The sequence below is a fragment of the Ochotona curzoniae genome, unplaced genomic scaffold (assembly GCF_017591425.1).
Source record: "Ochotona curzoniae isolate NIBS_2020 unplaced genomic scaffold, NIBS_Ocur_1.0 scaffold_4683, whole genome shotgun sequence".
Classification (NCBI taxonomy): Eukaryota; Metazoa; Chordata; class Mammalia; order Lagomorpha; family Ochotonidae; genus Ochotona; species Ochotona curzoniae.
In genome coordinates this window covers 16,741,878-16,813,966 of record NW_024467121.1, presented here as the reverse complement: position 1 = coordinate 16,813,966, position 72,089 = coordinate 16,741,878, and positions in this window count along the sequence as shown.

Here is a 72,089-nt window from a genome sequence, read left to right as displayed (position 1 = left end):
CTGTTAGATTTCTCTTAACTTTCAAGGAGATTAGAGATGTGTCCACAAACTCTCAATAGCTCACGGTTCTTCTTGTCTCTTCTTAGAGTTCTAATTATTTGAAGGTAAGGTGGTAACCACAGAATTGGGGATGCTAGCAAATCTTTCCTTCATAATAGAAATATTTTAACAGAACATTCTGGTAGATTTGAGTATCTTAAGCAATAGAAAAATATCAATTACTATTGGGGAAATTGGAATTAAGAAACACACAAATAAATAATATTACAAATCCTCCAAACCAGCATTTCCTAAGGAAAAGAAGAATTTTATGTTCTAAAGAAGCAAATATACAAGATGGTAAATATATAAGTGGGCCTATAACATCGTATCAAGCCACAAGGCAGAAAAGGAAGCTACCTTGTGAAGGGACACTTTAGCTAAACTTATTTCAAGTGTCCAGTTCTGAAGTGAACTGTTACAGAAAAGTAACAGTGATGGATAATAACCCAAAGTACAAAACAAATAAAAATAAATACACAAGTCTATTACTGGTATAAAAAGATGATTTCAAGATTCCAATATGTAGGGCCCGGCGCGGTGGCACAAGTAGTTAAAGGTCCTCGCCTTGCACGCCCGGGATCCCATATGGGTGCCCGTTCTAATCCCAGCAGCCCCGCTTCCCTTCCAGCTCCCTGCCTGTGGCCTGGGAAAGCAGTCGAGGACGGCCCAAAGCTTTGGGACCCTGCACCCGCGTGGGAGACCCGGAAGAGGCTCCTGGCTTCGGATTGGCATAGTATCGGCCCGTTGCGCTCACTTGGGGAGTGAATCATCGGACGGAAGATCTTACTCTCTGTCTCTCCTCTCTGTATATCTGCCTTTCCAATGAAAAAATAATAAAAATAAATCTTAAAAAAAAAAAGATTCCAATATGTAATAGGTAAGTGTAAACTCACTCTCCCAGTGTGACTTTTTCCCAAAAAAATAGAATTTGAAAACAGTAACTTTGTACTAAAGGAATTTGCAAGCACAACCTGTTCAATTTCCTTAGCTTTACTCATGAATAATGGAGCTGATGATGCCATGTACCACCAGATAATGATACTCCACTTCAGGAGGCTTCTTTCTCCGGACTTGTAGCCATGAGGAAACACCAGATAAACCCAAATTGAGGAGCATCCTATGAAATGATCAATGAATACTCAAATCTGCCAAAGTAATAGTAAAGACTGAGGAATTAACACAGACCAGGAGAGCCTAATGAGAAAATGCAATTTACTAGGGCCTGCTGGCACAATAGCCTAGTGGCTTAATCCTCACTTCATATTTGCCAGGATCCCATGTGGGTGCTGCTTTGTGTGCTGGCTGCTTCATTTCCCATCCAGCACGCTGCTTTTGGCATGGGAAAGAAGTAAAGGATGGCCCAAAGACTTGGGACTCTGCACCCACATAAGGAGACTCAGAGGAAGTTCCTGGCTTCAGATTGGTTCAGCTCTGGCCATTGCAGTCACTTGGGGAATGAATCAGCGGACAGAAGATCTTTGTCTTTCCTTCTGTCTGCCTTTCCAATAAAAAAGGTTTTAAAAAATGCAATATAGTAACCTGGATTGAAAGCTGGAATGGAAAAAAGTGACATTATGAAGGGGAAAAAAAAAACCTAGTGTAAGCTAAATAAAATCTGAAGTTTAGGCAGAAGTAATGTGTTAATGTTTGCTTCCTGGTGGTGGTGTTAAATGAACTGTGGTATATTAGTATGTTTGATGTTTTTAAAATAGAATACCGGACAATGAGTAATATCAAAAGAAAAGAGATTTATTTGGCTCATGATTCTGGAGCCTGGAAACTTCAAACACCTTGGAATCAGTGGTGAGGCTCTGGCTATGTCGCAATACAACACAAGAATAGACTGGGGAATCGGCAGCATGCAGAAGCGCTGGGTGAGAGAGCAAGGCTGCAGGGACTGGGAAGGGGTCAACCTTGTTTATTTATTTTTGTTTTACTTTATTTCACAGATGTGTTTATTTATTTCAAAATTTGAGAAAAGGGGATACAGGAAGAGAGATCTTCAACCCACTGGTTCATTACATAAAAGGTCACAATGGCTGAGGTTGGGGCAGGCTAAACCAGGAGCCAAGGATGCCAAATAAGTGGGAGAGCCGAAATAATAGGACCATCTTCTAGCACCTACCCGGGTGTGTTAGTAGGAAGCTGGATGGGAAGCGAAGCAGCTGCGACTCACATGTACATATTGGAATCTTTAAAAAGTAGGACCATGTAGAGAGTAATCATGTCATAGGATCTTTACTTTCATGAATGCATTAATGCTATCCCATGGAAATGATTCAGATTTAGTGGGAATAGATGTTCTACTCAGGAGGGTGGAGTACTATAAAAAGAGCAGGGAGGGATAGCATTGAGCCTTATGGAACAGCAGGTAAAGTGGTGGACTATGATGCTATCATTCTTCATTCTTTGTGACACAGGTGTTTCAGTTTCAATACAGCTCCCTGCTGGTTGGAAGATCTGCTCCCCTCCCCTCCCCTCCCCTCTCTTCCTCTCCCCTTTTCTCCCCTCCCCTCCCCTCCCTTCCCCTTCCCTTCCCTTTTCTTCCCTCCCCTCTCCTCCCCTCCCCTCCCCTCCCCTCCCCTCTCCTCTTCCTTTCTCTTCCTCTCTCTCCTCTCATGCTATGTAACTCTACTTTCAAACAAACAAAACCAATATTTAGCAAAACAAAACAAAACAAAAAAATTGCTATCTCAACAGGGAAACAGACATCTGGAGCTGAAACCATATCTTAACCACAGTACATAGTGATACATGATTCATATCCTTAGGAGAAACTAAATCAGGGGCAAGTGTAAAGTTGCATCATCACTACAGTTTCCATAAAAACTTAAAACTAATCCAAAATAAAAGTTTAGTTTAAAAAAAAATCAGAGTAAGAGTAGAATCCAGTTTTCCTTCACAGGAGAACACAGCCTGAGCTGAAAAGATTTTTACATGGTGTGTTTGTAGGATTGTTGAAGAATATTGCTCAGCAGGGATGGGGCTGGGATGAGGGTAGAGAGAAACAAAGTTAGGTTTTTATTTTGGGAATTTGAAAGGAGGCTTGCGACAAGAGGCAGGTAAGGAGGTGTGATGAGTTTACACAATCTCTATATAGAGGCCACTTTCACAGTCCAAAATAGAAATCATATGAGTTCCTGAAGGGGATTATATGTGTGAGTGTACTTAGAAATAAGAGATTAATATCAGGACCAATCTGGGTGGAAATTTCTTGTGAAATGCAGAAAGGGCCACACCAGTGTTACATATCATTTGTTTGCATTAGTTCTAGTAAGATCCTTGCAATTTCTTTCAGCAACAGACACAAGACACAACATTGTCTGATTTGAAAATAACACTGTGCATTTGATGCAATAAACATACAAACTCTGGATTCAAAACCATTATCAGATACTAACTGTTTTCTTGGTCTCATCACTATGGTGGAACCAGGTTTTCATTCTCTCAGAATGTTTCTGATTTCTGAGATAGCTATCAGGGATGTTGCAATACAATTACTGCACTTGGAAAATTGCTGGATTAGGAGATGAGTAAACAGTTGCTTCCCAGGCTTGAGGACAGAAATCCTATTTCTGGAGTGCTTACTACTCTAAAAGTGTTTCCCATTAATGATTTCCTTTTTATCAAATGCAGGTAATATTGGCATAAAGTACATAAAATTATTAATTAAACATGAATTTATTTTAAACTTGGCAGTCTCATGAACTTTATACCATTTTCTATGAAGATCGATGCCTTCCAAAAGTCTAATCAAATTGACTACAGAAGTATTTTCAGTTTTGAAATTGTTTATAAAAATATGCTTACTGTTAAAATTACTTCAAAAGTAATGAAAAAAGTTAGCCTGGTCTACAATGGATACTTACTGATTAAAGGCACAGTCAAAATTTTGACAGAATTTTATCAACTTGAATTCATTATTTTTTTTTTTTTTTGCAAGCTAGTATTAGATCTAGTGCTCATTTTGATTATTTATACACGGGTTCATTCTGATAACTAACACAAGCCACTATTCTTGATAAGGCAAAATGAATAATTGAGAACATTTAAAAATTTCCATGATGAGAAATGTGATAGTATTTCACTAAATAAGGGTGCCAAAAAAATAAAACTTAGCATTTAATTATGACCGCTTATTCTTCTCCCAAAGGAAGCTGAGATAAACCTGTTAATCTTAGTGTTTACTTTTCCATGAGACATCTACTTCATATTGCTTCTAATTGCCAAATTATTTCAGACTAGAACTTCTTTTAGCAATATGAAGTAACTTTTTGGTATTTAAAATAGACTGATCTTTATACATATTTTACTTACTAAAACAGAATGTCTACTTGATTAAGTTTTTATAAAGTCTAAATACATATATAAGAAATCTTCTTCTCAATCTACAAAAGGTGAAGTCACACAATATCTTAGTGTGGATTTTCAAAAATAAAACTCTTTGTGGTTGAATTTACTAAATTTTAAGGTAAAGTAGGCCGTCTAGAATAGCTAAGAAAACATCTTGCAGAAGTATGTGTCATGAATTTATATATGATTTCTGTTAGCTGCAGGATGTCTGTTGGAGATCCACTCTCTGGAGGGCTTTGCTTTGTAAGAGTAGTTATGCAGACCTAATCTATCAGCACAGATAGAAGTTCCTATCCATGCTCCCTCTGAACATATGTCACATTTGTTTAGGTTGTGCTTCTGTTGAGTAGTTTCTTCACATTAAAATCCGAAATTTTGAAACCATACTTTAGGGTTGAAGAAAAAAGTATCTAGTAAAATACAGTAATTTGCAGAGTATATGAACATCACATTTGATGAGTTATTCTGATAATTTTATAAAAATACAGAAAGGAATACACATTGCTATTGGGGCATATATTCATGCTTCATTTCAAATTAGTATTAAACTTATGTCCCATAATTTTAATTTGTATGATAACTCAATGCTTTACCCTAGGTGTCCAAACCTTTCTTGATTTTATCTCTTTCCTTCTGCTAAACCAGTACTTGATTTTCAGCCATTTTGAAATCCTCTACTCGGCACTGATTCTGCAAGTTCCATTGCTTTGTTCTCCTATTTAGTAATTGAGATGGCCTTGACTTTCAGGTTTGTACCCATAACCACATGATAAATGTCACCCGATAATAACAAAAAAAGGGAGAATAAAGGAACTCAATGTGAAAGTATTCTGGCAATATAGAAAAAGCCCAAACAATATTTATCAGCTTATTTTTTCTAACATCAGAACTCACAGTCCTCAAACTTCAAGCCTGTTATTTCAGACCACTGAGCCATGCTGCCACTTTGAATAAGTAGACAAAGACTTGGAAATGCCTTGCAGTGTGGTATGATTTGGGAAAATATATTGTGCCTGCAACAAAAAGGCAATGGTGCCTCTCTAATTGATCTTGTTACCATCACTTTTTGAAACTGACATACCCTGTATGCTTGTCATTGAAAGGCTATACAAAGATCCACTTCTACTGCAGGAAAGCAAAATTAGTTGTAAGATTTCTGGTCTAATTTTATATATTCCCTCAGTGCAAAAGAAAAAGTCATCTCAAAGTTAATGCACCAATAACTTAGATGTTCATATGATTAAGAATGAATATAATGTGAATATGGAAGATTAGCATATAAACAATGGCAGCAGCATATACAATTATTTTTAATATATTAAAAGATTTTTGGCCAATATAAATACTCCACCTTTTCCTTCTGAAAGCCTAGAAATACAGATTTCATTAATGGACTGGGGAAATCAGAACCTAAAGGATTTTTTTAAACGTCTATAGAAAATGGATTAAAAGAGCTTATTTGGTGCTGCACCCTGTATTGACAGGCTCACACAAGAATCAGGTCTGGGATTGCCACAGATGAAGTTTCTTTGGGAATCTCCCCAACTGAACCACTGAACTCAGAACTCCAACCATGGAGAAGATTGTGGGTTCCATGGTCTGATAGTGGAATGCATGTGTCAGAGCTGGGCCTTCTCAGTGGTTTAGATGGAGCAGTGGACAGCATATCCATGTGCACATGGAGGATATGGCAGTCCATCAGAACCTGCAGAGGACACCTGGTACCACAAGAGGATGGAGGACAGAACAAATCAATCAACTACCCCAGCCAAGTGTTGGCAGTAAATACCTGGGCAAGAGGAGACTCTAAGGTGAATATGTCAGCCAGTGGAATCTGAAGAGATTTCATGGTGATTGGAGTGGTGAGATTGGCAACAATTCAGATCTGTCGAACTATCAAAAACACTTGAGCAGGACTCTCAAAGCATGCCCCACATAGTGAACCCTGGGATGGTTGGGGGGCTGGGTATGGCTTCTTCTGTTATCTCTCCCCTTTCCCCAGATACAGGAAAAAAAGAAGAGATTCTGAAAATGATGATCTCATCAACTTTCCTCTAGCCCTTGACCCTTCACATCCTAATCAAAATATGTAAAAATTATCAAAAATAAAATTTATACAATAATCCTAAAAAAAGAAAGAAAAATTTACATTTTTGTCAATGGGTCACAATTTTGCAGTTTTGTAGGAAAAGTCTATCAAGTGACTGTTGTTTTCCAATTAATTTATAACAAATGAAAACATGTTATTTTTATAGTCAATGAAATGCTTTTTGTGGTCAGTTATCAGTTAAAATGAAAATCAACATGCTACAATGTTGGGTTTGGCATTTGGTGTAGCAGTTAAGAAGCCAGTTGGAATACCTGCATTCTATGTAGGAGTGTGTGGGTTCCAGTTCTAGTTTTGCCTTTGATTCCAACATCCTGGCAGACAGTACATGCTGGGTCAAGCATGCAAGTCCCTGCCCTCAGTGTGAGAGACTTGGATTAGTCTCCTTACTTCAGCATGACCTAGACTAAGAAATAGCAGATGGTAATTTTCACTCTCTGTGAGTGTGTATGTTTATGTTTCAGAACGCAAAGATAAGTTAATCCTTTCATTATTAACTCCACTTTGCCATTTCATAATACAACTACAATCTGCAGGACAAACATTCCCACTTTCCAGAGAAATCTAACAGAGTACTCCTCTTCAAACCTTCGCTCAAGAAGGCTGAATGTCAGAAGTCAATCAGATCGGATGCCCTATTAATCACTTGAACTTTGATTCTGTGTAATGCATAGTATATAGATATAAAGAGGTAACATAAATATATAACATATACTAACATAAACACACAGATACAAATATTATGTTAATACACTTAAATATATACATAATATGAAGAGGCTTCAAAGCTTGTAGACAGGGAATTAAAGGCTAAAAATAAGTAATACAAACTTTCTCAATATGAATGCCAGCTAGTTACAGACATTTTTGTAAGCAGAGATCTCACCTATTTAGTCTGTTCCGAAAGACAGAGACCACTGGGAATTTCATCATGTCAGTGAAGTTTCCTATGTTATTACTTGGAGAAAAAAGATACTCTTTATAGATTTTTTTAATTAGTGGGAAGAAAGAGGTCTTGGGAGCCAAACCAGGATTGTGAGGTGAATGCCTAATGATTTTTTTTGGCCAAAGTCTCACAAAATTACCCTTATTATATGGGCCCGGCGCGGTGGCGCAAGTGGTTAAAGGTCCTTGCCTTGCACGCCCGGGATCCCATATGGGTGCCCGTTCTAATCCCGGCAGACCGCTTCCCTTCCAGCTCCCTTCCCGTGGCCTGGGAAAGCAGTCGAGGACGGCCCAAAGCTTTGGGAACCTGCACCCGCGTGGGAGACCCGGAAGAGGCTCCTGGCTTCGGATTGGCATAGTATTGGCCCGTTGCACTCACTTGAGGAGTGAATCATCGGACGGAAGATCTTCCTCTCTGTCTCTCCTCTCTGTATATCTGCCTTTCCAATGAAAAAATAATAAAAATTAAAAAAAAATTACCCTTATTTGATGAAAAGAATGAGCAAGGGCATTGCCATGGAGGTACAGGACTGTCTTTGTGACTTCCTATATATTTTTCTTTCAAAATTTTGGCTTTTTCTCAAGCCACTCTCACAATAAGTAAACGATATATTTCATTGGCCCTTCAGAACATCAACAAGCAAAATGTGTTGAGCATCCTCTCAATTGTTTCTGGTCCTTTGCTCTTGACTGATGCACTTTTGCTTTGATTGGGCCACTTCTGACTCTTGGTAGCCATTACTATAATTGTTCTTGGTTTTCAGGATCACACCCGTAAAGCATCTTTCATTTCCCACTGCAATTCTTGAAAGAAATGCTTCAAGATTTTGATCCTACTTCTTTAAAATTTCTCTTGGTTCCCCAATTCCAAGGGATGCAATATTTTGTTACTGATGGAACACAAGTTCATCTAATGCATCCAGGATGTAACCACTAGTTACATCACTCCATTAATTACTTATTTGGTTATCAGATTGGCTGTTCTTTCATGGCATTTCTGTGTTCCCAAGATGTCAAAGTAAAAGAAACAGTTAGCAATGCAAAGGAAATAGGAGAGTATAAGACAGAAGAATATAATATCTCTTTAATTTTGAATGGCAATATCCAAAAGCAAACAGGTAAAACATAGGACCTAGAGGATTTTGGACTATCTGAAATTTTCTACTACCACTACAGGTCTCAGAATGTATCCCATATGTTTAAAAAGGGAAAACTGCAAAAAGAGATGATTTCATTAAAACATATAATGTAAAATAATAAAAACAATGAAAAGTAAAATCAAAGTTAACAAGGCCCACCCATTTCCATATCAATATGAAAGAACATAATAGGAAAAAAAAGGTTATGAAAAGGATGATAAAAAAAGATAGGGAAGGGCCCAACATGGTAGCCTAGTAGCTAAAGTCCTTGCCTTACACATACTCAGATCCCATATGGGTGCTGGCTCATGTCCTAGTGGCCTCACAACCATCCAGCTCCCTGCGTGTGGCCTGGGAAAGCAGTTGAGAATGGCCCAAAGCCTGAGCTCCCTGAACCTGTGTGGGAGACCTGGAAGAGGCTCCAGGATCCTGGCTTTGGATTAGTGCAGCTCTGGCCATTGTAGCTGCTTGGGGAGTGAATCAACTGATGAAAGATCTTCCTCTGTCTCATCCCCTCTCTGTATATCTGACTTTCCAATAAAAATAAAATAAATCTTCAAAAAATAATAGGAAAACTTATTAAGAAATAATCATCAAAATTTCTTCAAATTTGATAAAAAAAATCCTTTCTTAGATTTTGGAAACTGAAAATTCTGAAAGTATAAACATGAGAAAATGCATTGCATGCCATATTATGACTCAACAAAAAATTTGGATCAATTATGACTGACTTTCACCAAGAGAAACATAAGTACTAGAAAATATTGGAGTAAGTTTTTCTGAAATCTGAAAGGGAATAAAGGTTTGTCATATTTGTATTGCAAAACATGATTCAAATACAATTGAGAAAAAAAGAAGTTCTTTGCATAAATAAACACTAAGATACTTTATCATTGGCTGCCCTATAATATAAGAAATGTTAAAGGAAATAATTATGTTTAAAGGAAAATGATAATAGATTTTGACGTGAAGTAGAGAAAAACTGAAATGGAAAATTTGTGTATAATTAATAAAGCCAATATTTTTGCTCTATAATTTTTAAAAGGTACAGTGTTACAAACACAGCACAATTTTGAACTGTGGGGTTATTATATAAGCAGAAGTAATATTATACAAGCACATAAGATTGGGACTAATTGAAATTATACCGCAGGCAAGTTGTTACAATACTAATCCCAAACAGATTTGATTTTAAGGAAGCACTTTAGTATCCAGAGAAATCAAATAAAAGGGACACAGATAGGAAAGGAGGAAGTCAAACTATCCTTGCTTGCAGATTACATGACTTATTTAAGAAAGAGCTACAGATTTCACCCAAAGAATTTTCAGCTGATAAATGAATTAGCTAAAGTTGCAGGATATACATCAATATACAAAAATCAATAGTATTTTTAAATATCAATAATGAGCACAAGGAGAAAAAAATATAAGAGCGATCACATTCACAATAGCTGCAAAATATGAAAATACCTTGCAATAAACTTAATCAAGGATTTGAAAAACTTTTGCAATGAAAATGACAAAACACTAATGAAGCAAAATGAAACACACATGATTCCATAGAAAATGGAGTCTTGTAAGACTTGGTATGATCAAGCTATCCATACTACTCAAAGGCATGTAGAGAAGCAACACAATCAACATCAAAATATCAATGAAGGTTGCATGTTTGTTGTACTGGTTGGGACACCACAGAGTATACAGAACAGAATGCCTAAACTTAAGTAGGGTTAGAGTGAGTCCTAATATCTGCTGGTTCACTCTCCAACTGGCTACAACTGCTGAAGCTGAGCAGAGCTAAAGCCAGGAGCAAGGAACTTCTTCCAGGTCACCCAGGGTTTCAAACCAGGTGCAGAGTTTCAATGACTTGAGTCATTCTCTACTGCTTTCCCAAACCATGAGCAGGAAACTGGATTGAAAGTGAAGCAGGGACACAAACTAGTACCCATATGGGATGCAGGCATTTGCAGGCAGAGGACTAGCCAGCTGAACTTTCACACTGGCACCCCAGCTTAGCCTCTGGTTCCAGCATCTTGTTAATCATGCTTTGTTAGGAAGTTCAACACGTTGTCTCTGCGAGCCATGTGGGAGCATTGGGACTGAGTTTCCAGCACTTTGATCAGGCCCAGTCCCAGTTTGTTGCATGCATTGCTGGCAACGAACTCCAAATGACCAAAACAATGCTGCACAAAAAGAACCGTGTTCAGGTATCACAATACCATGTTTCAAGACACAAAGCTGAGCAATTTTAAACAAAATGCATGAGTGTGACATAAAAACACTCACATAGAGTGACTACATTTCACATTGAAAGAACCAAAAGAGAAGAGCTAGCAATCTCCACTTGCAAGGAAGACATAAGGACGCGGAAAGGATAGTTTCGCCAGTTTATAGCAAGTGATTGTGTTAAAATTCTTCCTTGACCCCATGAAAGTTCTACATTTTAAGTATATTACATGTTAAAAAGGAATTTATAAGAATAAAATAATTCATTTAAAAATGGTGACAGACCCTTGAATATCATTATTTTACTTGTAATTTTTCCAAAATAGCAATAAACTATTTAGTTAAAATAATTTAGAATGGATTGATTTCTAGAAAAAAAGGCATAAAAGAGGAACAGGAATACCAAGGCAAATTAAAAAATAATTACTGAAGTGAATAAAAACAGGAAGCACTATAGTACATAAATTCTGTCTAAAATTCAACTGAATGAACAAATGATGGAGAATACAGAAGGACTGAAAATTGATCAATCACATGCCCCAAGGAATTACCCCCTGGGAATATACCCAAAGGAAGTGAAATTTGCATATAAGAAAATGACATGAAATCTTATATTAATAGTAACACAATAGAGAAGACATGGAAACAATCAGATGCCCATCAAAAGAGGAATGGATAAAGAAATTATTACTTCTACTCCATGGAACGTTACTCAGCCATTAAAAAGAATGATTCTCTACCATTTGGAACCAATGGTCCCAACTAGAGATCATCACAATGAGTGAAGCAAGCCAATCCCAAAAGGATCTATATACACGAAAAATAATATGAATAAATATTAAACATGAAAAACTAAAGACTGGCAGATATATTTTTGGTTTCCCAGAAGTATGTTTTGAAAACATTCATTTGTAAATGGTAAAGAGATTCTTTTTTTTTTTTTTGTAAGATACCTCTTTTTTTCCACTCTTGAGTAATTTCTCTGGTACACAGTTCTAGTTTAAAAATTACCTTCCCCCAATGTTTTGAAGAGCAATGAAATAATGTGGTGGATAAACTAATGGATTACTTGAATAGGAGAGATTCAAAGCAATACTCAACTGAACTTCATCCAAGAGAAAGAGGAGGAATATATGTCTTCAAAGATTGTAAGATGTGAGCACAATAGCAAAAATGGGATGGTGTGTGCCCACATTCTAACCTGGCAATGAGAAGATTCAGCAGCCCATGCTAATGGGAGCTAGACATGCACCAGCAAGTTAAAGAATTTTAGGCACATGATAGCAAAGTGAAGGCAAATACAGAAAGTTTGTAAAGTTTACTCATGAAGCATAGGAAAGAACAGTAGGAGATAAAGGACAGTAGGAGATAAAGAATGGAAACGTTAATTGTAATATAAGTATTTAAACATGCTTGATTAATGATAGGGGGATAGTAATAGGAAGAAAGAGGCTGATAATAAAGAATGGAAAGTGTTTCACCAAGAATAAAAATACAAGGGTACTCTGAATTGCTCATGTATAATTGAATTAATAGAGAAGTTTTGATACAAAAATAATTGGAAATCAATGCAGTCTTTTGTATAACACATAATTGCCATGAATTTAAGGATGTTTTCACCCAAATAAACATATTCTAATTTTTCCATGGCATTTTTGAAGCACCAGGGAATAAATTAGATTGCAGAACGTATATATTTTATATTTACTACACAGAGAGAAAAATGAAGCAGCAATAGGTTTAAGGCTAAGACGATGGTTAAGGCTCTTCAATTCTCGTTATAGGAAGAAAACAGAAACATCATCAGACTTTACTCAAAGTTTTAATCAGAAAGAAATGTATGAATTTATGATTTCAGAAATGACAAGACTCAAAAGTTTTGCTTTGGAAAGGGATGTCCTCAGTAAATTAAGGGAAACGTCTTCAACTTTGTAGTCAAGGATACTGGTTGATGCAAGTGAGTAGCCAGCATGATACTTCAGCACTGAAGTTTTCCCCAGAGTCTGTCACACATAAACGGCAACTAATATTGTGCTTCAAGTTCTTTAATGAAGAAGAGTTGGAAACTAGATGATGGATGCACAGTAGAGAGATTCTCAGCCTTAAAGGCCAAATCTTTGCACAAGAATATGAGAGTAATCGCCAGGATTCAATAGTCTATCTATATGCTCAGATTGCTGAGCCTATAGAATAATGACCAATCTTGTCTGAAGAGGGTTATTGAGGAGTAGATGTGGGCAACAGACCTGGATTTACAGCCAGAGAATGCAATAAATGTCAGTGAGGTAGAGTACCTAGGGAATGTATCATGAAATTAAACCAAGATTTGGTGGATTGGTCTGGGAATGATGAAAAAGTAGAGATTCTGTTTAAACTTATTATCTCCTTTATGTTTTCAATCTGTTCCATTCCAAAGCTTATGTGAAGGTTTAATCCCCACCATGGTGATATTAACAGGAGGGGAATTTGGGAAGTGACTAAGCTTTGAGGACTTAACTTCCATGAAGGGTTGGAGCCTTACAAAACTTCCGGAGGAAATTAGCTTCGACTCCCTGTCTTCTGTCATGTAAGGACAATCTGTAAGGTGCAATTTGGGGATGAGAAAGAGTACCTCTTACAGGATACTGAGCACCAGCCCCTTGGTCTTGAATTTTCCAGCCTCCAGAATTGTAAGGATGTAGATTTTTGTTCTTACAGATCATCCAGCTTTAAGTACTCTGTTATAGCCGTATGAATGGTTTAAGGCAACCTCCACTTATGCTGTGAAAAATGACTGTCTGGTAAAATATAACTGATATATATGCCCTTTCATGTTGACTGGGAGGATCAATGATTCAGGATATGTATTAATTGGCCTCAGATTTGCCAAAGTTTAATCCAGACAAATGATTCTCAAAATAGCAGTCCTGTATCAACCGGGTAGTTGTTTTAGTGTCAGTCTACTAAATAGAAATTTAGATGTTGGGGCACAGAAATATGTGTCCTAATAAGACCTCCAGGTAATTCTACATACCCGCAGCTTCAAGAACCAAGACGGCTGAGGAGAACAACAGTGAGGTTTTTTTCACTTGTGGTTGTAAATGGGAATCTGAGAAACAGGCAAGAAAATGGCAGCTGTTAGCAACAGGCCACGAAACAGACAATAGATTCCCTTATGCTCTTCAAGCAGAAAATATTTAAATATGTTTGGAAATAATAATATTGGGGCCAATATTGTGGCACAGCAAGTTAAGCTGTGTTTAGCAGGTTGAATAATGGTTCAAGTTACAGATACTTCACTTCCACCCCAGCTCAATGCTAATGTGTGTAGGAAAGCAGTCAACGAAAGAGGGTCAAAGAACTTACAGGCAGAAAAAAGATTGAAAGGGAGAAAGAGAGAGAGAAAGACTCCATTCCCCAAATGGTTACAAAAGCCAAAGTTGGCCAGGCCAAAGCTAGGGGACAGGAAATTCGTCCTAGTTTTTCACATGGATTCAGAGGCCCAAGACTTGAGTTGTCTTCTGCTGCTTCCCTAGGCACATTAGCAGGGAGCTGGATCAGAAGTGCAGCAGCTGAGATAGAAACCCATATGAAATCCTGGTACTATAGGCCAGGGCTTAACTCACTATGCCACAGCACCAGTCTCAGACTGTACTTCTTCAACGGAATTTCAAAAAGTTATACAGGTTCATTTCATTTCGTGTAATGGAGAGGCTCACATGGCTTTAATTTGTCTTCAGACTCACAATGTTAACAATGATTGCTTCATTAACATGGAGTATTCCAGGATGTTTCACCGTAAAGTTACTCTTTGATTTCTATGCAATTAATATTTTGTACGAGATTGTATTTGTAGACGTGTATGTTCTTCATTCTTTGCTTAGTTATAATTTGCTCCGGAATCCTGTTTTATGCAATTTTATTTAGTAATAATTTATTATTATTTTTAAAACTCAAACTGCCCTATAGTTAACCAGTGGGAGAACCTTAAAGTTATCCTTTCAATTGTCCCTGCAACGTTGATCGCACAGTTCTGTTATTCTAGAAGTGTGTTAGCTGAGATAATATTACAAATTCCCTTATTTTCTACCTGAAACCAATCTGTTTTTCTTGGGGGATAATATTACTTATTAAAACAGATCCAGGGCCTGGCAGCTTGGCCTAGCGGCTAAAGTCCTCACCTTGAACGCGCCAGGATCCCATATAGATGCCGGTTCTAATCCCGGCAGCTCCACTTCCCATCCAGCTACCCGCTTGTGGCTTGGGAAAGCAATTGAGGACAGCCCAAAGCTTTGGGACCCTGCACCTGTGTGGGAGACCTGGAAGAAGTTCCTGATTCCCGGCTTTGAATCAGCACAACACCGGCCGTTGCGCTCACTTGAGGAGTGAATCATCGGATGGAAGATCTTCCTCTCTGTCTCTCCTCCTCTCTGTATATCTGACTTTGTAATAAAATAAATAAATCTTAAAAAAATAAAATAAATTAAAAAAAAAAAACAGATCTGAGACCTAAGCTTCATAATTACAATGGTTTTACTATTGGTCCCAGTTCCCTTCATTGTTCTGAATTAATGAGCTTGAGTGTATATGTAAAAATACTACATGTACATATATGCACACCTACTAAATTGACATCTATTCTGTATCACACGTATGTGTTGAGTACCCGGCATTATCTCCAATTTTGGCTCTAGAGTACCAGGTTCTTTCACCCCATCTTTATTTGTAATTGCCATTATTGATAAACTTGAATCCATTATCATTTTTTTCAAATTCAATCACTCACCCTATATATATCAATCTGTTTCTGTCATGATCAGCCCTATTCCCATCAACCCCACCAACATCCTCATTTATTCTACTCTGGAGGCCACAGTTGTATAGCTCATAATAACCCTAACTGGCTTGGTTGTCCTCTTCAACCTACCAGGGCTCAGACACCTCTTGTCCTATTGGTTATAAATAACAAAAGCCTTTATCAGCCTTCGTGGGCTTTTGATTCTCTGTGGCAGGCCTCCTTCTATTGGGTGGCCCTCCTTCTCTATTCCAACACTGTGTAACTGGATTGTCTCACACCCTGCATGGTCAGCCTTCTCACTTTCCTGGATTTCCCACACCTTGACCCTGGCCAGCAGCTCCATGCCTTGTATGGCTGCTTTCCTCATCCTGTTTGAGTTGTACCTGCAGCCAACCTTCCCGCAAAGTCAACACTGTCTGCACCTGCTCTGTCTCCCGTGTGGTTCTCTCTCCCAGACAGACTTCTTCAGTACTCTTTTATTGTGCTTGGTTCCCCCTAACGGCTTTGGGTGAATTTTTTAAAAAGCAAGTTTAAGCAAATAGGAAGGTGAGGGAGAAGAAGCATGTGGTAGAGCTATCTCTATTTGTGAGAGGGAAAGATGATAACATGGAAACATTTGCAAACAGTAAGGGACTGGTACAGATGCCATAAGGTTAGTGGGTCAGTTGTGAAAAATCTGAAGGACAGTACTACACAGATGATACTGATGTAAGTCTATAATAACAATAGCAGCGGCATCATTTTTCTAATAGGAAGATGTATTTTTCAGACTAGCAGAGATTGATGATCAATGAAGGCAACTGCGTGCTAAGGAAATGAAGAAGTTAGTGCTGACATTGCTTGCTCCAGGTAGACAAGGTGCTATTTTTCTTTCATTTTGTGGTCTTTGGTTGTAAATATTCTTTCCTCTGACCCTGCCCTAGCGCTTTAGGTCATCTATTGTCTAACATTCCTAATGCTATCTTGTTAGGTCTGTATTCTTTCTTAGACTCACATCACTAACACTATCTGTAAAGTGTTAGTGTATACGTTAATTCTCTCATGGAGGAATACCCAATTAGGAAACTAGGTAGCTATCTGCTCCACAGATATCTATCTTTTCAAATGTTGTGAGCTCATAAAACTAGCACCAATTATCAGTTGGTCCTTAGAGAACTTATCTTTGACACTAAATGATAAAGCCAAATGATAAAATATTTTCATAATATTGACAAAAATGCGGCTTTCTGGCTTTAAAGTACTATCTGAAATGCAAATTGCTAAAAGGTCATAATGTCAATGAAAAGAAGAGAAAATAACATCACCAAAGAGTTACTTAAATTGCATTAGAATCAGCAATCATGAACTCAGATGTAATTCAAGTTATTAAACTAAGCATTTCTTCATGAGGAAATGTTTTTTTGCTGAATGAAAAAAAATGGCTAGAGTGAACATACAAGAGTAAAATAGAATGGGGTAGATATTGTTGTTTAATCAAAGTTTTGAAACATGCAAGGGAAGTCAACCTTGCTCAATTTCTGGAAGTCTGCATCACCAATTTCTTTTTCATTTCTTGTTCCTGTTCCAATATCCATAAGTTATTATCAGCACAGAACCAGCAAAAGCCTTGCAGTCATGGATGACTCTTCGTGACTGGAAGTAATCAGACACACTAAATTCCTTCTCCAAGGATGGTGCCTTAAAAAAATCAGCTAATACATTTTGGACAGAGGAATCTATAGAACCAAAGAAATTGAGGGAAAATAAATTGAGTGTTTGGAACTTCCTGTGGTGTCATTTTGTCTGGAAACATTCATATGCACCTTTTTGTGTTAGTTCAGCATTCAATTTCTTCTTTTCAATTTTTGCCATTTAATTTTGACTTTACTGATTCAATTACAGTATCTGGCACATAAATATTCATTAAATATTTTTTGCTCAAACACATATTCCTTTTTTTTGTTCTTTCCATAAATGTTGCAAAGGCAAAATCCTCATCATATTCGTATAATACCTAGTATGTTTGGTAATTCTTAAAAAATTTTTTTTCAAGGAATGTATTGTTGGCCAGTTAGCTTTAAAGCACTGGACACAGAATTGAAAGAGAATGAAATAAGTATTAAGAAACTATCTTGAGGCTGGTATTGTGGCACAGCAAAGAAAGCCACTGCTTACAATGCCAGCATCCCATATGGGTTCTGCCTTTTATCCTGGTAGTTCGACTTCTGATTTAGCTTCCTGCTAGTGGCCTGAAAAAGAGCATCAAAAGACAGTCAAAGCCTGGGAAAAGCTCTCAGCTCTTGGTTTCAGCCTGGCCCAACCCTGGACAGCTAGGGAGTGAACCAACAAATGGAGTATCTCTTGGTCCATTTCCCCTTTTTCTGTAACTCGGACTTTTAAATAAGGAAAGAAAAAGCATTTTTTTTTTTAATGAAAAGCACCTATCTTCAATGAGTATTTAATATGACAGTGATAATACATGGAAATATTTAAATATTGTGAATATAATTAATCTATGAATTAGATCTGTGTATATGCTATAAATTCCCACTAAAGCTTAGAAAGGGAAGACAGAAATAATTAGCTTAGTAATAAGAAAACCATCATTTCTGATTGATAACGACATGCCTCTATTTACTGATTTGCATTTCCAAAAGAAGAAATAGTAGTCTCACACAGTCCAATGCTCCATGTATTCTACTTTATCATGAGTTTCCCCCACAAAAACATAACTTTTCCTAAGGAAGAATTTTAGGTAACAATAATATGGGATTAGGAGACTTGAAATGGTGTCACAGAAACTGAAATATTTGCAAAGATATTCAAACTTAGTATTCAAGGCTTTCCATGATTCCAATCCATCTTCCTTTCCTAGAGTGATTCATTATTTCCTGTGGCGGAGACACCTCTATATATGTAGCACAGTGCTCATTGTTGTTCAGGGCTTCAGTGCCTGCTCTTTAAAGCCTTTTGCATGATATTCTTTTTGTATTAATCTCTTGGGTTATGGGCCAATTGAACTCATGTAGGAGATCCTGGAAGAGGCTGTAAATTCCTGAGGTAGTAGAAATGTCTTACCATCTATACAATCATTTTTGAAACTGTAATGAGAGCTAAAAATAACTTTTTATTTGTTAAGCTACTAATGCTTGGAATTTTCTGCAGGAGCTCATCCTATTTACCCTATTACATTGTATGCACACAGACTGGACTCCATCCATACTGTTAGAAATGGCATGCCTGGGTATTTCTAACTTATGCTTCTGACATTTACGTGGATTATATTTCTCATGATGTCTGCTTTGTAACATTCTGCATGTATTTCAGGATTCTACAGATTTCTTCTCATCTCCAAGTAGATGAAATTTCTTACTCCATTAACATTTACAATCTTTCTTTTTAGCATTTATAGTAAGATTGCTTTCTGGGATCATCTTACACACAAATCCACCGATAATTATATATCTGACTTAAGGTATACATTCAGTTTTTCTATTATACGCTCTTAATCTCTGGACTATTACATAATAGGACCTGCAACGGAAATACCTGCTGAATTAGTTCTCAATATTTACTGACTTGGTATAGCCACTATGCCTAGCATGCTGATTAAATGAGCCAGTGCTATTTACACTGCTGTGTAATTGAATTTCTGTATATTATAGGCACTATAAATTATCAGAATCTTTTCTGAAGCTTCCCTTTCTATCTAAGGGAGTGCAGTAAGACTTGAGGGCTAGTAACCATCAGAGGATTACCACCAAAAAACTTATTGGAGGATCTAGAACCAGGCAGAGATTTTTCACAAAATGCTATGATTTGGCTGTGTATAATTTCCCCAAATCTGTATGTTGAAATACTATATTTCAAGTTATAATGTTAGGGAGTGGAGCTCATGGCAAGCAATTAGGTCATGCAGGTGAACATCTCATGCTCAGAATACTGCCCTCCTATAGAGCCTGACAGGAGATCCTTAGTTCCTTCGCACATGGGCGGACACAGTGAGAAGTCAGCAGTGTAAAAATGTGGGAGATGACACTTGCAAGAACCCCACCTTGCTGACATCTCTATCTCACATTTCAGCTTTCAGAACCATGAGAAATAAATGGTTTATAATTCATTGGCTATTTGGTTTATGGTACTTTCTAGAAAAACAACAGACTAAGAAAGAATATACCATAATCCCAACTCTAATATCCTGGTCTTGTAGAGCTGTAATCTACAATATTGGGCTAACAGAATTTTTACATTACACATGAGAGGGAAATCATCTTATATTTGAAAAACAGGTATGTGTTGCTTTTACTAGAACATTTCTTTTAGTTAAATTTGTGATGCTGTCCTTCATTTTGGCATTAAAGAGAACTAGCTTCCATTCAGGATTTCATCTGTGGCTGGCAAAGCTTTGAAGTAGTCTCGTGTACATTTCTGATCCCCGCTTTTGTGTTTCCGTGGAAAACAATCCATTACTCAGAAAATTGTGTTGATAATCACTTAATTTTTTCCTGGGTACTTTTTTCTTGATTAATGCAACTATATTTCTCCCCTTGATTCACTTGTGAAAAGATACTACTTTTTAATTGACTTCTCAAGTTGAAAACATTCACTTAAATATATTGAATATATTGGCTTTTTACCACAGGTTCACATGACTGCTTACAATTGAAGCAAAAGATTGAAGACTCTGTATTTCCCTGATTTCAACTGCAGCCTCCAACCCAAAAGGAAGGCAAGTGTCTGAACTAAGAGTGCATTATGATCTGTGAATATATTTCTCAATGTGGGGAATATAGCTCCAGTCCCCACTTGGAGGACATCTACTACTTACATTGCAAATACAGCTTGGATGCCTTTGTTATAAGGCATTTAATATTGTGGCACATTCTTTTAAATGCACATTTTTCAAAAGTTGTAAAGTGAATGAACTGATGTTTGCTAAAGGAATTTTAATTATCAGTGCAGACAGACCTAATATAGCTGGGCAGAATGAAGCTTCTCATGGATGTGTTGCCATTAGAAAATAGAAGGTTACTGACTGTTCAGACTCTGCATATATATATATAATCACACTAGTTTTTACTGACATGAGCAGCTCCCTGAAATACACCTTTAATGATTTGATCATTGTGTGAATAGTGTGGAGTGTATGTATGTTAACAAAAATAGCAACACCATCACAAGGAAATGATAATACCATTGAACTCAATCCAGTGTCTCATGTGGATGGCAGAAATGCAATTACTTGAGTCAGTGTCACTGCTTCCCAAGATTTGTATTTATGTGTTATTTTAGCACTGACTACTTTGTAAAGTATTTCCTTGGTGCTCACATGGTAGTGTAGCCGGTGAATCCTCCATCTGCAACACCAGCATCCCTTATGGACACTGTTCAGCTTGTGGGTGTTCTTCCCATCCAGCTCCTTGCTAATGGCGTGGGAAGAAATGAAGGATGGTCCAAGTCCTTGAGCCTCTGCAACCATCTGGGAGAACCAGAAGACGCTTCTGGCTCCCAGTTTGGGACTGGCCCAACCCCAACTACTCAGATCATTTGGGGAGTGAACCAAAAAAATGGAAGCTCTCTCTGTGTCTACCCCTCACTTTCTGGTAACTCTGATATTCAAGCGAAAATCAGTGTGTCTTAAAAAAAAAATGAAAAATCTCCATATGGGCCTGGAGTGATGGCTCAACTGCAAAACTTCCCTCTCCAAGTGCCATCACCCCATACGGGCGCCAGTTCATGTTCTGGCTGTTGCACTTCCCACCAAGCACTCTGCTTGTGGTCTGGGAAAGCAGCTGAGGACTGCCCAAAGTCTTAGGTTGCTGCACCCACGTGGGAGACTCAGAAGAGGCTCCTGGATCTTGGCTTCTGGCTTCAGTTGAGCTCAACTGCAGCCATTTTGGTCATTTGGAGAGTGAACTGGCAAATGGAAAATCTTTGTCTTTGTCTTTTCTCCTCTTTGTAAATCTGCCTTTCCAATACAAAATTTGTTTTTAAATAAAAGTCTTTGTAATATGAGAGACATTAAAAAATGTTCATAGAATATGTGGTATGAATGGTGTATGCAAGGATTTCACATTTTTTGGCAATCTTTAATTCAGTTAACCATAAATCTTTCATTATACTCTCATATATTTTTATATTTTATCCTTACACTCACAAAATAATTTCAGTAGGTTTACATTACAGCGATAAGAGATACGCATACACTTTCAATTATGTGATCTTTCGAATGTCGGCAATGAAAACCTATAACATAGAATATACTTTTTTTATAAAGTGAATGAGAATAAATTTCTAACAAAAGTTTTAACAAATGCCTTTTACAACTGTCCTAAATTCTGAAAAACTTCTCATGTTAAAGAATTCTGGGTGATTTCTATTTTGAGTGAGGAGAGGCATAGAAATTGGTATTAAACTCTAGGAGAAATGTGGAAATCACCACAAAAATTTTTCTTTAACAAAAGACTGACTATATACTTCCATGCTCAAGGTCGTGCTCTAAAGTCCCAGGATGAATTCTTAACACATTCATTTTACTTCTATTTCTTAGATCCAGGACCTCTGAAATCTCTCATTTGTTGTTAAAGCATGTTTTACTCCCAATTAGATTCTGCATTGTGAATAAAATACCAAAGAGCAATATAGCCTACTTCTTAAGAACCCAGATTCTCAGGAGATTAATATGCTTGGTAACTCAAACTAGTCCACATTCTATATAATCTTTAAAAAGTTATTGCATATCTTGGGTAAATTGTCTCATTTATCAGAATGTATTTTCTCAGCAAACATATTAAGAATTACACTATGCTTCTATCATATTGCTATCAGAATTAAGATGAGATTAAAAATGTCTGCTTCTGGTAGGGATGCAGAATTTTGCAGTTAAGCAATCCCACTAAGAATGCCTTGCATGTCTGGTGTGGGGATTTGGAAACTAATCCTCCTGCAGCCTGGGCATCACATATGGGCACCTGTTTGAATCCCAGCTACTGCATTTCGAATCCAGCCCCTGCCAACAGCCTGGAAAAGCATGGAGGAATGTTCAAGTCCTTGTACCCCTGCACCCACATGGAAATCCTATAAGAAGCTCCTGGCTCCTAGCTTTAGATCAGCCCAGCTCTGGCCCTTGTGGTTATTTGGGGAATGAACCAGCCAATGAAAAACCTACTTTCTTTCTCTCTATAAATCTGCCTCTCAGATAAAGATACATTTTTTTTCTAAAGAAAAGAATAACTTAGAAAATCAGATAAAATACAACATTGATCTTCATTATATCATCATTTATCATCATATATCATTTAACTGTGGAGAAAAACTAGAAGAAGCAAGTATGTTCAGGCTGCTGTGACAAAATGCCATAAACACAACAGCTTAACAGCTTATTCACATTCAAAGGTCTCATGTCCGAATGCTAGTACATTTGTGGAGAGCATTTCAGTGTATAAGAGTAGTTCAAAAATTTTACATCAGTTCATAAACCTTGGAATCCATGCATATGAAGTTTTTCAAAAAGTTCACGAGAAATGAATTTCCAAAATTTCACATAAATATCTTTGAATTATGTTTTCCACGAGCTTTATGAAGTATCCTCATATAATTTTGGGGGGATAGAAACACTCAGAGTATAGCAGAACCAAAATAATGAAGTGAGGGAAAACAAGCTGACTGCAGAGTTGATTAAATTCCTGACACATTTCCTTATTCTAAATAACAACTAGAGTGTAAGAATCTAGCCATGGCCAATAAACAAAGCCATTGTTAAGCTAGAAGATAAAACAACACAGAAATTCTGGCTAATAAATATAGAGTATCAATTCACAGACAGCACCTTCCTTAACACATTTTTAAAAGTCTCCATTTATGCAGCATGGAAGGTTAAGAGCTAACCTGTGCTTTGTAATGAACTTGAACCAGAGAAAACTGAGTTTTATAGCAGACTTAGCATTACTCATTCCTTCACCTAACTACTGCATCTAAGCTTCTACACTGAATTGGTACAGAAAAAGATTTTTCTGCAGGCCTAGAACAGTGGCATGAGCCTTGGTATTTGTTTATGCATACTGTTTGATATTTAGTTACTGGAAGGGACTTCAAGTGGTTAAGAAAACTTATTTAGGAACACCACAGTTTCAGGTGGGAGGCTCAGCTTGTGGTAGGGGCTGTTTTAAAGCTGGTGCCCTCATATTTATGGCAAACAGTGCTGGTTATTAGCCAGGGTCTCAGTGGTGGCAGTGTGTGGCTCTGCACACATCGGCTCCTTACTGGGCTTGCTTTGGATTCCTCATAACATGGTCTTTCATTACAAATGTTAGAAGAGATCCAGGAACCTGAACTATTTATTTGTTTCCATATGAAAGCCCAGAATATTACTTTCCCAGTATTCGATCAGTGTAGAAAATAGTGAAAGCTGAATTCAAACAAAGGAATTGGATTTCATAAGCCAACGGGGAAAACAGGAAAGAATTTGTGATCGTTTTTAATCCACTACACCACAGACTTGAGGAAAACAAAAAGCTGACTGGGAACATAACAGGAGTTTACAAAGATATTGAAGTAATAAGTCATGAATGCTAAAATAACTATTATTAATATGCTGAAGACAGGGAAGATAGAAAAATAAAACACAAGAATAAACTTTCCCAAGGGAATCTGGATATTTTTAAAAATCAAGCAGAAGCATTAAACTCTATAAGCTCAGCACCAGAAATTGAGCAAGTTTAAGTGTATCATATGACCCACTGCAGTGAAAAAGCAGGTAATAAAAATATCCATGGAGCTGGTATTATGGTGCAGGTTGAGCTGTTCCTGGTGACGCTGGCATTGCCTTTGGGTACCCACACTTCTGATCTAGTTGCCTACAAAGTACCTGGGAAAGCAGATGACAGACCCAGTCCTCGGCCCTTGTCACCACGTGAGAGCCTTGGCTTCAGACTGGCCCAGTCTTGGTCATTATAGCATTTTGAGAGTGAAACAGTAATTGCAATATCTCTTTCACTCTCTGTCGTTCTGTCTTTCCTTTCTTTGTAACTCTGCCTTTCAAATGAAAAGGGAAATGAATAAATACAATATTCAAGCTAAATGCACAAAATGAAACAATAGATATAACCGTAACTCCAACTTTAAAGTAAATAAATCTTTAAAAATGAAACTCAAATAAAGATGCTTTAAGATAAGCAAAAATGTAGACTTTATCACTTCTATACAACCAGATCCTTTCTTTGGATAATAATGCAACACTGTAAAAACATACTGTTGCTACTTCTATAGCCTCAGAAAAAGGCCTATTTTAAACATTATAGGCATTTTTACCTGTTCATTTTCTGTGCTATTAAAGACCATCTCATGATGCTATTTGCCATTCCACATTCATACACAGATATTTTTGTGTTTAGGACAATGAGGGCACCTTTTTACCTAATTACACTGGCATACTTCTGAGCAAATAAATTATCACCATCACCTCAATTGACTCACTGAACAATTGAAACACAATTTATCAGGGTGAGAGCTGGCCAACATCACCTTATTCCCTCACTAAGGGAAAGTGTTTAATATGTTTTACTGTTAATAAGCTTTAAGAAACAGTAGAATTTTCTGTATTTTTGTTGGTGTCCCAAATAATAACCTCAGTTCTGCTAGAATATACTTTCTGGAATAAATTGTCAGAGAGGCACTAGTAAGTGATCCAAGGTGACTGAAGAGGGAAAAGACAGGATCAAGGGAGAAAAATTGAGAACTGCATCCCCAGAAATTTGCATTGGATGCTATAGAAAAAAAAAAGAGAGGTGCCCTAGTGCAGCAGGGACAGTACAATCACATACAGTAACCAGGAAGCCACCAGCAATGCCATGGCTGGTGGCTGTGGGAATGCCATCTTCTTGAGGCAAGGCACTCATTAAATGCTATCTCACAAGGAGAGTAGAGGCTGCCTGAGCCTGTACGTGTCTGCAGTGTGTGTGTTTGGGGGGTGGAGGGAGGTGTCATCATAGCAATCACAGTATATTGTCCCTGACTTTGGGTCTGCTTTGAAGAGCTGGTAGGGGACAGGCTGCCCACTGAGATCTTTCAAGCACTGCCCTTCCCTCACTCTATCAAGGATCCTGGAATCTATCCAGGAGCCTGTACTTGTTTTGGCAATGCAGAGTCCCAGCCAACCTCTATTTCTGAGGAAGCTGGCCCTGGAAAAGCCACATACTGTTTTTGTGGACAGGCAGGATTGTGAGCCAGAGTGTGGAGCCCATGCTTCTCTTGTGACTATTGTAGACCCACACACCTCGACTGTGTAACAGGTTGTGTAATGGGGTGTGGCGAGGTCTTTGGGCAATCACTGTGTCTAGTACCAGTTTGACCATATTTGTAGGCTTTTGAGCAGATGGCTACTTTTCACAATTTTTCAACAATGGTCATGCATATGATAGGAATTCCACCAGATCTATGTCTAACAGCTTGCTAGTTACTTCAATCTAAATCTTTCTCGCACTGAAAAATTTCAATTATCACAACTTTCACAAGAAAAAAACATACTTTGTTATTATTGGAGAAACTAGAACTTCTTCTTATCACCTTCACGATTACAGATTCAGAATAGAAACAAGGTCATACTACAGGAATAATAAAGGGGCGTGGAGCACTTGCATAAGGTTTTGTATAAATTGTGAGACCTTCAGTGAAAACATTACATTTTGCCTAGCATCGAAACACCCTGTCTAGCCCAGGTGTAGCAGAAAAAAGATTGTCAACACATTTGTTAGCTCAATCATGTCATTTGTATGCCTCCTCTGGTCCTGTTGATGGAGAACACTGATGCTGATTTATGTTCTGGTTACACACAGGAAGTGCATGAATCTCTTACAGTGAATTTTATACTGACAATGGCCAGGGTTAAACACATACTCCTCTCTAACCCTATCTACATTGACATCTTTTGCTGCTGAGGGGCAAAGCATGGAGTAGAATCCAATTGGGATCGAGTCTCAACTCTGTTACCTACCATCCATGAGCTTTTATTTCCTCATCGGTACAGCTGGAGTGGGCACTAGCAGGAATCTCCACAATGGTAGCTGCAGAATAATAGATTTTGGCAGGGAAATCACTAAGCACTCTGTGAGGCACATAAAATATCCATTTGCAATTAGCAATTACAAATGACTCATAAAATGAACGTGAGTCCCCCCATTTTCCCTCATTAGTAGTTTATCAATTGAGTATCGGAATACATAAGAAATTCTGTGTCATAATCATAAGTAAATAGATAAACATGAAGGAATTACAGTATGAAGAATTTTAGAATATGTAAATACAAATCTATGAAATCTATAAAACAGAAGTATCTAATTTTTTAAAAATGTAAAGGAGCTACACTTGGCAAAAATTGTTATCACAGGCAAAGTCTGAATTTTGTCAATCAGTCTTTTTAGATGATAACACTTATTCTTTTATTTTTGATAGGGCAAATTATACAGATTGAATTTTGATGTTGAACCAACGTGAATATCAGAACATATTCCACTTAGGATGAATATATATTCTGCTAGTCAAGGAAGAACTGTTCTAGAAATTTTTATTCAGTTTTGTTGATTGATGGTATTGATCAGTTCCTCTATATGTTACTGAGCTTTCTATTTCTTTTACCAATAATTAAGAAAGGTTTAATAGTCACTGAATATAAATGAGAATTTAGTTCTCTAATCAGTTTTATCAGTTTCTTCATGTTTTTAAAGATCTAATTTTAGATATATAAACTCATGATTATCATGCATAATATAATGTATCTTCTTATGATGTTAATATTGCTAGTTCAACTTTGTATTTACTAGCGCTAGCATTGTATATATTTTTCTGCATTTTCAGCTTTAATCTAATTGGGTTTTTTGATTTGTTGTAAAGTCTTTAAGGAGTTTGAGACTTGATATTTTTTAAAATCCAATTTAAGAATCTCTGCATTTTAGTGGGGATGCTTTGACTATTATTCCTATGCTTTGGCTAAAGTCAGCTGTCTTGTTATTTGTTCATTATTTTCATCAATGTTTTGGTTCCCTTTTATTCCTCTTTTGATTTCACTCTATTTCCTTGATTTATTAGCTCTTCACTTTGATGGTGTTTCAGAATTTGTAAAGCACATTTTAAATTTACACTCTCCTCTCAGAGTATATCCTATCACTTCCTGGGTCGTAGCAGAACTGGACACAGCAATCATTTGTCACCTTCTAATTTCCATGCCATTTCAAACACACATTTTCTTTAACATGTGTTATAAGCTGAAATGCACATCACTGCCTAATAAAAACTGAGTTTAACAATAGAAAACATTTATTTATTGATGTATTTATCATACACAGTCGCTTTAGTTCTTTATGTGAATAGCTAGTATTATATATGATATTATTGACCTCATGTCCAATGGAATTTATGGTGTTTTTGCAGTATCCATTTGATGATGATAAATTTGACAGAAACTTTGTCTCATGCTCATCGTTAAAACTTAATTGCATGAATAGAAAATTCTTGGATGGCAGCACGTTCTTTCAGTATTTTAAAGGGCCAGTCTATATCTTCCAGGTTATTCTGGCTCCTAATAGAAATCTAATAGAAATGGCTTCCTGTCTTATATCACTTGAACACAATATGTCCTTATACTTGGCTGTTTAACTCATTTTCCCTTTAAAATTTTATTAACATGTATTTTAGTGTTGTTTTCTTAATATTTCTTTTCTTGAGGTTTATGGATTATCTTAACTCTGAATATTTAAATACATTCCCCTCTTAGTTTTGGAATATTCAATTTCTGTATAGAATATACATCACAGTTGAGTGATGTTCTTTTCATTTTTCTTAGTCATTTTATCTTCTTTTCATATACTTTTTCTTCAACTTGCCTAACTTTTTTCATATCCAGTACATAGCTTTCTCTTAATCTCATGGACCATGATTTTATCACACACTATATTTCATATTTAGTAATGGGATTTGTTTTCATAAAATTCATTCTCCTATTTAACACAATCTACCACTTTTTGGACATAAATACTTAGAATATTTTAATATACTTGTCTTAATTATATCACATATTTTGATTGCTTTTTTAAGTGGACTTCTGTTTTTACAGTAGCTTTTGGAAAGAAAACAGCAAAGAGCGAGTGCCCATGGTCTAATTGACTAAACTCATCTCTGGCCATTGTGGCTGCCTGGGAGTGAATCAACTGATGGAAGATCTTCCTTTCTGTCTCTCATCCTCTGTATATTTGACCTCCCAATAAAAAAAAATCAATAAAATAAGTCTTTTAAAAAATCAACAACAGGAAGAAAAATAGAAATTTACAGCACCATGAAGTTAAATAAGATACTGCCAAATAACTAATGTGTCACTGAATAAATGAAAAGAAAATCAAGAACCTTCTCGAAGGAAATAATTCTACTGTATGATCTATGAGTCAGTGAAGATCTTAATAAGTGTTTTGAAGGGATAAAACAAAAAAAAAATCAAAATCCTTGATATATACTGTTGATCTTTGTTGGTGTTGTTGGTAAGGTGTGTTTCCTGTAGGCAACAAATAGATGGGTATTGCTTTTAAAATCCAGTCTACTAATCTATGACGTTTGATTGATGAGTTTAAGCCATTTACATTCAGGGTTAATATATAGGTTGTAATTTGGTCCTGTAATTTTAGTAATGAGTTGTTCACTGATTCAATATTTTGTTGTTATTTTACTGGGATGTTCTTCACAGTTGAGATGCCCTTTTTGCTAAATCAAAAAAAAAAGATTTATTTAAAAGCAATGTGTATGAGAGACATACAGAAAGAGGGAGAGACTCTCATTCATTTGTTCATTATCCACACTGCAAAGGCAAGGGCTGGGCCAGTTTGAGACCAGGAGACCATTTAAAAACTTCTTAAAATTTATATTTGATATCTGTATTCTTTCAACTCTAGTATCTCTGAAGAGTTTTCACTATAGAGAAGATGATAATTTTAGCCATTTAAAAAATCAGTCTCTGCAGTGTGTTTTCCTAGTGCTATATTTCCTGTCATTTTAAAGCTGTTTCTACACAAAAGTAGTGAAATCTGTGGCTCTTTCAATAACATCTCCCTTTGTACTGGCTGTGCAGGCGCTGTTGGCATTTCCTGTTTGTTCTTCAATCTGGAAAGGTCAAAATACAGAGATGGCTCTTAGAGATGCCCAGCACACCCGCCTTTCATTCTGCAACAAACCATTGTCTATGCGTGCATTTTTGTTACAGAAACTTTTTAAAGCTGTTTCTGATTTTTTTCTTTGCATTCCTTGTGTTTAACATGCTTTGTCATTAGATCACACACCCTCCCACTTATTTCATATAATTTTCCTCTTTGAATCATTCTACTTGAATCTACTTGCCTGCACATGAAATTAGAAATTCTTTTTTATTTTGAATTTTATTTTATTTTTATTGGAAAGTCAGATATACAGAGAGGAAAGACAGAAAGATCTTCCGTCTACTGACTGACTCCCCAAGTGGCCACCACAGCTGGAGCTCCGCTGATCTGAAGCCAGGAGCCTGGAGTTTCCGCTGGGTCTCCCACATGGGTGCAGAGTCCCAAGGTCTTGGGCCATCCTTGACTGCTTTTCCATGGTACAAGCAGGGAGTGTGGGGTGGAAATAGGGCCTCTGGGACATGAACTGGCACCTATATGGGATCCTGGTGCATGCAACACAAGGACTTTAGGTACTAGGCTACTGTGCCGTGCTAGAAATTAGATTCTTAAATCTATCCCTAGTTACTGATGATAGCCATTAATTTATTTCTAAAAATCCTTCTATCACTTCAGAACTTTGATATTTTCCACCATATTTCATTCCCCTTTGTGTCCTCTGGCCATGCACACAATATTCTCTATTTCCCACCTCGCAAAAATCAAGGTAAAATTCTAATGAGCCTAACATCTGAAAAAAAAAAACACAAGGTCCAAATCCATTTGTTTGCTTGAGATAGATTTTTTTAAAGCAACAATGGTTGTTAAAGAATGTGCTGCCTTGCATCTAAACAGTTCTATCATTCTACATGTGCACGTAATTGCACGTAATAGAGACTGCTTTCATTTTTAATTGTTAACTGTGTTTCTTGAAAAAATATCATGGCTATAACCCAAGGCAACCAATTAAGACATATTATATACAATGCACTGTGTTCATGTTAGCTTTCCAGGTTCTTGTTTGAGAAGTAGGAAGATGCCAGATGCACAGTTTTTTCTGGAATATATGAAACATAGAGATAATTAGAGTTGATTTATGCTAAGAGAAGCTTTTGGTCTAGTAGAAAGTAAAAAAAAAAAGAGATTTGGAAGAGAAGTTCAATTCTATGTAGTGTGTACATTGTAAAGAAATGAGAAAATACATGTGAGCATTTCAGATCAAGAAGCACAATAAACAGCAGCAGATCTCAATGTAAACTTTATGCAATGGGGACATTTTGGCTGTCCCCAAATCCTAGTGTGAATAGGACTGAGAAAGCACAGAATGGATAAGCATTATAAAGTGTCTAAGTTTGACAAATAAAGGATGTTTTCAGGACACTGACTGATGCCTGTATTGCCATGTCTGAGGTAACTTTACAAAATAAGAAAAAACTATACTAGAACGAATCTTGAAGGAGAGACTATATTTCTTCCTGTAATTGGTAAATCATAGCTATGGAGTTTTAAATTGCTCGAAAATTGGAATGAAGGTTTTTACTTTATCTTCTCTCCTGGCATTTAAAGAAAGAAAGATTCATTTGAACAATAATCAAGAAATTGACCATCAGTTATGTTGTAACTGAAAGAGAAAGTGGAGGCCACTGTTGTTGACACTTTCAAGTTTCTTTTGAGAATGGAGCAATTGAAAAAATTGGCAAATATTTAGTGATGAACGGTGTACAGTAAGGTGTTCTAAGCCACAGAAGAATACTTAAAAATTATATTTCAAGGATTAGAAATGAATCTCTGAGTTTAAGAACTTATTTGGCATGTCAGAATTGAGGACAGTAGCCATTGTGGAATCTGAAATCACACACACTCACACACACACACACACACACACACACACTTGTCACGTTATTATGCATTTAGTGTGTTGTGTTTATGATTTACCATTTGCAATTTCTCAAACTGTGCAATACTGTGATTTTGTTAATAGTTTCCTGTAACATTTTTCTAAATTTTTAAATTTGTTAGGCACTAATTTACAAAGTTGTTTGTAAAAGTGCAAAACACCATGACAGAATCATAAAAGAATGAAACTGAAATTTGTGGACAACACAGTCCTGTTGCCAATGAAACAGGGAAAATGAGTCTATGTTACAAGACATTCTTTCAACACTTCTGTTGTATTTTCAATTATTATGTTCGTTTCAATTGCATGTTAAACATCTCTATTCTGAAATCTCAAATCTCAGATGTTCTGTAATCTGATACATTTTAAGCAGCAAAATGATTCTCAAAGAAATTTGAATTTTGGAGCATATAAGATTGAAGAATTTTTATTTTTATTAAAGGATGCTGAACTCTTAAAGCCTATAATAATATTCCAAAATATGAAGAACTTCCATGTTTGAAACACTACTGATCACAATGATTTGGGGTAAGAGACACTCAATTTTCATGATTAATTCGCAAGGCAAAAGTTAGAGTTACAGAGAATTAGAAGGCATTTTTTTTTTCTTGAAACACATCATTAATCAGTTTGCAATTGTGGGATATACACAAAAACACAAGTTGAAGGAACAAGTTTAAGTGTAGCAGTTTGCCTGCTGGCTGGGATGCCTGTATACTGTTTTGAGAGTTAGATGTGTTTGAGTCTTTGCTCTATGTATAATTCCAGCTTAATCTTACTGTGAACCCTGTGAGTCTTCATGGGTGGCTCAAGCAATTGGGTACCTGTTATCTATATGGGAGATCTACACTGCATTTCTGACTTTTGGCTTCTACATGGCCCATTCCTGTTCACGGTGGGCCTTTTTCAGGAGTGAACTATTAACAAAGAAGACAGGGCAAAATAGAGAGAGGTCAATGATAATTGAGTTTTGATAAAGACATTCTTATGTTCGAGGTGATAAAGCAGTTTTGCAGACAGGGTGCTATTTGAGTTGACAGTTGAAACAGAAGGACAAGTTCTGGCCGTGTCAAGCAATGTCAATGACAGGTGCAGGGATGCATCACTGGACACTTGTAATAACACAAATATGGATAAATTCACAAGTTAGTAAGAAAGGCTATTTTTTCCTCATGGCTAGAAAAGACTTGCCTTCCAGTGGATGCTTATAGAATCAAATTTTTAGCTATAAGTAAATATGCCTTTTCTGTATTACAAGGTAGAATGTAAATTAACATAAGGATGGTATCTTTTTGAATTGACTTCTTTCATAGAAAGCATAGTCTTTTACATTTATCAGATGCTTCAGGACTATTTGCTATGTTAAAAAGAAAGTAACAAGAAAATGAGGAAAAACAGAATAAGCGAGAGAGATATATTAGGGGTCTGCAACAAAAAATGAAAACGTTAATTCATCTCTCCATTATTTCCTAAGGTAAAATTGTTTAAGTTTTGGCAACAGAAGTAGGTCAAAGTGGATGGTCATGCTCTAACTAAAGTTTACCATTGTTGTTGTTGCTTGGTTCTTTTGACACATGACCCCAATTTATTGAAAATATGACAGCATGGCATAAAGATCCAACTAATATTCCAATGTTTTCTGTTGGTGTTTTGAAATCCATCCCAACTATTGGCTGAATGACATGCATTTTGGACAGTTAGTCAAAATGCAAAAGCTCCATCATTTGCTTAGTGTCAGCATCTGTTTCAATGATCTCCCAAGCTAGGGCTGAGAATGTAGGAACATGATTCTCTTTTTGTCTCTTCTTCCTATAGCCTGATGCAGCTGCCTCTCACAGGGCCTCTCTGAATTGGCTCCACCATACACCTGGTAGCCTGGGAAGGGTCTTCCCGGGAATGATGTTGACTGCCGTGAACATGCACTTCTTCAAGTGGGGGAAGCACGCTTCAGTGATGGCCTGGGCTGCATTCAACAATGCACTCTATGTTGGTTGGTCACAAATGCAAAAGCTCACCAAGATTTTAACAGCTATCAAGTAGTACTAATTAGATAATGCTGTTGAAATAATTGAAAAAAAAATCCCTACAATTCTTTCCGTGTATGTTCATAATTATCCGCATGATAGTGCCAATAATTTCACTCAAAGTCTGCTAACATATGGCTTGAATGCCATTAGAAAGAAATCATCCAAAAGGGAAAGAAAAACCTTGATAAAGCACAGTGATTTTGCATGAATGTTAGGACAAAGAGTAAACAAACCTGTTCAAGTTTAGCAGGTACATAGATAATGGCTGTTAATAATTGAATGGAAAAATGACCATTTCCCACATTTCTAGTAATTTTTAAAATAACAGATAATTAAATTGCACATCTTCATATTTCCCTCTCAAGCTACTTTCAAATATTTTGAATTGCAATTTTGCAGTTTGAATAATATAAGCCCATGGCTAGGTTGTCTGACAGCTATTCTACTGTGTTCTAAAAACACTGGAACTACAGTTTAGTGTCAGAATTAATTCTCAGGTGTTATTCTGTCATGTATTTGGCTGTTCCTCTCTCTTCTCCTGATATCCCCATTAGGTTAATGTTATGCCTTTAAACTTCTCCAACTGTTCTTGGATATTGTGTTCCACTGTTAATTTATTTTTTCTTTTTGCTTTTCCATTTTGAACATTCTACTGTTATATCATCAACATGACAGATTTTCTGCGCATTCTTGTCCAGTCTACACGTGAGCCAACCAAAGGTATTCTTTGTTGATCTGTACTATTTCTTTTTGCCCATTTTTCATGCTTGCTGTCTACATTGTCAAAGAGAAACATTAAGATATTAATGATTGTTATTTTAAATTCCTCAAACTAATAATTCCAACTTTCATGGTTCCAATGTATTCATTGTGCTTTAAAACTGCTTTTGCCTTTAGTACCTTTGATTTTATTTCTTGAAAGTCACACTGTAAGTCCTAGATAAAAGCACTTTAGTGACATGGTGGTGCAGGTTAGGATGACAGGAAGCACTCTATGATTATATGATTAGGTGCGAATCCTCTGTCTATCAATGTCCTCTTTATGTGGAATGGTAGAGTCAGATGGGCTCAACCTGGGCATTTTCTTTCACTTTGAGAATCTAGTAGCACTCTCAGTGTAAAAAATTCATGATCACATGAGAGGTCCTGTAGAATGTAGCACCTTATACTCCTACAGGCTTTGTTTGTCCATTTGTTTACTCTATAGCATTCTGAACATTCAGATTTGGGGGTACTATAATTCAGTTTTTTTCTTATCTCTAAAAGGGCTGTCTCAGAAGTTTTTGGTAGCTTTCCTTTCTGCTGAGATTCTCTTTTGCATTTCTCCAGTTTGAGGAGGCAAGACTTTTCCTTCTGACTTCACTTCTCCTATAATCTAGAAAGACTCGGTCATTTTACTTTTAATTGGGAGGATATGATTACTTTTAATCTCCTTACAGGTGACAACATAAAACCAGATCTTGTCAATTACTTTATCCAGAAAATGGGGATCATTTCCACATTATTAATGATACCATAACTCTCCAAGAGAATAACATCTCAGGGATATAGTGGGTTTTCTTCAACTTATGTCTGCATTTACCTCAGGAGCTTCTAATCTTATGTATCCCACCTTTTACCAACACTGTTCTTAAAAATTCTAACTATGCCACTAAGATATAAAAATAACATTTGGTGGTAGGAAGAAGTTGAAAAATTTACATAGCTTCTGGAAATAAAACTAGAAGTTTATTTCATATAAACTATTACTGTCACATATTAGATATTTAAGGTTATTTGTTTAGGCAAAAATGTATATAAAATGGATTTTCAAAAATAATGAGACAAATTCCTACATTTTTAAGTGTGTAAGTTCAAGTATTAGAAACGTGATCTGTAATGTCTATAAATATTATGTACTAATTGTCTACAAAACAGTATGTACTGATCGAAAATATTTATAGTGAATAAAATTTCATTCACTTAGTCAACAGTCTTTTTAAATCTATCCTGAGAAGCACCATGTTAAAGAGCCTGAAATATATACAAGCAATTTCCTACTATCCCTCACAAAATTCTCGTTAAAATAACAGCAAAGAGACGGATGAAAGAAACCACAAATTATAGCACTAACAATGGACAAAAGAAAAATCAACACACAAGGGTCCTTTTCTTTTTCTTCTGGAAAAGTTAAAGTCAATGGGATCGGATTATGTGACAAATTAAATAAAAGAAAGAGAGCAAGAGAAACCTGAAACTCACTGTCCTTTTAGAAGTATTTTAGTCCTCAGACTCACATTCAACACATGTGGGGAGTTCGGTAATTAGCAGTCGAGGAAGTAATTGAAGGATCAAACACTGGACAAACAGCATGGAGTCGCTATCCTGTATCCCACTGACATCCCTGGAGAGTGTTTAAAAGATTAGCATGTTTGTCTTAGAAAACAAAACAAAACAAAAAACTGAAAATATATCTGTTCACCAAGGGGGTTATTACCAGGAGAGCCAGAGATCCCGGGGTGTAATAACAGCTTCCAGCTTTGGTCTCTGCAGTTTTGAGATTAATGATGAGGATATTACTAAGGTGTATATCCCAAAGTCAGCACTAGTTGACACTGCTTCCAAACAGCCCAAGTTCAGGTTTAGTTTTTCTAGTGAAAGGGGAGATACAAACAATACATTTTTTTTTTCATTAAAGAAATTTATATCAATGTAAAACAACTGAAATAAGATACTAGAAAATAAAGTCCAATAGTATATTTTAATGATATAGTCTGACATGACACAAACTGCGATATTGCTCCTGTCACTTCAGGTTGCTATCACAAAGCCACCATAGAGTGGGTGATCTACAAGAAAGCACGGTCGTTTCTCACAACTCCGCAAGCAGAAGTTTGAGAGCATCTTACTAGCATGGTCATATTCTAGTTTGAGCTTTCTTAGATTTTAGAATTCCAACTCCTGAGTCCTCCTATGGTGGAAACAGAACAAAATGCTAATTGCATTCATGAGGTCTCAGTCTTCACTAGCCAATGGCTGCATTTCCTAAGACTGAATTGGGGTTTAGAATTTCAACAAATGAAGTTTGAGAGGTTAAATAACAGACCACTTCATAGGCTACCAGATACAAATATCACATCAATATATTTGTTATCATTTCTTCAAAAACCACTAGTGAGATATACACTATGGACATGATTGTATAGGACTGAAAGTCAATAAAGCATCCCCATTCAGTACAAGAACAGAAAACACTCAGTGAGATCACTTCTATTAACCACCACTCAGTAAGAATAGTCCAAGCAATTACGCCGTCAACTGACCAACCAACCAACCAATCATGTAGAAGAAATATAACAAAAATGTGGATGAAAACACCGCTGAAATTAAGGTGCTTTGTGGCTTCTCCAGAATACTATTATCAGTAATATATAATGTTTACAATCATATTTTTGATGTTAAGTTCATTAATTTTCTCAAATTTCATATATCCTTAAGAATTTTTCTATGCTTGATTTATCTGTTAGAAGGGCGATTTAATAAAAAAAAAACTCTGCAAATGTCTATAAATCTGATATTTTCTGCTGTGTATCAGTTCTGCCTTTAAACACTCTCTTTACAGTTCAAAAATTATGTAATACCTTCTTAAAGGAAATTTCCTTTGTTTTTATGTAATTTCTATTCTTTAGCCCTATCAATGTTTGCACTGAAACTTTAGTTTTATGAAATGATTACTGTTCCCACATAGTATTGCTTTTGTTTTTCTGCCTCTTTTTACCTCATATTTTCCTTTGGTTTTGTAGTGGCATATTTTTAAAAATGTATATTATTAATATAGGGAATTAATCTAGATTCATTTCTAATTTTATCAGTGATGATTACTAAGGTTTCTTCCTTTTTTTAAGATTTATTCATTTATTTTTATTGTAAGTGCAGACTTATGGAGAGAAGGATAGACAGAGAGAGAGAACTTCCATTTGCTGTTCACTCCCCAAATGGACAAAACAGTCCAAGCTGAGCTGATCCAAAGCAGGAGCCAAGAGCCCATGCTGGGTCTCCCACACTAGTACAAGGGAGACTTTGGGCTATCCTCTGCTGCTTTCCCAGGCCGTAAACACATCATGAATTGGCATGCATATGGAATGCCAGTGTGACAAAAAGATCAGCCAGTTTGAAATTATTGAAACTATGTCATTTTAATTTATTGATAAATGATAATTAGTTAGCTATAAGATTTCTATTTCAGGCATTTTTTTCCCTAAGTAAAAACAGTACATGAGAGTAGGACAAAATATAAATGCATTCAAACACATTTACAAGAAATATTCACATTCGTAGTATGACAATATTACTCACCTCTGAATGTTTTGTATTCTGATAAACTGACTAATCTAAAATTCCTTTTCCAAAATTCACACATGTTCTTTATGGCTACCTTGGTTAAGCTCTAAGTCTTTCAGAATGAAATCTATGATCAGAAAAAGGATTTTCCTACCATATTTCATGGCAGCAATATCCCTATTCCTCTAGCAAACATCTTTTAGCAATAAAACAGGCAACAGGAGGGAGAGAAGGCTGGCAGAAAGGGGGAGAGAGGGAGGGAGAAGGGAGAGAGAAAAATGAAGGGAGAAAGTGAGAGATGAATGGAGAAAGAAGAGACCCACTTTCCCCAATGTAGCAATTCTAAAGCCCTATCCAGCTTGTTAAAATGGGATCATCACGCTGCTATTCATTTTCCAGACTTGTAACTTTTATTGTCATCACCATCATTAAATAGCATATAATTGACTGTTCCTTTGGTACTTGGCACTGTTCTAGGTGTTTTAGTATTTAGCTAAGGAATTAATGAACAGTAGAAACAAATCAGTACATGAGGTTTTTATCTCTCCCAGAAACAGCCGAAATATACCCAGGACAGCTTTTTGGAATCCAGATAGCCCAATACAACATAAAATAGTGTCAGTCCCATCACCTCTATGGTAATAATTGTAGCCCTACAATAGAGCATTCTGCAATGTTGGATTGATCATTTATTGAATAATTAATTCAGCAAATGCTTAATGAGCACCTACTCTTGGACAAACACTACCAGATGGAGATGGATTATTCCATGACAATATCTCTATACGGATCTCTTTGCAATCACTCCTAATGATATACATAGCTTAGGTTAAGTGCTCAATGTATAGTTTTGGCAATTAACAACTAAATCAGTAGATGGATAGAGTTAAATGTTTTTAAATGAAAAAGGCAATACAATTATTATAGCTAGTTTTATTCCTGGACACACAGATGCTAGCTTCTTAAACATTTTTCCTTAGGGTAACCACTTTTCCAGTGAAATAAATTTATTTACCCATTAATTGTTTCATATGGCCCATCCTGTTTATATAACATCAAACCATTTTTCTGTAATTTGCAACACAGCTACATTCTCAAACCTCATGTATACTCAGAGAGTTCCAATGAAAGCAATGTCAAAAGAAACGATGTAGTGTAAATTGACAAATCTGTATAAGATTCAGCATCTCATTTTTTGTTTTCAATCAGCTAGAATACTGACAAGAAATCCCAACCAGAAAATCATGTGTTGGGAATAATGGAACCATCACAAAGAGTTACAGAGATCTCCAAACCATGACCTGGAAGATAATTAGTAAAAAGAAACGCTCACCTTGCTCTCTTACAATGGTAGAAAAACATTTCACTGTGCTATTGTACCACAGGTCTCAGTGATGTTACCATGGTTTTTCTCAAGTACTATACATAGTGGTCATTTTTTTTTCTTTTTCTTTTAAATAAAACAAGCATTACAAGTGGGCCTATCACAGGGAAACTGTAGCATTACAAAATTGTCCTGACTGTAGTTTTCTCCATAAAAATAAATTAGGAGACATTTTTTAGTCCATCAAATTGCTACTCATTTCTATAAAGTTTGGGACTTGACAGAATGGAAATTTCAAGGATAGTGAATTCTTACACTTCATTAAACTAAGCATGGGGGTTCCTGTCTCTGGGCTTTTCTTCATACTATAACATTTGGATGAAATACCATTGTGTGTTTCTTCACCTGCTGATTACATCACTTTTTAATTTTTTTTTAACTTTTTTTATTATTATCATTTTGTGATACAATTCCATATCGTGGAGCTTCCCTTATCCCCTCCCCAATTCCTTTCCCCCTCACTGAGTTCCCCTTGATCATTACTATATTATAGTTCTTCACTCACAATCATATATCCATCATTGTGGGCATGGACAATGGCAGAGTTCAGCATCTTATTGTCAAGATATAGTAAATGGTTTCAATGGGAGTCCATCTTTGTCTGGAAGTAGAGATGCATATTGCATTCTATCATCACATCTAGATGTGATAGTCTCCATTACACAGTTACTATACATCCCCTTAAATGAAAAGCCACAAAACAAAATCAACAACAGCAAGAAAAAAAAAAAAGAAATTAACAACACCATGAAGTTAAATAACATGATACTGAATGACTAATCTGTCGCTGAAGAAATTAAAATCAAGAACCTTCTTGAAGAAAATCGTGCTACTGTGTGACCTATGAGTCACTGAAGAATTTAATCAGAGGAAAGTGTTTTGAAGAGATGAAACTACTATTCAAAGGTCAAATATAAGAGTTATGAGAGTCACAGAGGTGCAGAAAGAGAAGCTGGGATGAAAGGTGTATTCGATGAAAGAACAAGGGAAAATTTCCCTAATCTAGAGAAAGAATTGGGAAACAACATCGAGGAGGGGCACAGAACTCCCAACAAAGATCAACAACTACCAAAAGCAATCTTTACCATGACACATGATAATCAAGCTCGCTTCAGTTGAACATTAAGGAAAAGATCCTTAAATGTGCAAGTTAAAAAAAATCAACTTACATATAAAGCAATGCCAATTAAACTCACAGGAGACCTCTCACAGGAAACTCTACAGGCCAGAAGAGAATGGAGCAACATATTCCAGATTCTAAAAGCAAAATATCAAGGCCCAGGATAATGTACCCAGCAAAACTTTCCCTTGTCTTTGAAAATGAAATCAAATGCTTCCTCAGTAAAGAAAAGTTAAAATAATACAGTTTGGGGCCTGGCACAGTGGCTTAGCAGCTAAAAGTCCTCACCTTCAACACTCCAGGATCCCATATGGGCACCAGTTCTAATCCCAGCAGCTTCACTTCCCATCTAGCTCCCTGCTTGTGGCCTGGGAAAGCAGTCAAGGATAGCTTAAAGCCTTGGGACCCTGCATCCGTTTGGGAGACCTGGAGGAAGTTCCTGGCTCCTGGCTTCGGATTGACACAGAACCAGCCATTGCAGTCACTTGGGGAGTGAATCATTGGACGGAAGATCTTCCTCTCTGTCCCTCCTCCTCTCTGTATATCTGACTTTGCAATAAAAGTACAATAAAACTTTTTTTAAAAAAAATGCCTCTTCCAAACCTGCCCTATAAATGATACTTAAACATGTTCTCTTGACAGAGAAAAGGAATAGCACCCACAAAAAACCAAAGGCAAATGCCAACAATATCCCAGCAAAATAACCGAAGACTATAAATTAATGAACAAACCATTGCTAAGATGACAGAAACAAGTTTCCACCTATTTGTATTAACCCTGAATGTAAATGGCTTAAATTTATCATTCAAATACTATAGATGATTAGACTGGATTAAAAAATAAAACCCATCTATGTTTTGCCTACAGGAGACACATTTCACCAACAAAGAGCAGTGGAAACTATATCTCATGGATTTTGATTTTGTTTTTGCTAGTTTCATCTCTACATCACTATTTTAAGCATCACTTTCTCAACGGTTTTCTTCTAAGAGTGAGTTAAGTGAGCTTTGTATGTTAAAGTGACCTTTTCTGTCTCTTCTATATATGTATGAATGACAAAGCTACTTTTTACATTAAAAAAAAAAAAATGTCTGTTTACCTGAAAGTCAGAGTTACAGAGAGACATGATAGTAGCAGGGAGGCGAGGGAGAGAGATAGACACAGAGAGAAAGACAGAGAGAGAGAGATAGAAAGAGAGAGAGACTGAAGAGAGAAGAAAGAGGGCAATCTCTTGGGCCATCCTCCACTGCCTTTCCAGGCATATCAGCCATGAACTTGATGGGAACTAGAACAGCAGGATTCTCATACTGGATGCCAACGTTGTAGGCAACAGCTTAATGATCTATGCCACCATGCCAACTCCTCTTCTTTCAGTTTTTAATACTGTGGATAGTGCTTGCTATGTACACAATTTGAGAAGTCCTAATCTGAAAATTCAAAGTGCTCCAATATTTCAAACTTTGAAAGCTGTTGTGACACTGTACTTGACTTGATGTGACAGATTGCAGTTGGAATCCAAGTACACTAAAAATATCATGGTGCTAACATTGCAGCTTAATGTAAAGCCAGTCTCCAATACCGGCATAAAATATGAACACAGGTCTGAGTACCTTCGATCTGGCTCCCTGCTTATGGCCTGTGAAAGCACCAGAGGATATTCCAAACGCCAGGCACTCTGTATTCATGTGGTAGATCTGGAGGAAGCTCCTGACTTTTGGCTTTGGATTGGCCCAGATCTATTTGTAAAGTGAACCTGCAGATGAAAGTTCTGTCACTTTCTCTAACTCTGACTTTGAAATAAATAAATAAATCTTAATAAAATTAAAGTATTATACATTATTCTCAGACTATACGTACAAATTATACACATCACCTGCATCTAATTCACTGAATGATTTTTTAATTAACAGAGTGATTTGGAATTTTATCAATTTGTTTTTCACATCTCTTATGATCATTATATTGATTTTGCCCTTCTTTCTACCAATGTGATGTATTAATTTTTTTTTTTTTGCCTATCTTAATCCTTCCCTGAATTCCTGAGATATATTTCGACTATGGTGCATGAACTTTCTCCTGAGTTGTTGCATTCATTTTGCTAGTATTTTTTTTGTTTTGAGAATTTCTGCATTTATGTCCATCTGGGATATTGCCTTCTACTATTCTTTCTTGCATCTGTCTGATTTTGTATTATGTTAGAACTTGTCCCATACAATTAGTTTGGCAGAATTCTTTCCTTTTTATCTTTTTGGAATAGCTTGAGAGGAATATTAATTCTGAGCCATGAAGCCATTGTGTCCTAGATGTTACTTTTTAGGTCAGTCTTTTTTTATCAATGGTTTATCATTTTGATCAATACTGCTCTATCTATACTTTCTATTTCTTCCTTATTATTTATTACAGAGGCAGAGAGAGAGAGAAAGCTCCTATCTATTGGTTCACTCCCTAAATGCTTGCAACACCTGGAGCTTGGTCTACGCCAAAGAAGGGAGCCAGAAATGCAATCTAGATCTCTCATGTGGGTGCAAGAAACCCAATGATGTGAATCATCACCACTCTTTCCCAGTGTCCACATTAGCAGGATGCTGGAGTCAGTAGTTGAATATGGCTATCAAATCCAGATACTCTATTATGGAATGCAGGCATTTTAACTGATATCTTAAATGCTATGTCAAATGCCTACCTTCTATTAGAGTTTCAGTCTTAGCAGGTTTTATGGATACAGGGGTTGAACTATTTTTTTTTGGTTCTATTTGGTGGCTGAAAATCATTCAGAGTACATTTTGATCCTTTCCACCTCCATATTATTTGTTGCAATGTCTTCTTTTTCATCTATAAGTTTATTTTAACACTATGCTTTTCTTACTTTTTCTTGATTTTGTATATATCTCTTGAAGACAGAAATTGGTTTACCTTTTATATATTTTAAATTAATTTGTTTATTTCATTATGCTATGATACAGTTCCTTAATCTGGATTTTCCATTTCATGTATTTTTGTTGCAGTCTTTGCTATATTTTTCCTTGTATTATTTTGAGGTTGTTTGTTATTGACTTTTCAGGTGTATATATTTATAATACGTAATCTTCCTTTGAGGTACACATATATAATACAGGTGTGTCTAAATACTTCTACTGTTCCCCATGTTTTTTTAAAGATTAATTTATTTGTACTGGAAAGTCAGGTCTACAGAGAGGAGGAAAGGCCAAGACTTTTGTCTGCTGATTAACTCCCCAAGTGGCTGCAACCACTGGAGCTGAGATGATCCAAAGCCAGGATCCAGGAGATCCTTTTGAGTCTTCCATGTGGGTGCAGGGTTCCAAGGTTTTGGGCTGTCCTTGACTGTTTTCCCAGGCCAAAAGCAGGGAGCTGAAAAGGAAGTGGAGTAACTGGGATACAAACTGGCACCCATATGGATCTCGGTGGGTGCAAGGCAAGGACTTTAGCCACTAAGCTTTGGTGTTACCCCTCCCACATAAGTTTTTATATGTTACTTTAATTTTAGATTCAATCAATTTTTAAATTTGTGCTGTTGGTTTTTCAGGAGCATGCTGATCATTTTGCATGCATTTCCTATAATTTTTCATGGTGATTTCTTATTTAAATTCATTGGGAACATAGAAGACATACAATGTGATCATTTTTGAAAACTTAATTTGAGACTTAGTTTGTGGTTTAGCTTCTGGTCTACCCAAGACAGTGCTCTATGAGCAAATGAGCAAAATGTGTATTCTGTGGCTGTTGAATGGAATTTGTTGGAAATGTGTTAAGTCCATTTTGATCTATACTACAGTTTGATGTTTCTTTGTTAGTTTTCTATCTTGGTGATCTGCCCATGTTTTAAAGTGGTGTGCTATAATCCTAAATTATTATTGCCTTGGTATTATTCTTTATTTTGGTTGAAACATTATTTGCTTTATGTAGCCGGCTGCTCTGTTATGGGCAATATACATGCATCTGATTATAATTTTTTATTCTTTTTTCAAATTAATCATATTAACACATGAGCTGCTGATTTCTTTTGTGTCATTTATCTGCTCACTTTTGCCATGGAACATCCTTTTCTACACTTTCCCATTTAGTCCGCATGTTTCTTTTTCAGGTAGGTGCATTTCTTGTATATAAATACATAGTTGTATCTTGCTTCTTTTATCTTTTAAACTAATCTACATGTTTTGATTAGCTAATTTAACCCAGGATGAATACTGATATCCAAGTAATGACTCCTTCCAATTTCCAAAATATTTTCTGATTAATTTATATAATCATTACTCCTGTCTTTCTAATTATTTAATCTTTTGATTTGCTGGATTTCTCTTGTGACAAATTTTGGGGTTGTTTTCCATGATCTTCATTTGTGAATCTGCTTTAACAGTGCAATTTATCTTTGCTTAACTTCCAGATCAGGACTCTGGAATACTACCCAGCCATTAAAACAAAAAAGAAAGAAAGAAAGAAAGAAACCTTGCCTTGTCTTTTGTGACTAAATGAATCCAGGTGGAAGACAGTATGATTAGTCAAATAGGCCACCGTATGAACACAACTAGTACAGAATTTTCCTGTTCTTTGATAATATATAGAGTACAAAAAATGATCTACATGAGAGTGACTAACTTGTTGGCATTCTATTATTGCTTACAGAATTCGTCTTAGACCTGAGGAATAGCAGGGTTTTGTTTTTGCCGCTACTTGCTATAATTTGTGGAATGAAAATACGCCACTGTAGATATTAGGGGGGAAAAGAAATGAGCAATGAGCTAGGTAGCTGGGGAATGTGGTCAAGAGGGAGGTTGCGGGAGGTGTCCCTGTGCTCCTAAGTCTATACTGTGAAACATGGGAAATTTGATCTCTTTCTATCAATACAAAAGTGGAAAGTGGCTGCTTTTCCCATGATTGGGTTCTGCACCGTGCCACGATTCTAGAGCTTTTGTAAAGCTCCATGATGATATTAGAGAATTTCCTGCTGCTTTAATTCAAGCCTGCACATCTTTACATACCTAAAAAGCCTATACAATAATACCTACTGACCCATCAGTTATTAAGAGTAGTCTTAGAGAGTGCATTTGACTGAATCTGAAGTCAGCATTCCCAGAGCAGAACGACACTGTTGATTAGCTGGTGAGAAAAGCAAATGCTGTGAGAGTTAATCTAGCTAGAAGTCACAGAATGTTCCTCCTTAAAAGACATACCTCCTTTCAACTTTAGAGAAATCTGATTTTCCCTTCAAAGATTACCCAAAAAAATCACCTTCTCTGTGAAGCCCTCCTTTATTTTTCTCAGTATTTGTTTCTATTCTTTCTACTCTCCCCACTTAACACCATAGCTAAAAGAAACATCCAATCAGATGGATTTTAAATTAAAATATTTGCTTTCATGATCGATTCTTAAATGAATACAAAATTCTTCAGAAGGTACACATGAGAAGAATATCTTTGGTTATTTTCCTTGGATCAGTAACCATTTTGATCAATTCTAGGCTCCAAACACTCCTGGATAATGCCAAGATTTACTTCCTTTTATCTATATTTGTAGTTTACAATTAGCAATAACCATCAATAGTTTTACTATCAAAATGAGGAAAAGTTCCTTTCCTACTAACATTTTAGAATTGGTACAAAGGATCAGGTGGCTCTCCCCACTCCCGGGCACTGAGGCAGTTGGGAGGTTGGGCATAGACTCCGCTTCTATCTTTCCCCTTCCCCCAGAGAGAGGAAGAAGACAAACTTTGGAAACAATGGTCTCACCCACTTTCCCCAACCCTAGACCCTTCTCACTTCAATCAAGTATGTAAACATCATCAAAAATAAATTTTGAATATATAAAGAAAATAGTAGGTACAAAGTAGGTAATATGTCTACTCAGGATAGAAATTATATAAAATATTAACTTCTGATCCTAAAAATTATTTATGCAAGTAAAAAGCTACTCTATTAAGATAATGGCAGCCACCTTTATTGTTACCATTTGCCAGGAACAATTCGAAACATTTTCTATGTCAGTCTCCTTTTTCCCCTCCATAGCTTCTGGATACTTTCTATTATCATCTTGATGGTTTCAAAGAATTGCAATACAAGGACTTCAAGTTGTTTGCTTATGCTCCTGAGCACTGGTACTAAACTGAAATCAGGCATTCAGTTTTATATGCTAAGTGGTTACCCACCACCTTTGTTTAGTTTAATGAGATGAAAGGCAGGTGGCCCTGTTTTCCAGCAGTAATACTAAAAAAAAAAAAAAAAAAAAAACAAAAAAAAAAACAAAAAAACTTCTATCCAAACTTGTATCTTATCATTACTGTAGTGGTGTTCCTGTGGGACCACTTAATTCTGTTCCACAAACTCAGGAAATTAGAAGGTTCTCTCTAATTCCATAGTTAGAGGGGCATGCCTTTTACCAACCATGTGGGGAAATTTATATACACATCTGAAAAGCAGCTACTTAAAAATATGCATTAAAGAGAGACACTGATGAGGGGGCATCGAGGATGGGGACGGTTTGGTGTGTTTAAATGTTGTTAACAGTCACTGACAGAACCCTAGCACTGTTAAAGTAACTGTCTCCTTGAAGAATCTATGGTAAGAATATAGGTGACACAGAGAGGGCAGAGTTGTGTGTTTCTACAGTCAGTTGAATAGACTTGGTATTTGGTGGGAAAGATTTATAATCATAGAATACTAATGCTAGAAGTGACCTTTGTTTCAAGTTGAACAATTTCATCATAAAAAAATGTCCATGCCCCAGGGATGATGTATGTTTTCACATTTATTTAGATTTTTATTTTTGCAGTAACAGCATGTATAGAAATGTAAACCAGCCCTGCATTCACTTCTTTGAAAAGTTTTTAGCAGCTTAACTGCAACAAGGCTTTGGCTTTTTCATCCTGTCGATAAGGACACTTGATGAATATTTAGTGAATCTGGCAATTTTAGGTAACTGTTAAATATTGGCGACAGATGTAGGGAGAGTATAGGTGTCAGTTTTCTGTAGACTGGATGAGAAATGGTGTCAAAAAAGATATAAGGCAGATTTGGCATCAGAGTGACTGATTTTTATTCTGGAAATATTGATATGGTTTTATCTCTATCATTTCCCTTCTGGGATCATGTGAATTAAGGGATGAAAATATCCTATACCATATGTGAGACATACATTGCCTTTTTGAAATCTCAAGTGATACGGATTTGCTCGTCAAATGATAAGGACATCTAATTGTCACAAGACAGTAGTCTTTTCATTAAATGTTCTGCTCTGGCTTAAGCACATATGCTCAGAACTCTGCCACATGTGTCTCATGCCTTTCTCTGCCTTAGCAGCTTCCAAGACTTTTGAGTTTTCTGCTTGGATAGTGTACAGTTTACTGTTGCTTATCGACTTGGCAGCTCAGCCCTAGTGCCTTCCCCTTAGAGCAAAACCAGAGGTGCTTGCACTGCTCTCGTTCCTTCTCTCATGAAAGCCAATGAGCCAAAGTTGATCAAGAGTTCCTGACTGTGACATCAGGGGCTTACGTTGTAATCACTGATAGAGTAAAGCAATAAGAATGGAGATGATTTTCTGCCAAGCTAACATAAAGAGAAGGAATTTCCAACCATCACGGAAATTCTCTGCTATGCTGAAGCCAAATAAGGCTGTGATCAGCAGGGGATTTCAAAAGGAATGGCCAGCATTCTTAATGTTGGCTGCCTGCAGACTGGCAAAGACAGTTCCAAAATGGAAATTTCAAATATGATTATTTACCTGGGTATACTGAATAGACAAGTCTTCTGCAATAAGAGTAACACCTTCTAGAAAAGCAGTGGTCTCTCAATTCACAGGAAAGGGTAAGAATAAAATGAAACAGCAGCAGACATGATGTCCATCAAAAGTAAACTTCATCTCACAATCGCGTAAGTGTTCCCAACCACTGTTGCTGCACAGATAATACAGAAGTCATTTTATGGATCCTTAAAATCAGGGAGATTAATTAAATAATCAGAGGAATTATTTTATGCAATAGTCAGAAGTGCATAAATGCAAGGTGACTTATTCAGGGCCATAAACTCAAATAGTGGCAGAATAAAATTCATCTATGTTTAATTTCTTGAGCCAGGGTATTTGAATAGCTTTTGGTCAAATGGACAAGCTAAAACTGAACTGTAATTAGTTCAAAAAATTTGCCATTTTCTCAGTGATACATGTGCAAATAAGCCATCTTTATCAGTCACAGACATTGGTAGGAGAATCTTCCACTCTATTCCCCACCCCAGACTTTTTCCAGGTGTTCCTTGAGCTTACAAGACGTTTGCATGTTTTTTGAGCCTTTCAATGTCATCAGAAAATGTCTTCAATTTCCTAAGGTAAGGGGTAAAAACCCCAGACATTGACATTTGTAGTATTGTCCAGAACATGTTAAATGGCCATACCATACAGATTTGCAGTATTTTTCATTTCCAGGAGAAAATGGCCAGAAATGAGTGAATGCCACAATGGTGATTTACTCAGTAGGACTACTGCATCATATGAAATGTGTAATTTGGCCAGAAAGTGGTGCCTGCAGAACAATCCACATACATTGAGAGTAAGATTCAAAATGGATATGGTCTTTTATATTTTCAAAGTCTCTCACAATCATGCATTATTTAGATTCAGCCTCAGCTCAGAATCTGACAACCCCTGCTGAGTACTCTGTTGGAAGAATGCAAGCCAACAACAATACACACTGGAGTTAGGCAGGTCCTGTGCCCAGCTCCAGCCAAGCCTCTGATTCTCCTGGAGTTTTTACCACCAACAACCTTGACCTTCATTTTGTTCTTTACTCTTCAATTACCAAATGAATTCTTCCCTTTATTTGTCACTATTCTTGATGCTGAAGACTCAATGATAAAAGCTAAACAAATAATGTCACCGATTCTCTGATCTCATGATACTTTATTCCACAGGAAAAACCTGAAAGTGAATGGTGAGCACCTAAGATAGTGATACATGATGTAAGGAAAGAAGTCTGAATACTAGTGTAAAAGCATGATGGATAGAGTTTAGCAAAGGAAGCAGCTTTGTTTCTGTTAGGATCATTGAGGATGTTCACTGTCAGGAGCTGATATTTAATATGGGATCTTTATCACAAGACAGCCACAGAAAGATCTGGGGAAGACTCCCAAAGAGGATCCTAAGAAGGAAAGGGACTTGGAGTATGCCAGGGTCAAAAACAAAGTGACCAGAGTAGCTGAGGCACAGATTGAGAGCATGCAAAAAGTTGGTTAGTCTTTGATAGCTCTCTTCCTAGAATTTATAGGCTTTATTACCATAAATAGTATGGTGGGATGCAGAATTTATCTTTTGTTGAGAATAGTAACTCAAGGTTCTAGCTTTTTATAGCTTCAGTTCTAGATTAGATGATAGATATACAGGAGACCACGTAATGTGTCCTGGGGAAGTATAAACTGGACATAGAACCATAAGATGACAAGATATGGGCATGGGAAGAGTGTCAGCAGACCCCCATTGGTCTAAGGGAGGGACATGTGCAGAGAAAGCTATGGTTTCCTGGCCACAGACATATCCCTGTAAGGCAGGATCTACATGCTGTTTTAATCAAGAGCTGGCTGCTCTGTTTTTCCCAGTTTTCCCCACATAATTCTTTAACATTCTTTGTAAGTTTGTGAACACCCTTACAGTCTTTCATAACCTTTGTTTGCTGCCTGAATCATCTAGAATCAGTTCATAAGCCAGCAACTAAAATCTTTTTCAGATTGATGTAGAAATTGGTACCAGAAATAGTTGCACATCACAAATTGTCATGGAGATCTGGAACTAGTTTCTGACTTTGTTCAAGCTAGAGGCAAAAAAAAAAAAAAAAGCTGGATTAGGGAATGCAGTTTGGGCATTCCATGGAAACCAGTGGGAAGATACTAATTCTATTATGACCTGTGGAGGTCACCTGGGATGAAGTGCCCACTGAAGGCAAAGCATTGAACAACTGAGTGGAATTTTCTATGAAGGGAATGGCAGTTTTCAAGGACTATGAATGTTGTAGACTATTTCTAGCACCACTTGGAAGCTAAAGGAAATGAAATGCCAAGCTGAAGTTCCTAAATTCTTCAAATAAGCTATAGAACAATTTTTCTGAGGGTGTGCTAAAAGGTATTTTCTGACTATTAACAAACAAACATTTCAGAGCTGGAGCAATGGCGAAAGCATACTAAAACTATGCCTGCAGAGTTGGCATCAAATACGGGCACTGGTTCATGTCCCAGCTGCTCCACTTCTGATTCGGCTCCCTACTTATGGCCTGGAAAAGCACCATGGGTGGCCCAAGTTCTTGGGTCCCTGCATTCATGTGGAAAACCTGGAAGAATCTCCTGGGTTTAGACCAGCCCAATTTTAGCCAAAGCAGCCATATGAGCAGGTGGAAGACCTTTCTTTTTTCTCTCCTTCTTTCTCTTGCTAACTCTGCCTTTCCAATGCAATAAATAACTTCAAAAAATAATAATAAAAACCTCTCCTTTCTTGGAACCAAGATAAAACTAATTTTTTTCTGACTTCAACTAACAGCTGTTACAATGGGCTCCGGGATTATAAGCTCACTTAATTTTAAGGGGAATATGTCTTTTGTGAGAACTTTAGTACATTTACTAGAAAAGTGTATGGGGGAGGAAATAAAATTGGGAATAACAGCTAAAGAAAGCTTGGAGAAAGTTAGCATGTCCTGAATTACTCTCACTCCTATCATTTATGGCACCCAAACACTCTTTCCTACTTTTGGCCAATGAGATACTTTCTGAAGTGATTTACCTAACTTTCCAAATCCCTAAGAATGGCCTCATCTGCAGAAACCTGCAGGGAGAAGAGAATTCATTTTCCTGAGGACCCATCATCAACCTTAGCTTGATCTTAGCCAATAGGCCGACAAGCAGTGTCATTGAACCCACTGTATCACGGCTTGTGATTAGAATAAGACCCCTGACTATGTGGATCAGAAAGTAGAGCAACCATCAACTCCACATTGGGAGGGGAAAAAAGCTGTAACATCTCACCAAATGCACACAACTTTTATTTTTTACTAATTTCCATAAAAGTATGAGTGATGTGCCTGAAAAGAAATAAGAACTAAGAGGAATGTGAGAGTTGGTCTGAGGGCATCAATACAGATTTTCTCTCATCCACACTTCCTACCCAGGCAATGACTTAATTGTTTTCAGTGTGAATTATACTCAATCTTCCAATAATCCTTGCAATCTAGTTCATAAATTAAGAATGACACGTTCATTTTATCCCATATTTTTTAATATTTAAGAGGCTTAAGCAGCTTTCATTTTCTTCAATGTAACTCTTGTGTCATCATCAATATATTAGGAAATCTATGGTAAATAAGCAGTAATCAAAACAGCACAGTTTGGACATAAAAATAAACACATTTACAAATGGAACAGAGAAGAAAATTCAAAAACAAACCTATCTGTTCATGGATGATTGATTTTCAACATATTTGGCAACAGCATGCAGTAAAAAAAAAAAGAACAGTCTTTTCAATAAATTATTTTGGGAAAACTGTTCACATCCATAAGAATCAGATTTGTTGGTTACTTCTCATCATATACAAAAAGCTACTCAGAAGGAACTTAAGACTTAAATTTAAGATCTGAAACTACAAAACTACTCAACGAAATTATAGAAGGAAAATTCCATGACGTTGGTCTAGGCAATGGTTTTTTGGGTCAGATCTCCAAAAATCAAAGGAAACAAAACCATAAATCAATGAAAGGGATTTCATCAAGCTAAAATTTGCTGGACAACAAGAGAAGCAATAAAGAGGAAGAAAAAACAACCAACAGATTGCAAGAAAATATAAACCATGCATTTGGGAAGGAGCTTATATCTAAAACACACAATTTAGATAACTGAATGAGGGGGAATGGGAAGGGAAAAAGAAAACCAAGCAACAAAAATAACAACAAATAATAACTCGATTTAAAAATAGGCAAATGAGCTGAACAGACTCAAAAGAAGATATACAGCCAGATATAAAACAACAACAAAAGCAACAACAAAATTCAACTTTCTAATCACCAGGGCAGAAGAACGCAAGAACATTCTCTGCTCTGAGTCCTTTCATCTGAAACTATCTGCCTTTGTGCTCTGATCTTTGTGGAGACCCCAGTACATTCCCTAAACCTCTTCTTGTAGGAAAACAGGCATTGACTTACGGAGTATAAGGTCTAGCTTGTCCTTGAAGACATATTACTCCTGGTTGACTTAAAAAGCATCTTATTCATACTGTGGCAGTTCAAAAGTGAACTACACCACTTGTAAGCACCTTCCTGACCGCGTGTGAGTCTTTATATACCATGATCAAATTATCCTGCCTTTACCCAGAGTGCAAGTCCCAATCACAAAGCATGGTTCCACCATAACTGTATGTCCCAATTCTATTCTTCAATAGATGCTTCAATGAATCCTTTATGTCAGTTTTGAAATATGATAGAGGACATAATGCAAACATCCAGAGAAAAATACATCAAAATGGATTTATCACATCGTAACCCAGCACTAAGCAGAGATAAATCTATGGTCCCTGAGGGGACTTAAAAATTGAAACATCATTTCAGAGTCTTAGAATAGAAATATTTGGGAGATATAATGGTGGGAGATTGGCTATGGAACAACTTAGAGACTGTACATAGAGACTCAGAGAGATGCTATTAAGCATACAACCATGCTGATAACACAGAGTCCTTGATTTTTGGAGGAGCGAGACCTTGTGCTTGTAGAGGACAAAATTTTCCATTAAACTGGCAGAGGTTTTGTGTGTGTGTGTGTGTGTGTGTGTGTGTGTGTGTGTGTGTGTTGGTGTTGATCATGACAATTCCATAGCCCAGCACTTCTAAGCCTGTGGTACACTCTCAGGGAAACAGCAGGGTCAAGTAGACGTGTAGCGCAAAACTTGTAATGAGAAACATTCAGGTAGGCCAAAGAATATCTTGGACAAAGAGATCTCATTGAACACACAATTTAACAATCAATTTTGGCCTTAATTAACTTGTGAATGAATACTAAAAGAGAGATGCTAAGGAATCTTTAGTAAGAGTTCTGTAAATCTGGTGACCAGCACTCAGAGTAATTTTTGTCAGTACATCTCTGAACTAACATTAATTTATGGAGATTCACAATGCCACTGTGATCTACGTATCAGATGTGAGTACAAGGGGATGGAAATTTTGTTTCTCTCATGGCTGAAGCCCCAATATCAAAATACAAAATAATAAGTAAAACATAGAAATTGAAAATATGTTTTACTTACATGGGAAATTTCCTAAGGAAATAAAGGTCTAAAGCCACAGGGCAACGTGTTTGTATGTGAAGTGAAGAAGTGGATAGCTATAGAGAAGGTTGCTCCAACAAAGGAGGTGTAAGTTATTGGTCCTCAATGGATGGGGTTGAGGAGACCTGGAAAGGCCTGTTTGCTTGGTTTCTTTGTGATTCCATCTTTAGAGCTTTAGAGGACACGCATCTTTCCTCCAGGAAGATGGGGGCATCTCTCACCCAAGGCTTCTGATCTGCTTCCAAGGCCAAGTGTGAATGGAAGTAAGGGATAACCACCCTAAATCTCTTTTCTGAAACACCAAGTCGCATAATTTGGGGATAGCACTTTGTGATTTCGATCATGGGACTCAAAGAATTATTTCAGACACAAAATTTACTTCAAAGTTCACCTCAGTACAGGCTCTGGAACATTTTAAATTATGCAATATTTAGCAACTGACAGGCCACCGATATTGACGTTTTGAGCTCTAGAGCATAGAGTTGTGATATAGAGAGACAAGCAAATACAAAACAAATATAAAACAAGTCTTACTTCTCAGAGACCTGTTGGGGACAGGGGCTACTCTGATCTTAATAAAGACGGGAATGGCTAAAGACATCATCAATCCATCTTGACTCTACACTGATTTTACACGATAATCAATAGGGTTAGCATGAAATGAAGCTGCAGTTTTCTTAATCAGTTTGTAAATGTTACCCAAAATGCTTTATCAAAAATGTCTCTTTTTTACAATAAATCACGAGGGGTCTCAAATGCAGTCTATATCCTGCATGGTAGTATGGCCCAGAATTTAAAGCTAACTATGATTTGTTTCTAAATTAGTGTGTGTAGCTAAGAAGTCTTTCCCAAGCTAAACAATTATAGCGTTGTTATTTACATAAAGATACTACCTTTTACATATGGCTTAAATGCTATCATTTCCCAGCACTGAATTGTAGATAAAGTTCCTTTCTGCTGAATGCTCCATTTGGGTACTTGGATGAAATTTCTATCTGAGCCCTGTGATTCTAAGTCTGTACCTCCTGTCTAAGCATCTCCCATGAACACCAGTTCCATGTATCTTAGGGTGTTTCATTGAGCTCCACTATATAAAGTTTATCCTCATTATATTAAAGCCTAAACCTGTATTCGTGCACAACAAATTTGCCCTTTCTCAGCAAATAGTGTGCATATTTACTGACAAAATGATTTCTTTAGCCATAATATAGGGACATAATGGTCTGATCAGTTTCAGGAAACACAGGATTCTAGTAACTGCTTGGCTTCTAAATTTGAAAGATCTAAGACAAGTCACTCATGCTCCTGAGCCTAAATTATCTGTTCAATGAAATTGTTTCATTCACTTATTTATTTACTTGCTTATTATTTCTTCATTAAAAAGTCTCTCTACCATTTTGAAACCACGTGACTTGGACTAGTTTTCCCTCTATAAATGGTACCGCTTGGTATACAAGTCCCCCAGTGAAGTTTCTGCAGAGTAAGCCAAAACAAAAGAGATAAAGGCCATGAACGCACTTTGCAGCTGAAGGCACTATACAACTGAAGGTTGCTCTTATGATGAGTTAATCTCCATTATGTAGTTTAAGCTTTACTGTGCTTCTTCTCTGGCTTTGGAGAACAAAAGTCCGCTGTCAATCACCAGTGGGACCTTCTTTCTGGATGTGACCGTCTATATTGCAAGTATGAGGAAGGAGCAAAGCTTGGCGGAGTAGCCACATACCATGGTTTCCAAATAAATGCTGACAGCATTCAGGCTGACACAGGAGAATCTTTGGACCTCAACTTTTTCCAGCCCTAGCCATGCAGCATTTTTTTCCTTCTTCTTTCCATCCAGTTTAATTCAGCACTAGTTCCCCGGGAAACAATCAGAGGCATTTTTGAAAGTCAAATGCACAAGGAGACAGCTTCCTGAGCAGGGTGACACCCTTTATCTGCCCTCCTCCCTCCTTCTTAAGGCTTTCAAATAGTGCAGCAATTTCTTCTTTTTTTTTTTTATTTCCTTAAAGTCTTTCTTTTCATCTCTGGCACGTCTAACTCTTGTCTCATTATAATTTCACTTATTTCTATAAAAGAACCCTGACAGCTACAGAACAGTTGAGGGAAGAAGGGTGGCGTGTGGGGGAGTGAAGAGGCAGGCGGAGAGAGGAAACCAGGGCTGTGCACGTGGCTGCGAGTCCTCAGAGAACCCTTGGGGTGACACTCTCAGGAAGGCCTGCTTCTCGGCCGTATGGCAGCACAGGCCCTTGGCATCCTTTTCAGAAGGCACCCAGAGTGTTCACATAAAATGGGATGAAATGATTCAGTTTACAGAGCAGATTTTCTCCTACTTATTATTATTTTTTTTTCAGAAATCCTATTGCTTATGCTGATACCTTTATCTCCAGCCGTGTTCCCTGCAACCTAGGATTACATGTTCTGTTAGCGGCAGTGGTTTCTTAATGATTCATTCATTCATTCCTTACCTAATTCCAAAGGAATTGAAGGGCATTATGCACAAGTAAAATGCATGTGCTGCCCAAGTTAATACGTTGAAGCCTTAACCTCCAAGGTGATGGTATTTACAGGTGGGGGCTCTCGGGAGATGATTAATTAGGCAAGTCACGTCTCAATGAATGGGAATCAGTGACTTGATTCAATGTAGAGAGCTTGCTTCCTCTTTTAGCTCTTGTCCACGGGAGACTCTGAGAAGGTAGGAGTCTGTGAGATGTAAGAAAGTTTTCACCTCTGTATCAAACCATGCCAGTACTACTCTCAGACTTACAACCATCAGCAATATGAATAAAACATTTCAACTGTAATGAAGAACTGCTTGGCACTGGCATTGTGGCACAGGGGGTAAAGGTGTGACTGTCGACACCAGAAGTCTATATGGGTGCGGATTCAAATCCCAGCCACTGCTCTTCCAATCCAGCACCCCACTAGTGAGATGGGATAAGCAGTCTAAGAGGTCCCAGGTACTTGTGCTGCTGCAATCTACATGAGGGACTAGGATAAAGATGCTAGCTCTGGCTTCAGCTTGGCTGAGTGCCAGCTATGGCAGCCATTTGGGAAGTGAATCATAGGATGTAAAATCTCTTTTCCTCTTTACCTCCACTCTCCCTCTCCCTCTCTTCTCTCTGCAACTTTGAGTTTCAAATAAAGAAACAGACCTGTTTAAAAAAAGAATGCATTTTATGTAGGCTTGTTCAAACCAAGTTGGAAAATTCTTTGTCTTTCTAGAGACATTAAAAAAAAAGATAAACTGATCTTGATTTATCAACTAGTTGATGCATGGATGAAAAACATAACATAATTTTACTGGTGGTACTATTACTAATGTAACATAATGCAAGTTTCTCTTAAGTTTGGAAGTAAGAAAAATATCCATGTATATGTGCACACATAGATAAAGGTATAAAGGTATTTATCCACAATTTAGTTCCCCTGGAACTTTTACTAACTTTCATTAGGTTATATAAACTCTCTTGATTTAATAATATATTTCCTTATTTAACTTTCATTTTCTAAGAGCTGTTGCTAAATATTTTCTTTGATAAATTTTAGAGTGGACAGAACATGGGGTTCTGACAGCTATAATCAGGGAACTGGCAGTAATACTCTGGTGTAGAAATAATTGTGATGGTATGAATGATATTTCACCTGCTTCCCATAGATTTCATAGCAATAATGGGACCTGGGACCCTTTCAAGTATTTTTAATTGTTCTTTCGAAAGGAAAAAAACGTGTGTTTATAATACCTGAAATCACTTCCCCCTCACTTGTTTTGTGAGTCTCTTCTACACTTTTGTCTCCTCAGTTCATTTAAGAATCATAATTGGTGTGATTATCATTGCTATGAGAATAATTAGCCACATCTTTTGATACTCTAAATTGGGAATACCAAATTTCAAGCAACAGGGACCGAACTAAACCATTTCACTTTCAGACAGAATAGTACTATGCTTTTGATTCAGGTGCAATGAACCTGGCTATCTTGTAGGTTTTCTTTAATAGGGAAGAAGGAAGAAATAAAGCAATTCACATTTCCACAGAAGAAATTGAAAGGAAATCTCCTTAATGGGTTAATTACATGATACAACCAATAACTATAAAGAAGTGAAAGATCAGTAATATTGAGAACTAGATTTTTTTCTTTGTTGATTTATTTTCTACTCTCAGAAAACAAACTGCCTTGTTTTAAAAATTCAGGCAAGAAGGCTCTAATCACGAGAGCCGACATCAACATTTGCATTGTCCAGCTCCCTTCTCAGCATTAGAATGTCCTAATGTTTGTACAAAATGGGATTTTTGTTCTGAGTATAAATACATCGAGGAAGCTTTGAAATACCTAAAGGGGCAGCTCATTCATCTACATGATCAGAAGGTTATATTTCATGTTTATTTTGATAATCTAGTCAATTCAATTTTTTCAACATTTATTCAGCTTTATCATTTTAATTCAAAGATGATTTAGGAACATTGCATAAAGAAGGGAATAAAAGTTATCGGGAAGCCTTCTGAGGATGACTGAAATTTGCACCACAGTCAATATTCTTCCATAAATAAGTAACATATGCCAGGCCATACTCTACATTTATGATTTGCAAACTGCTTTTTCTTTACCTTCTTCAATGTATAGCATTAATATGTACTAACAGACTGAACATCGTTAAAACTAGCATGCTTATACCACTACAATAATATGCTAAAATTTAGTTAACTTTCTATTAATGGGTACTTAATGTTTGATCTAAGGAATAATTCTTGAGAGAAGATATTTAGAACACAGTACAATTTTCTATATACCCCAGGAAGGCTTAACCATGGGTTTTTGCAATCAAATAAAAAGTAAAGATCAATGTACAAAAATACAAGTGCTTCGAGCATATCCTCAGGATTATAAGCCAAACTAGTGACAGGGACATATCTATTTACCGAATGTATGAGTATAGTATTACAATCACTAGAGTGAACAAATACAAGAATCTCTAGGCAAGAACTACAAGCTTTCTTACTGGAACCTATCAAAGGTGCTTCAAGGTCCCAGCACAATAGCCTAGTAACTACATCCTTGCTTTGCAAGTACCAGGATCCCATATGGGTGCCAGGCTGTATCCCAGCTGCTCCACTTCCCATCCAATTCCCTGCTTGTCACCTGGAAAAGCAGTCAAGAATGGCCCAAAGCCTTGGAACCTTGCACCCATGTGGAGACCCACAATTAGCTCCTGGCTCCTGGCTTTGGATCATCTCAGCTCTGGGTGTTGAAGCCACTTGGGGAATGAACCAGCAGACAGAAGATCTTTCTCTCTGCCTCCCATTCTCTGTAGATTTGACTTTCTGATTAAAAACAAAAGTGCTGCAAGTAAACTGTTAACCAAAAAAAGGGGCTTGCATATCATGTTCTTCTTATATATGAAAATCCTGGTTGACACCAGAACATTTATATGAACATCCTAAATACTCCACTTGATGCCTGTTTGGCATGCATCATCCTGATGTTTCTACCCTAAGAGTTGAGGCTCTTTATGTCATATCTACTATAAAACCCAGATACTAAATCTGGATCAGTACTGGAAACAAAACTAGCATACCTTGCTGATTGATGAGTAAGTAAACCCAGTTTAGATAGAAACTCAACAGAATTTGGCTGGTCTTGTGATGCAGCAAGCTCCCTGCCAATGTACCTGGGAAAGTGGAAGATTGCCCATGTACATGGGCCCTTGCCACCCATGTGAGAGACTAGAATGGAGTGCTAGACTCCTGCTTTCAGCGGGGCTCAGCGTTCACTACTGAGGCTATTTGGAGTGTGGACCAGAAGATATAAGGTTTTCCCTTTCACTGTCTCACTGTTTCTCTTTCCTTCTCTCTCCTTCTCTGTAACTATACCTTTAAAATAAATCTTAAAGTTTGAAAGGTGTTGATTGCATTTGAGTAGAAAGTCATCAGAACTAGTTTCTTTTTGAAGCCACAGCTCTAATGGATCATAAGAAATGTAGCCTTGAACATGGCTAGAGGAAAACATATGCATCTCGAAATCACTCAGAAGGGCTTACTCACCGTTGGCTTCAAGTAACAGAGTGAGGAACAGCTGGAATTACAAAGGCTCTGGACATGCTAGGGCTCAGCTGTGAATAAGGAAACAGAAAGGGATTTAAACTAGACTATTCTAGGCAACCAAAAAATTACATTAGTTGAGGAGAGACAGTGGTGGGAGAGAAAGAAGAGGAATTCATTTTAGATTTTTAGAATAAGACTTCACTCTTTATAATGCAACCTGATGTGGTAAGAGAGGCTTGTACTTGTTGTGATGATGATGGGATGACTGGAGAGTCATTAGCTAAGTATATAGCTATAATCATGATCTTCAATTCCAAGATTTAATTACGCTGTGATCCACAAAAATAAGAAGTGTTTAACATTCATGTACATAAGCCCATCTTTAGACTGTTGGCTATTTCATAAATATTCACAGTCTACATATTTAATAATTTATCTCAATGCTTTACTGATGTTATAAGTATTGATTTCCAATCGACTCCTATAGTTTATAGTGGAGATTAGGTGTGCTGTTACATACCATATGTTGTATGTATCTACTACAGATGGATGCATGGAGTGCTCAAGAAGCTTTAGCTTTTCTTAACAATCTCTTTAATAAGCATCTGTTGAGCAAGTTTCCTTTAAAAAAATTTTTTTAAACATTTTTTAAAGGTAGAGTTACAAAGAAAGACACAGAGAGCACGCTTCCATCTGCTGGTTCTCTCGAAATGGTTGTAATGGCTGGAGTTGAACTGATCTGGAGCAAGGAGCCTGGAGCTTCTGCCAGGACTCCTTTGTGGATATAGAGAACTAAGGACTTTGGCAATCTTACAGGTACATTAGCAAGAAAATCTACACAAAATGGAGCAGCCAAAACTCAAACTTGCAAGCATATGGGCTGCTGGACCCCTCAGGTAGAAGCTTAAGCTAATGTACCACTGCAGTTCTCTGCAGAGTTCTGCATGAAAATAGCAAAGAGTAAGTGCTGAGTGTATTGTAGGTACTTGTGAATTGAGTTGGTTTCCTTTAAAAACCAAAGACCTCCATTTCCTCTTCCTTTCTTTTGCATTCAATTTTTTAATTGTATATCAAGTAAGAAATTACTGTTCAGCCCCAGAGCCTTTGCACTTCCTTCTCTGTCTGAATAGTTCCTCCTGAGCCATATGCAGATCTCAATGCCTCCCATCTTTAGGGTCTCTGCTTCCCTATCACCAACATGGAGAGAGGGTCTCTGAACATCCTGGAAAAATAGCATTCCAATTTCCAATAGGCTTGCATGTGTATTCTTTTACATTGCCTTCCTATTATGTTCATTGTCATAGCATTTTCATATACATATATATAAATGACTGTATATATACATATATGTATATATATGTGTGTGTATATATTTATATACAGAGAGAGAGTGTCATTTTTCCAAGGCTTTTGATCTTCTCCCAAAAATATCCTTGAATGTCTTTTGTGGTGCCTGTGTTTGCCTGGCACCCAACATCTAGCAGCATGCAGAAACTCAATCATTACCTATTGAATGCATGAATAAAAGAAAAGAAAAAGAATGACATCTACCTATTAAATGTTGTGATATATCAGAGTAGGCTAATCACTTTGCACACTGTTTCACAAATACTCAAAAATACCCTAAGATGAAGGCTTTATTATTCCATCTCAAATTGGAAGAAATGACTGTTAACTGCACAAAATAGCATGGGTGAGTGTTTGTTTGCCCCTGATCAGAAAGCTGAAATGAATTCCCACAGCAGGTTAAGTTCTCAGTAAAGCTGAACACTAAAAGCTCAGTAGGTCTGTAAGTTTCCGTCCATGTGGGTTTGATTTTGATGCAAAGAGATCGGAGCCACCATCCCTTGGGATGCTTTTGTGCTAGAGCCCACACAACCTCCCCTAATGTGATTTGGCTTGAATTATGTACTTGTTAGTCAATTGGAACTTTTACATTTCATCTGGTGCTTTGCCACATAAATAGCCCTGTTTTTACTTGACACAGGATTATGTACTAGCCTGGCTGCCCTTTTAAATTAAACATTACAAAATCAATGAGATATCATTAAGGTAACACTGCCTGAGTGAAAAAAAAAGTCCTGAACAAAACCATCTTGTGGTTGTTTTTGCATAGAGGTTGAATGTGGATTAAATGTTTGTGGTCACCAGATACTAAAGGCTATGTTTTCATTTCTCCCTATACTGTTTTGAATATTGAAGAGTCACCTATTATGACAAACAGTGGGTCAAACAGGAGTATAACAACATCTCTTATACCATAAAAATACCCACTAAAATATGTCAAAGTATCTAAAGAGGACAGATTAAAGAAAGATGAGAGGAGGAAAAGAAAACAAAGTACAATTCCGACTCCCAAACCTGTTTCAGAATGAAATCAAGATGAATTACGGACTTGATGCGTTTGTGCTGGATGTGCAAGCATCCTGATCCAGAGTCTACCCTGTCCACATAGAAGCTCCTTTGCTCATGCAGAACTGAGTGCTGCCAGTGCTGCATCCGTAGGAAAGCATTATTAAACTTCATACTTATGTTGGAAGGAACATTTCTGGTTCAAGAAATGTTCTGTAAAATTCAACAGATGTTTGACAAGCATACTAACATCATGAATTGGAAAAAGGAGTCTTTTCAAAAAATACCACAGGCAAAACTGGGCACAGGTTTGTAGAACAAAACCAGATCCCTACCTCTCATATATAAAAATTAACTAAAACTATAGAAGTGTTAGAAGAGGAGAAGTGAAACATTACAAGACACTGTTGTAGGCGATAACTGTTCAGATAAGACTCTAAAATCATGGGCAACAAAAGCACTATTGGAAAAATGGGATTATATCAAACCCAGAAGATTCTACAGAGCAACGGAAACAATCAAGAGTAAAGACTGACAGAATGAGAGAAAATATTCTCTTTTTTCTTATTTTAAGATTTATTTACTTTTATTGGAAAGCTAGATTTACTGAGAGAAGGAGAAACAGAGACAAATTTTCATTCTGCTGGTTCACTCCCCCAGTGGCTGCAATGGCAACAGCTGAGTGATCCGAAGCCAGGAGCCAGGAGCCTCTTCTGGGTCTTCCATGTTGGCTCAGGGTCCCAAGGCTTTGGGCCATTCTCTACTGCTTTCCCAGGCCACAAGCAAGGAGCTGGAAGGGAATTGGAGCATCCGGGAAATACTGCCACCCACATGGGATCCCCATGCATGCAAAGCGAGGGCTTTAGCCAATAGGCTACTATGCTGGGCCCGAAAATATTTTCTGTTTGATATAGTAATAATACATAGAATAGATAAGGAACAAACAAAAAAAATACAGGAGGAACAACAAAAAAAAGCACTGATCCTATTAGGAAATGGATGAAAAACTTGAATAGAGAATAATACTCAAAACAAGAAACACAAACAGGCAACAAATGATGAAATGCTCAATATCATTATCATTAGGGAATTATAGGTCAAATTTCACAATGAGATACCATCACAACCTTGTTAGAATGGCTATTTTCCAAAAGACAGAGAAGAACAAAGGTTGGCAAGGATGGGGAACAAGCGGAATTCTCATACGTAGTTGGTCAAAATATAAATTAGTATAAACACTAAGGAAAATAATATAGAGATTTCATTAAAATAAATAATAATAACAACAACAAGATATAGAACTACCTTACAATCCAGCAGTTCCACTACCGATTACTATGAAATTTCATGAATTCATTTTGTCAAAGAAAGACCTGTTCCATGCTGGGTGTATCAGCACTGTTCACAAAAGCCAAGATGCGATGTCAGCTAAGGTGTCTGCTGTCATCAGATGACTGGATAAAGAAAATACATTCTGGGGCCCAGTGTGGGCCTGGTAGCTAAAGCCCCACCTTGTGACTGTCAGGATCCCATATGAGCACTAGTTCATGTTCCAGCTGCTGCACTTCCCATTCAGTTCCCTGCTTGTGGCCTGAGAAAGCAGTAGAGGATGGCCCAAAACCTTGGGACCCTCAGCCCATGTGGGAGATGCAAAGGAAGCTCCCGGCCCCTGGCTTAGGATTGGCTCTATTCCAACTGTTGTGGCCACTTGGGGAATCAATCAGTGAATGGAAGATCTGTCTCTGTCTCTCTTCTCTGTGAATCTGTCTTTCTAATGAGAGTTAAAAAAAAAAAAAAAAGAAAGAAAGAAAAGAAAATACATTGTATGTATTTACAGATGGGATATAATTCAGCCATAAAAGTAATTAACTCCTGTTAACTGTTGTGAAATGAATTGAACTGAAGTTAAATAAGCAAACACAGAAAGCCAAATATTGGACCCAGTGTGGTAGCCGAGTGGCTAGTACTGGTCTTGAATGCTCCAGGATCCTATATGGGAGCAAGTTCGCATCCTGGCTGCTCCACCTCCCTTCCAGCTCCCTGCTTGTGGCCTGGAAAAGAATCAGGGGATTGAAGAATTTCCTCTTTTTTTTCTCTTCTCTCTGTAAATCTGACTTCTCAATTTAAAAAATGGCAAATATTACGTGGTCTCCACAATATATGCTAACTAAAAACAAAGCAAACAAACCCCAGTGTGATCACACAAAGTTGGTTCCTGAGACTGTAAGGAGAGAGAGCACTAGAAGGAATTCAGAATAAAAGGCAGAGCAAGTTGGGTGTGATTCATTTATAGTGATAAATATATTAAAATGAGATGTTCATTATTGACATGAGTGTAGGCTCTGGGGCATAAATGAGAACTCTGTACTACTTCACAACTTTGTTTTGTAATTTTAAAACTAGTTTGAAATAAAAGGTTAACAAAATCCATTCTAATGAAAAAAAATATATATATTTATATATCCTGGGGTGCATGATGCCACCCAGTTCCTTGACAAGACAGTCCTTTGGAATTCATTTTTCATTTTAGCATTGAGGTTTTGCATTGCCAGTTCAGGAGGGTTGAGAATATAATGTAATTTCTTTACTATGTCTCCTCCCAAATCAGTTTGCCTCTCTCTCAAAAGCATATTAGATTAGATTAGTATTTCAGAATCAGGAACAGTGATAGTAAGTGTATCTCCCTCTCTCCTATTTGTCTATCTAAATTCCTACAAGTCCCTCTATCTTACATCCACAGAAGTTAGGGATACATTCATATATGTAGTATACACATATATAGATGATTTATATTGTGACTCAGAAGGTTATAGCTGCCATTCCTGCCTCTAAGACACTAGTCCTGATCACTCCTGGGAACCGTGATGCTGGTGAGGAAAAACAAGATGTGAAAGAACACAGGGCCAGGGCCATAGCATAGTGATTAAAATCTTCACCTTGTATGTGCTAGGATCACATATGGGTGCCGGTTTCTGTCCCAGCTGCTCCACCTCCCGTCCAGCTCCCTGCTTGCGGCCCAGGTAGTCAAGGACTGCTCGATGCCTTAGGACCCTGCATCCCCCTGGGAGATCCAAAAAAAGTTCCTGGATCCTGGCTTCAGATTGGCTTATCACTTGGGGAGTGAACTAGTAGATGGAGGATCTTTCTCTCTGTATCTCCCTCTCTCTGTGTATCTGCCTTTCCAATAAAAATGGATAAATCTTTAAAAATGGATAAAAAAAAAACAAAGAACAAACTGAAGGAAATCACCCAAAGTGTTTGAAATATAAAGTATTTTACATTTCCAGGAAGTAAATGAGTTTAATTTTCTTTTGCTATATAATTTGTAAATAATTGCTCACCGCAACAATGAGATTATACCCAGACAGGGTCAAAGTCTTTGATGAACAAGTGTTGGAAAAATGAAAATCTGTAAGGACTTACTATCAGTTCAAAGGAAAGATCTGAAGTGGTGGGTATATGGCCAAGTGCTAGAGGCTTTTCTTTTTATGTTTTCTAATTGTTGAAAGCGTGTTATTTCTTTCACTGTTGCAGAAATAAATGACTATCCATTTTTTACATGTGGCTAAAAATGTCATGAATCCGCAGGCTGAAACTGTGAAATTTTCTTTTGGGAATTCTGCCTACCACAAAGATAATTGCATAGCCACTGGATTCACTTTCCTCAGCTCCAAAATGAAGCTTGTCGTTCAAGATCCTTCCAGCTTTAACATTCGCTAACTTAACATTCAGTAGTTCTGATGTTCTGGGCCTGGACTAGACAAAAAGCATGAGAAAAATTATATGGGAGAGATAAATGATATGAAGTAAGGAATCTGCGGAAGAAAGAAAATGCAAACATCCCAGGAAGGATAATGTGCTTCAGGTAGGATTAACATGGCTTGCTGTATTACATGTGCTCTGGCCCCAATAAAGACATATTCATCTCTAAAACACTCTCATTATGCCTCTGGAATTGTGATTACTAAAAATCCTAGGAAGGTTTTTGGAACATGTGGGTACAGCCTAATTGTCCTGATATATGCGATGCAATCTAATATGCCAAAACCAGTGAAGCTGCAAGTTCCAATAACAGCCTCTCCTCCTCCCAAGATTTTCTCCTATTTTGCTGGATAAGTATATGCTCATTGAGAACCTAGGTCAGCTTTACATGTGAGTAAATATTATTAGATACTTTAACACAAAGTATATTACAAGAATGTAAGCAGCATGCCAATTGAGAAAATGAAGTTGATTGTTTTTCCTTTACAACTTGACCAAGAAGATCGTACTAAAATTTCAAGAAATTCTTCCAGGCAGTTGCTTGCACAGAAACAAAGCTATCAATATAATGCATCTTTATCTGCCTTCATTTCAAAAAATGGACGGCTGAGTAGGAAACGAGAGAGAGAGAGAGAGAGACTGAGCTAGGCTGAAGTCAGGAGCTAGGAGTTTAGTCCGTGGGAATGTGGTGGCAGGGTCCCAGGTTACTTTTCCAGGTTCACTGTCTTCCTCCATTTGAAGCTGCGTGTTTGTGGTTGTTCAGCACGTGAGCACAATCATTGAAACACATTGTCTCTAATACAGCAGTCTGCCAAAGCATTTACAGGTGGCAGCAAATGTTATTTTATTATAATTTTTTCTCTTCACTGTTACTTCACATGATAGATGAATTTTTAAGCATTGCCTAGGGAAAGCATACATTGTATAGAGTTCATTTCAGGACAATCAATGTGCAATACATAATCATTGCTATCTTAATAATGGCCAGGACAGGCTTGGGAAGTATCATTATGCAAACATTTTTGTACCAAATATAAAGTTTTAATTTCAGTTTTCACAAACTTCTTCAAGTGCTGCATATAGAATTAAGCAATTGACTTAGGCCTTCATTACAGTTCCAATTTGTCTCTTTGACATTACCCCTCTTACCTTTTAACTTCTGAGTTTTAACAGGCACTATAACTCAGATCCTCTACGCATGGGATTGTTTTTGTGCTGATAAATATGATACTGACAATGATATATTTCAAGGAGACTGGCTCAGGATTATTAAAGAATATGGAGATGGGTCTGTTGTAATAGCTTAGTGGTTAAATCCTCCTCTTGCATGTGTCAGAACTCCATATGGGCACTAGTTTGTGTTCTGGCTGCTCTGATTCTCATCCTGCTCCCTGCTTGTGGCCTGGGAAAGCAGTGGAGGACAGCCCAAAGCCTTGGGACCCTGCACCCACATGGGAGACCTGGAAGAAATTCCTGGCTCCTGGCTTCAGAATCAGCTTAGCTTTGGCCATTTTGGCCACTTAGGAGTGTACCAGTGACAGAAAGTTTTTGTCTCTCCTACTCTCTGTATAATTGTCTTTCCAATAAAAAATAAAAACCTTAAAAAAAAAGTATGTATAGAAAAAAGGTATTTATAGTGAAAAAGTTCTGTAGCAATAACTGGTAGTTTAGTGTTCACTATAGCAATTAGGACTAAAGTAAGTAATTTGGAATTCCTGTCCTCAAAGTTCTAGAATTCTGGATATAGCATTGGACACTTGACTAAGATAAATGCTTTTGATTTTATTTTGGTTTTTTGCCTACTGTTGTGTGTTTCATCCTAAGTAATAACATCCCTTGAGCTTTCCATGCCTGATCCAGCCTAATAATTCCTTAGAGTTTCAAGTTTCAAGTTTTCTAAATTAAACAGGATGCCAGTTAACCCAAAGAGTAAGGTGGTTTTCTTGGAACATCTCTCCTGTCACCTATTCCAATTGATAAATCTCAACCCCTATTGTTTTGGTTTTTTTTTTTTAATTTGAGGACTAAAAAGGGAGGAGAACCAGAGAAAGACAAACTCTATGTTTGTGCCTGTTGATTCACTACCCAAATGTGTATAATTGCTCAAGATGGAAAGGATTTAGATCTACAAACCTATTTAGACCACAAACCTATTTCTGGTCTTCAGCATGGGTGGCAGGACCCCAATTACTTGAACCATCGTCACTGTCTCCGAAGTTACACGTTAACAGACATCGGGATCCAGACTGGGTATCAAGCTCAGACATTCTGAAATGGGCCATGGGCATCTTAACTCTAGCATTTCTTACAAAATAATTTTGGCTATGTGTCAGAGGTCATTAGTAATTTTCAGCACCGAAATCTAATGATATATTTCTCATTCCACCTCAACCTTACAGATTCTAATTTTTATAATCATTGCTCTTACCCCAAAATTATTCTTACTAAGTGTCCAGTTTGAATCCCATCTGCCTTCTGTAGCTTCTTTCCACTGTCACATTGCACATATGCAAGCTTTAATCCACACAATAAACAGGTACATGGTTTATACTTTTTTCATAGTCTTTGCTTAGACTCAGGGCTGATTTTTAACTAACCCTTCAATAAATAAGCCACCACTTCTAAGATAAATATATTTTCAAAGTTTGAGAACTAGAAAGATATATTCAATTTTTTTTCTGAAAGTAGGGATTATTTTTAAAAACAGAATATAATAGCTATAATATTAAAAGGCTGAGAAATTGTGAAATGACCACATGGGAGGAAGTTTCCACTTTGAGGCAGAGAGATTTAACAGGGATAATTAGTAATTATACAATGTTTGAATATTTGTGGTTGAGAAAGTTGGGGAAATCCATAACTAGCCTTTAGGAAATAAGACAATAACAGCAATGGGAGAAAACTGGAAATGAACTATCTTCAGTCTCTAGGTAGGTGGATATGTGGAAAAGAATTCCAAAAATCTGTTGGCTAAACTTCATGTATGGGATATGTAATACATGATGACTCTCGTTTGCCACTATAGGATTCTGGAAGAGTTCCCAATTGAATTCTAGTCTTTAGTAACAGACAAAAAAAGTCTATGCCAAGAGTGAAGCTGCATGTTGGTGGCTGTGTGTGTGTGTATACATACATGTGTATGCAGTCAAATCTGAGTGATATTCGAGAGCCAGGGACCTCTTTGTGGGACCCATGGAGCCTCCCAAGGATTCTTGGCTTCAGTGTGACAGAAATCAATCATGAGCTACTAAAGTGAAAACATGAGAATTTATTATCAAAGAGACAGCAAGTAGGCTGTTCCACAGGCATATAAACCCTATGTATGGTTGGGGCTCTATATGTATGGTGTATAGGAAATGTATGCTAATATTTGGGCAGAATAGCCAACTTCTCTCCAGGATGGGGGAGTGACTACCAGGAAACAGGGAATCCATATAAACAGTCGCTTCCTTTTAACTACTTCTATGGATTGGCATGGCAATTATAAGCTGCAGGGGGAGTAATTTTTACTGTAATATCACACTATAATGAATATATATGGGTTGTCTCTACAAGGTTAGTTTACATGGCATGTTGGATCCAGCAGATGTGAACCCATTCCTTTGTCTGAAACAAAAATTATGAGAATAAATGATTTGCAAATTGAAACAGGAGATAAATTTCCCTTTCTTCTCTCTCTCTGTCTCCCTCCCCTTCTTTGTCACCCTTCCTTTTAAATGAACAAATACTAACTAAATATTTTAAAGAAGTTTAGGTTTTGCCTAAAAGGAAAAAAAAAATCCATAGGATGTAGAAAGAGGTAAATCATGAACAATTAACAGAAGCATGCATGATAAAATTGAAAATCATGACAGATCAAGAGACAGGATACATGTGCATTATTTAGAAACAAGAAATTGAACTTCAGAGGGAGCAACCAAAAATTACAAATAAACATCTATGAGGAATTAGCCAGGTAATAAACTTTCATCACTATTGATCTGAAATAGTTACTTTGTGACTTTTGATAAGAAAAAACTGACAAGTTATACTTCCAAGCATATTACCATGGTATGTTAGAAACCTACAAAGAGAGAAAATCCAAAATTAGCTGGAAGGTAGAATCTTTACAGAGTTAGTCATATGGATAACATTGAACTTTTTAATGCAATTCTTAACATTGATTGCCAGGCAGAACATCACAGACAATACTTTCACTCATATTACAAGAACATGGCTTCACTACTTACTGAAGGGAACATAATTTTAAAACTGCATTTCTATACCTTCCAAAATGATCAACTATCGGTAGCATAAAAGATATATTATGATATCAAGAGCTTTAAATCCTTTATTATATGCATTGTTTTTTCCTAAGTATATTTTTCTCTTAATTTGGAAAAAAACTGCAATTCAAATTACATTTAAAAAGAAATCTAGGTGGGCCCGGCGCGATGGTGTAATGGTTAAGGTCCTCGCCTTGCACGCCTGGAATCCCATATGGGCACCAGTTCTAATCCCAGCAGCCCCACTTCCCATCCAGCTCCCTGCCTGTGGCCTGGGAAAGCAGTGGAGGACGGCCCAAGGCTTTGGGACCGTGCACCCACGTGGGAGGCCCGGAAGAGGCTCCTGGATTCGGATTGGCTCAGCTCCAGTCGTTTTGGCCACTTGGGGAGTGAATCATTGGACGGAAGATCTTCCTCTCTGTCTCTCTTCTCTGTATATCTGCCTTTCCAATAAAGGTAAAAAGAAATCTTAAAAAAAAAAAAAAAGAAAGAAATCTAGATGAAAGGGAGAGATAGAAGAAAACTAAGGTAGATAATATTGTTTCGCTCTTAAAACTGTATATATGGAATTTTGCCATTTATAAACATCTTTAAGAATTATAAAGTCTCAATGTAGATGCTAAGTAAATGTTTATAGTACTGTAGAGAACACCAGGGAATAACCCATGTAATAAAACAATAATGCAATCATCTGGAATGGATCAGGAACTTGGATCAGAATAAAAATCCAACAAATCAACAGAAAGAAAAAGCTTAGTTTTCATTATTGTAGATTATGTAACAGTTTGTTACAGCTTTATCTTTTTAAAGCATTGAAATATATGAAAAGATTAAGTGCTATATAAAAACTAAGAAAAGGAAACAATAGCACAACTACTTAGTATATGAACAGCATAAGGAAATGGTAAACATATAGGTATATCTATAGCACATAAGTAGTATAATTATATAGCCACAAAATACAAGAAAAGGATATGTCATGTTTTGCAGATAATAAATATTCATCTATAAAATGAGGAAGTCAGTTAAAAAGTATTGAAAATCATGACATCCAAATATACTGCTTAGAAAATCTACAGGTTTTTTCCAAACAACACCTGAAGTCTTAGAAATGAAACAAACAACAAAACATAACAAAACACAACTTTCTATTTGGAGAATAGAAAGATAGTACGGAAAGGTAGAAGTAAGTTTTTTTTTCCTTTTACTATAACATTTTGGTGCTGTAATGACATTTTGGTATGGTCAATGACATGTCATTTTAACAATTTATTGACATTATATTTACATGTTATGCTTGGATCAAAGAAAACTTCAAGTGAGATAATTAGTGAAATAGAGAAGTCCAAATCATACCGAAACACAGAAATCATCAATAGAGGAAAAATAACTTGGGAAGAAATAGGAAAACATTACTTAGAGACGTGTTAAGTAAATGCAAGGTAACCTGAAGGGAAGGGAAAGGACTAGCTGAAGACAGAACCATTCTAGACACTCACCTTTTCAGAATTTAATTAACCTCTATCTTATCACCACCGACAATCAGATTTCTCAAGGTAATGAGAGGCGGGAGGGTAAGGCTCAATTATCCATAGTAGATTTCAGTTTAAAATGTTCATTGTCAATAGCCATCACAGAGTATTTCTGCAATAGCGTTTACCAACCCACATTCTAACAAACAATGGATACAAATACAATGATTCTTTTCAGGGCTTATAAATCATTACTACTAATATAGCATTGTACTCCAAGAAAGGAAATAGTCTACCACGTTTTTACTCAGATTCAAAGGAATATGTCCTCTGCTATACTGTAAAGTGGATCACCTTACAATAAAAAAAGTCTAAATATTTATCTGATATTACTTGTATTACATCCTTTGATTGTGTCCATCTG